This window comes from Papaver somniferum, chromosome 1, assembly GCF_003573695.1.
Source record: "Papaver somniferum cultivar HN1 chromosome 1, ASM357369v1, whole genome shotgun sequence".
Taxonomy (NCBI): domain Eukaryota; kingdom Viridiplantae; phylum Streptophyta; class Magnoliopsida; order Ranunculales; family Papaveraceae; genus Papaver; species Papaver somniferum.
The window spans coordinates 179864738-179936826 of NC_039358.1; the positions used below are offsets into that span (position 1 = coordinate 179864738).

At 35.0% G+C, this 72089-nt stretch overlaps 3 protein-coding genes and 2 long non-coding RNA genes across 11 annotated transcripts; 3 read left to right on the forward strand and 2 right to left on the reverse strand.

Annotated features, from left to right (window-relative positions):
- Positions 1 to 12425: 12425 nt before the first annotated feature.
- On the forward strand, positions 12426 to 16723 carry LOC113309008. Of its 4 annotated transcripts, none has more exons than XR_003340274.1 (9): positions 12426 to 12792; positions 12929 to 12963; positions 13061 to 13119; positions 14286 to 14353; positions 14457 to 14561; positions 14656 to 14727; positions 15423 to 15490; positions 15583 to 15676; positions 16505 to 16723. It is a non-coding gene; the product is annotated as an uncharacterized LOC113309008 (long non-coding RNA). The 4 variants fall into 4 exon arrangements; XR_003340269.1 differs by having other exon boundaries at positions 15441 to 15490; XR_003340271.1 differs by having other exon boundaries at positions 14457 to 14557.
- A 3603-nt stretch (positions 16724 to 20326) lies between these two features.
- On the reverse strand, positions 20327 to 21528 carry LOC113355145. The gene is made up of 2 exons (XM_026597929.1): positions 20730 to 21528; positions 20327 to 20466 (listed from the first exon to the last, which is right to left on the reverse strand). The coding sequence occupies exons 1-2, from the start codon at positions 21526 to 21528 to the stop codon at positions 20327 to 20329; spliced, it is 939 nt and encodes a 312-aa protein (XP_026453714.1).
- A 30357-nt stretch (positions 21529 to 51885) lies between these two features.
- On the forward strand, positions 51886 to 56183 carry LOC113309023. Of its 4 annotated transcripts, none has more exons than XR_003340288.1 (9): positions 51886 to 52252; positions 52389 to 52423; positions 52521 to 52579; positions 53746 to 53813; positions 53917 to 54021; positions 54116 to 54187; positions 54883 to 54950; positions 55043 to 55136; positions 55965 to 56183. It is a non-coding gene; the product is annotated as an uncharacterized LOC113309023 (long non-coding RNA). The 4 variants fall into 4 exon arrangements; XR_003340280.1 differs by having other exon boundaries at positions 54901 to 54950; XR_003340281.1 differs by having other exon boundaries at positions 53917 to 54017.
- A 3604-nt stretch (positions 56184 to 59787) lies between these two features.
- LOC113355150 lies at positions 59788 to 60989 on the reverse strand. Its single transcript, XM_026597934.1, has 2 exons — positions 60191 to 60989; positions 59788 to 59927 (listed from the first exon to the last, which is right to left on the reverse strand). Exons 1-2 carry the CDS (start codon positions 60987 to 60989, stop codon positions 59788 to 59790), a joined length of 939 nt encoding a protein of 312 aa, XP_026453719.1.
- A 6887-nt stretch (positions 60990 to 67876) lies between these two features.
- Positions 67877 to 69300, forward strand: LOC113355160 (NAC domain-containing protein 76-like). The gene is made up of 2 exons (XM_026597940.1): positions 67877 to 68030; positions 68228 to 69300. Exons 1-2 carry the CDS (start codon positions 67880 to 67882, stop codon positions 69298 to 69300), a joined length of 1224 nt encoding a protein of 407 aa, XP_026453725.1. The 5' UTR covers positions 67877 to 67879.
- The last annotated feature ends 2789 nt before the right edge of the window (positions 69301 to 72089 follow it).

Consider the following 72089-nt stretch of genomic DNA (forward strand, 5'->3'; position numbering starts at 1 on the left):
CCTTGAATTGGTGTTGTTCTTGTTCATCTGGTTTAGGACTTTCGCCGAACACCTTCTGTGTTTGACACTTTCTACTATTGAACAGGTAAGCATGTTCCTACATCTTAACCCCTTCTGTATATCTTCAACCTGAAAATTCGTATTATGATAAGCAAGCATCCCTTGGAACATTATATTCAATGATACCAACTAAATTCATACAATTGAAAGTTAACAGCAAAAACGTAGTAAAGTAGACTAATGAAGCTACTGTAACTCCCAAAGGCACGACTGTCTCTGCAAAAACAATAAAATGAAAGCAATATGCCTGAAAAATCAAGAGAATTCCATCTCGAGTATCCCAGCTATAGGCGTACTTACCCCCGTTCCATAATTCGATGTACATCTTCTTGAACCTCACTAACAGTTAGTGCATGATTGGATCTACATGCTTTCAAAGCCTCGGCAGCTTCAGCTTTTACCGAGCTAAAAAATAAAATAAAAAAAGGCTATTTTGACTTTGGGACATAAAAGTGATCAGAATTGCGTTTGGGTCACGACCACTAGTGAAAAAGAGGCTATTTGAGACGTTATGAAACGACACAAAAACCTAATGTCTCAAAACCACCACGTATCGAATGCGTCGTTGCCTAAAATCAAGTTGTCGTTGTAGTTAGACTTTGGTTGACTTTTATAACGACAAAAATGATTTTGTTGCTGACTACAGTCAAGACGTGGTTATGTTAGGACTTTGGTTGACTTAGGAAACAAAATACTAAGAGCATCTCCAAAAGAGGGTGGATCTATTTACTTTTAGTAACACGTAGGATTTTAGACCCCCGTTTGGCATAAATCCATCTCCAACAGTAGAGTCCTAGAAGTTAGGAGGGACCAATTATTAAATATGAAGGTGTTCAAGAAAGTGTTATCTACATCTCCGGTTGCACCTCCACGTCATGTTTTTAACCAATTTTTTAGGTATGTATGATTCTAATATTGGGTTTGATTTGTTAGTTTTAGTATGCTTGTATTGATAATTTTTAGTTTTGTATGAACAATTTTTTGTGCTGATGGTAACTAGATCGCTGGTGGTGGAGGTTGTGTGGACTGAATTGGTGCTGGTGAATTGATGCTTGGAGAGGGAATCAATGAGTTCGACAAAGCATTGGTAGTGATGATAACTAGCTGGCTGCTAGTGGTGGACGTTGTACGGACTGAATTGGTGGTGGTGAAGGAGTGTTTAGATAGGGAGAGCAAGATTGTAAGTTTCTTCTTTTACTGTAAAGGGTTATTTGTTATAGACTCAGGTGTATTATAACAAGCTTAATGTTTTGTACAGGTTCAAAAAGATTCACAAACGTCTTTTTATGATGTCTAGTTGGGAAATTAATTTTTGATGGTTATGACACTATGCTGGTAAGACAATTGCTATGTCAAATGGAATTAGAACTGTAAGAATGAGTTTGTTTCATGTTTTTAGCTCATAATATATTATGTTCCTTGGATATGGCTTAAGAGTTTAAGTGAATTGAAACTTGAGCCAGTTGAAGTGGCTTATGGCTATTACAGGTCTTTGTGGAAACTTAATTGGTTCACCAAAAATCTTAAGGAAATGAATTTTTTTGGTACCCTATTCAATTGATGGCTTCAATTTCTATTTTTTATTTTAGGATATGATTATATGCTTGGAAGAGGTTTACTTGCTGTGTTGTGGGGGGGCTTTAGCTTACCGATACTGATGGAAACCTATTGTAATCTTCTGTTGTACAATAATAAGTTAAATGTGGTCACTAGGTATTCAGGTCTTTTCTCGCTTGGTTATTCTTTCAACTCCTTTGCATTTGGTGTTTATGTATCTCATTGTGTTATGTTCTGAAGATCTAAGATCATCTTCCTATAGTTTCTAATGGCATGAGGTGGATGTTTTCAGTTGGTGGTCTTGGAAAACGGATGCAGTCACTACTATGTAAGTTTTTTCTTCTACGTTTCTAGTGTATGATGGTTAGTTTGAAGCTTTTTCAATCTGAGATAATGTAGTGATTAATTTGCAGGCGCTCTTAAAAGGGTGAACATGATCTAGCACTTGTGGAAAAGGTCTTCTTTGGTAGTGTTTGTTAGTGCAAATTCAGGCCAGGCTCTTGCTCGACAAGCACCATTAGGTGCAGGGTTACCTAATACTATAAACTGCACTACCACTAACAAAGTTTGGGCATCATGAATGAAATGTGAGATACAAACAATTTTACTAGTATTTTCTCATGAAAATATTTTCTCTAAGTTTATCTCAACTGATTTTTTATTTTTTTTTTGATTTTCTGGTCATCAGTAACCTTGAAGTATGGCTTATGTGTTGTAATCTGTGCTTCCGTAGCAATGCTAAGGATCTGGTGCTATTTCTTGAAGATTCACAGGGCAACTTGGAGCTGTGCAGTTCCAAATGAAAATTGTGAACAATAAGGCAAGTAAAATATGCAGATATTGTTTACCTATTAGTTCCTCGAAGGTTAAGTTTTCGTCTGATGGTGTTCCCTTTTTTAACTCCATTTAAGTCTTAGGATATGCATGGATTCTTTTTGAGGAATCTTTAGCATTCAATAAAAGTGGAGTTGGATTATTGATGGTTGTCAGCTTTGGGTTGTCAAAAGCATCGGGTTAAGATTCAGTGTAACTTATTGAAATGTCCGCTTACAGTTCGGGTTATTGACGCTTATAGTTTGGGTTATTGATGGTTGTGAGCTGGCTGTATTTTCAGTTTAATGGGGATAAAGGATGTGGGTGACACAGAGAAACTGGCAATCATGGTAATAGTTTTTGGCTATAACGTATATGTCTTTAACGCTTTACATTTGACAAGGTAGACATTCTTATTCAAGTCTTGTTAATTTACTCTGTGCTTTACCTCTCTGTCTCTAGAAAAGTTTAGAAACAACATATCCATGTTGATTTAGGTAAGAAATGAACTCATCCTGTAATTGTTGCTGTTGTCTCTAAGGTGGATGGGATGTAAGTAGTGAACAACTAAAATTGGCTTATGGCGAAACATTTTCCACTGGACTGTATAGTTTAGTGTTCAATTTTAAGTAGTACCACTAGGATCCCAAGCCATGCTATGACTGAGCACCTTAGAACATCAACTTATGCATGAATCAGCCGAATCCAATTGCATGATTAGTACCCCTGCATTTATTGCTTTCTAGCTTCCTATTGCATGAGTCGGCCAAATCCAACGTTTGGACAAGGCTCACCTACATGGGCGGAAACCAAATATAATCTTATGCTGTGCAACAATGTTGGTTCCTTAAGTGGTATATTTTGTCCAGTTCAGGTACGTGTTTATGTTTCTTCTTTTGGCTAAAATAGTGTTTTTCATTGTACTTATTTCAATGCATATGTTGAACTTTTTGCAGGCTTATGCCACCAAATTTTCTTCTTTATATGTTGCATTTACTGGTATATTATTGGTCTCTGATTTCGTTGCTTCTACTTCATGAATAGGTAGTTTGCTACTTTGTAGATGGCGTATGTGCTTCTTTTTGTTTGTACTATGGTAGGAATCTTTAGTAACATAATGGGTCTGAGTCACATTATGTGCAGCTAGAAACATGTGGATTGTTTTCTTTCCAATGGGTCAGCTGTTTGCATCTTGTCTAAAGGAATGCTATGCAGGATGAGAGTGTCACATTCACTACCAAAGAGTTGCTAGTTCAGAACTTCAATTTGCCCAATGCATATAATAATACTTTGACAATCTTAAACTGATATCCATGATCCATCTATTCTTGTCTCCCGATACTTCAATAAACTAAAAGACCAAAAAATGGTGTATAGTCACGTAGTTCTCGTCGTATACTGTTTGCTTAGATTGTATTTGATCGTTATATATTATACTTACTAGACGAAGCTAGTCTAGAAGTGAGATAGACCACCTGACTTGCACAAACATATTCACTACCAAGATTTGTTTTGTGTTTTCATTTGGATTTTGAGTTCGTTATGTAGATTGTCCTTGCATATGTCGGAACATATGCAACAATAAGTCCATAAAAAAAGTATCCGTTCAAATGTTTATGGAAAAAATGAAATTGTAGAACTTCTGTATTATATTGCTTAATTAATATATATTTAACCTTTCTATCAAAAAAAAATGTAGATTGTCCTTGTATGGATTTTTAAAGAATGATATGAAGCATTTGTTAACTATCCGGGGGCGATAAGTATTTTCGGTATAATCTATCAATTTTTTGAGGTGATATTCTTGGGTCGTTTGTGTTGCTTTTATAGATTGATTAGCATTTAAATTGACAATGTTACAGGTCTTGTCTGCTCCTGTACCGCTGTTGATGAACATTATTACAAAGTTACTGCTGAAGCATCAAGAATGCACGAGGAGCTTGTCTGAGTGGTCTGGCCTAATGTTGCGGTGAGAATATATGGTTGCTGACGCATTGGTGTTATTGTGTAACAGACGGGTGGAAGTTGTTTCCTTTAGACAAGTACCATGGCTACTGCCTGTAGATGCAATAGCAATTACTAGTAGAGGTGAATACCTTGTCCTGACCAGTAGAGTTTGAACTTCCGTGTCTTGCGTACACTCTTGCTATGTATACTAATACCTGATAGTTTCTAACTTTCAATTGCAGGAAAATCATAGTAGGAGAATACACTTGGACGTAGTGGAGTGACAAGTGACTATGGTCTACAGAAGTAGAAGAAAGCTCGAAAAACGGCAAGTTATGTGCCTAAAAGACCACTTTATATTTACCTAAAGCCTTATTTTTACTTGGACTTGATCATGCCTAAGGAAATAATAATTCCTAATATTCCTAGTTTCTAATCATTTTTTGCATGTCTCACTATTGGCTTCATTAAACATTGATAAATCATGCACATTGCTTATCAGCCACAATGCAGACACATAATCTCAAACAAATATATACTTTGTTTAACAATTTTACATTCAGCTTTATTAAGGTTGTTCGGTATTGATGTTAATTGCCAAGTTATGACCTCTTTGCAGTTAAACTTCTAACGCCCAACCTTTTCCTTTCAACAGGTACTTGCAAGTTCTGAATTGGGAAGGTCAGTTCATCTTTTTGCTGGTTTTTGCTCCAGTTTGTGTTTATTAGGTTGCTCTGCACTGATTGTAAGAAACCAAGTTTGGGTCACGAAACCGTCATTGACCATGTTGACCGTTATAAAAGTCAGTTAAATACTGAAATGACCAACTAAACTGTATTTTACATTGTAATTACTAACTTTACCACTATCATCGTTAATTCAGTTTTGTCCAGATGCTAAAAGAGAGAGAAGTCGACTGCATCTTCCCCTCCACAATCAACCCATCGTTTCAACTTTCAATGTATGTTCAATCATTTCATGTAAAAAAAATTCAAAATCAACCCAATCCAACAGCCGTTTCACTGTACGTTCAAGATCCCTAAAGTACAAATCAAATCAAACGAGTTTAAATTGAATAAACCCAAATTTAAATCAATACAACCATAAATTACTCAAGATCCCTAAGTAATTAGACCAAAAATAAGTAACGCCATTAGATTGGTACATCTCACATCTGATATGTTGTTAAGTCCGATTTGAATCCCTTTAATTCAAAAACAAATATTATCCTGGTGCAAACTGATGGTTTCACTATAGGTGAGTAAGACCGAAGCCTATTTCACATTTGTGTGTTTCTCAGCTTCAGATGTTTATTTGAATTTAGTTTTTTCGTGTTTTTTAATGATTACAGAGGTATGCTGTTGGTGAATTTTGCAGAGCTTCCTCTCTATGGAAAATTGTCAAACATGTAAGGTGCAGTTGATAGTGTATCAGAGGCTACACCTTTCCTATAGCTTCTTCTATTCCCTGCAATTTCTACTCACAACTCACAAGAAACCCATTCTCCTGAAACAACAAAATACCAGTTAATCTCTTCCGATCATTCCCAAATCAACGATAACACTACATCCCGGCTTTAAGAATTTAAACTGGAGGAAAACTCAATCTTCTTAATACAGCTTTAAAAACAAGAAAGAATCTTCATTTTCTACTACCAACATGACAGCAGTTCAATTCCAGTCCCTAAGAACCATTCAATATTCAACTATCTCATCGTAAACTTATCTATTTTTCTTTTCTAATCTTCTCAGAAACTAATTGTGATGGATGATCTATTTTGGGATTTAATAGCGTTATAAAAATCCAAAATAATTTAAAAATAAATTTATTTATGTAACGGTCAAGACGGTCACGTGACCCAAATTCTTATTAAAATTTGGGATATTTTGATTTTGGGTCCCAACTTTTATGACCAGAATTGCATTTGGGTCTTAGAAAGTTGCAAATAGAGTTTGGGTCCCAGGACCAGAATTGACCATCTTGACAGTTAAAATCTTAGGTTAACTAAGGAAAATTTAATATAAAAATAAAATACTAAGGAAATGACCAACTTAATATTGTGTTTAAATTTAGAGATATTTTGACTTAGGGTCACAAAAAAGTGACCAGAAATGCTTTTGGGTCACATAAGAATTTTAATTAGAGTTTGGGTCACAAGACTAGCATTGACCGTGCTTTTGGGTCACATAAGAAGTTTAATTAGAATTTGTGTCACAAGACTAGCATTGACCGTGTTGACTTTGAGGAACTCACGTTAAATAGTTAAATGACTGAAATATCCTTAGCAACCATATAATTTACTAACTGAACTGGACGGATCTGGCCACGTGGTATGCTAGAATTTCCGAGCCAGTGACTACTTCTTTTCGACGCGTGTAATGTTCATTGTCTTCCCATTGCTTCTCCCTCGACTCCATCTCGCACCAGATCAAAAACTCTTCGATTAACATTTTTCCTGAATTAAAACAACAGAAAATATAATTAGCTCATGGTGGATGCAAGTTTATTATGGTAAATTCAATTAATCGAATGATTAACTTACTGTTAGATGGAGATAAACTTCTGATTTATGGATGAGACCAGCATACCTAGCTTTCAACGATTCAATACGTTTAGCTTTTTGCAGTGGGTGATTCGACTCCAACCATTCTAATTTCGAAGTTTTAGGTTTCAACTCAAACAATTAAGGGATACACAATCAAAACCCTAATTAGTAGAGAACTGAATTGAAGAACAAATTTGAACATGTTACTTACTCTTCGAGTAACAGCACATTAGGGGGTTTTGAGAACAAGGAAAAAAACAGAGAACTTGTTTGACGCTTTCTTTGTGTTGTGAATTGTGATAAGAAGATGGAAAAAACAGAGAACTTGTTTTATGGAATCGGATGTCGCTCATATGAACTGTTTGAGAAAAGTTTTCAAAGAAGCAGCTGCAAGGTATACAGACCGTTGGATTCTATCCAATTCGCACCCTTAGGCTGGGTTTGGTAATGCTTTTATTTTTCCATAAACACTTTCAAAATTTATATATGTCAATAATTTCTGAAATTATTGTTTGGAAAAAAAAACGAAAGTGATTTTTATCAAAACACTTGTCAAATTTCTCAACTTTTAAAAACCGGGGAGGAGGAGCTTTTAAAAGCTAGAAAAACATAAATTGTGATCCCACCCAAATTTAATACTTGATTTATCATTCTTATCCTTAGTTTATTTTATAAATAACAAAACTTGCCCTTAAATTTATATACAATCAACTTTTTATTTATTGTTGTGTTATTCTTTAAAAATTATTGTTTTTTATTTTCAAATTATTTTATATACCAATCCCTTTAATTTATCACTATTAAAAAAATTAATTAATTAATTAATTTAACTTTGATTTGTTGTTTGAAAATTATATATATATTAAAAAGTGGTTACGTAAACTAATTTTTTTTACCAATCATAATAATAGTGACCATTAGTAAATCTAATATTATTTATATTTATAATTTAATAATAAAAAAATGAATTATTTTTAAGCTAATAAAATTAAGTAAAACAATTTTTAGAGATAAGCATGTTTTTGTCATTTGCTACAACAACAATGGTTGAATTTAATATTTTTCCAAACACAATTTGATAGCTTTTTTAATCAGCTTTAATTTTAATTAATTTTTTTACCAAACGTCTAATTGTTTTTTGCTCACAGCACAGCACAGCAACGCACAGCAGAAAAGTGCTTTTACAAAACCGCAACAATAACTAAGCCTTAGATACGTCTCACTGGAATGTTAAGTAGCATGTGCAGGTCACTGCTAGCATTAACTGACGCTGTTATCTAAATGAAAACTAATTTATTATTTTAGTAACAGTCAAGACGGTCAATAACGGTCCGTGACCCAAACTCTAATTAAAAATTTCTCACGCCCCAAACACAATTCTAGTCACTTTTATGTGACCCAAAGTCAAAATATCCCTTAAATTTATTTACTAACTTTGCCGTCAGTTAGAAACGTGTATGTATTCACTGGTATATTTACTGCGATTCATAAAAGAGGTGAAGAACATAATCCTCCCTGCAATATTTTCTCCATCAATCCCATCCATAACCAAAATCACCCTACACTTCTCACTAAACCCTATTCCCTAACCCTTCGCTCCAGAGAATTTAGTTTACATAAATTCATAAACATTTTATTCTTAAGCTTTAAGAATTTGGGAATTTTGAGCGGATTTGATTAAATCACCTGATATCATTGATTGGAAATGATCTTAGCTCATACTATAAGCACTTATTAAACAACAACCATCACTGATTACACATAAATTCATTAGCTAATTTTAGAGCCTGTATTCTTATTCTTAAAGAAGAATATAGGTTAAAAAGGAGGAATAAATTTTAATTGGAATAAGTAATAGCAATGGTACAATTTAAGATACTGACAGAGGGTTAGTCGTGGGAGAGTTTGAGAGATTTTAATGTATTTAAATCTCTAGGGATTTAGAGGGAGTGTGAGAGAGTCTAGGCAATTTAAGATACTGACAGAGGGTTAGTCGTGGGAGAGTTTGAGAGATTTTAATGTATTTAAATCTCTAGGGATTTAGAGGGAGTGTGAGAGATTTTAATGGTACAATTTAAGATACTGACAGAGGGTTAGTCGTGGGAGAGTTTGAGAGATTTTAATGTATTTAAATCTCTAGGGATTTAGACGGAGTGTGAGAGAGTCTAGGCAATTTGGGGGGTTTAACCCAAACTCCCCAGAAATCTTTTGTTTTTTGAGAGATTTTATCCAAGCACAAAAACATCATGAAACTCCCTCAAACTCCCCCAAACTCCCCCAAATTATAAACTCCCTATGACTTTAGTGTTTTACGACTAACAGGGAGTTTAAAAGATTCTAATCAAATCTCTCACCACTAACAGGGAGTTTAAGGGATTTTGAGGTAGTTTTAGAAACTCCCTATAAATCTCTCACCACTAACAGAGATTTTAAAAGATTTTGACAAACTCTCTCACGACTAACAGGGGATTTGCTAAATCCATTAAAATCTCTCAAACTCTCCCACGACTAACCCCTGTGAGCGTCATGGATTCTTCATTGAGGGTGATGATGATATGACGAGAGTGATTTGATAATCAGTTTTCAATTGTTGGATTATAAGAAAATCTTTGATGATTATGATTCTCCATTGAGCCTAAAAACTAGTTGCAGATGAGCTGTTGACAATGGGTTATGGGGATAATGGCTGAAATTGAGAGAAGCTTCAGTATTTGTGTGTGATCAAAATTATTGGGTACTAAACCAACTTGAATTTTCAGGGAAGGAGTTGTATACAGGGGGTAAACAAAATCACCATCAAAGATATATGCCTATCAACAGCAAGACGTACCACTGGTGTTTGTGAAAATTCCTCAACGAGCTGTTTTCCATTTCCTTCACTAAAATGTTGTCAATTTTCATTTATGGAATTGAAAGAGTAAAATTTCTAAAAAAGCTAGACCGTTGGATTCTTGTTCTCACCTGTCAGATGTGCTTCGGTAAACTTTTCCCCGCATGTGCAGCTAACGTGCTTAACGGAAACTAACGGCGTTAAAAGATTAGAAATTAATTAAAACAAAAATTTATTTTCTTAACAGTCAAGACGGTCAACGACAGTCCTGGGACCCAAACTCTAATTTGAAACTTTTTGAGATCCAAACGCCACTTTGGTCATATTTTTGGGACCCAAAATCAAAAAAACCCTTAAAATTTTGCCGTGACCCAAACCCAATTCTGATCACTTTTATGTGATCCAAAATCAAAATATCCCAATAAAAAATATCAGCTTCAAGATCTTTTCTTTTTAATTCCTAATCAAAACCTCACCAATCCAAACCCCCTCTTCCCCTTTTTTTTCCAGGATGTACTTTTTACATGACCTTTCAATTGAGGTTCTACAATACTTCTACTGATACATTGTCTTTGTCTTTCGCCATTAACAGACGTAATGTAAATGAAGCAACACGTCATAAATGGTCATTAGAAATCTTTTTGGTCTTTTAAAACTTTCCTGGCCGTCCATATATTACATGTGGGACAAGTTCAGATGTTAGCACGTTTTATGGCTGTAACTGATGTTAGGACTCTCCAAGTCATTATTATAAATAACGACGAGGCCAACAAGGTAATAAGATCAATTATGTTCCGGAAGCTATAACATTGTTAGGTCAACGTGGTGACTTGACGGTCAACGACGACTTTAGGTACCAACCCTTAATATTTTAAATATTTGGTACCAAAGCTAGGTGTTGGACATTTGTTGGGTACCAAATGTTAAATAGCCCATAATTTAAGTTATTAAAAGTTCATTTTTAAGTTTGAATTAGAAGTTAATTTAGAAGTAGGATTTTAATTTCAATGTATTTTTTTTTTAATTTTTAAAAGTAGAATTTTAATTTTAATGTACTTTTTTAATTTTTAGAAGTAGAATTTTAATTTCAATGTAGTTTTAATTTCAAAAAACATTGTAACGTTGTTTTGCAATGTAATGAAAGAATTTCTTAGTTTGGCAATGTAATGAAGAATTTCTTAGTTTGGCAAATTTTAAAATTTTGAAACAAACAACCGTTGGAACAAATTGTCAAATTTTTCAAAATTCAAAATTTGAAAACATACCTGTTTGGTGGTGTAACAGGAGTGTGAGAAAACAAAGAGTGAAACAATATAAAATTTAATTACTGAACTATTGATGGCGTAAAAAGTAAAAAAAAAAAAGGTCAAGCGTTGAATGATATAGCGCTACCGTGTGGTGCGTTTCCAATCATCGCTAGCGCTTGGCGCTGTATCGTTCAGCGTAGATGTTTGGAATATTCTTGTTGGCGCTCTTTCGTTTCGCGAAAAGTATCTAGCTGCTAGTTTACATGCTAGCAACTGGTAGGAGAGAGAACAAGTGTTAACTTTTTTGCACATATTTTTTTGAATTGCAACACTTAACTGCTAATCTAGCACCTCCAATCTAACACATAAGACTAAGCCTAACGCAACTCAAAACTATAACAGATACGTTTTTTAGTTTTTGTTGACGCAACTCGGAACTATATTTTTCTTTCTCTCTCCATAAGAACTTTTATGATGCATGTTTATGGATTAGATCATTGTCATACAAAACGTATTTTTAGTAGAGCAATGTTATCCCACGCAGCTGCGTGGGAAAGCTCTATAAGCAAGCGGGTTGATTACCGTCAGATGATATCATATAATATATATCAGCCGTTAATATTGATGGTATAGCTGTCTATGAGATTAATTATTAAAAAGTCCTCAAAGTAAATTTAACAAAATCAGAACAATCCCTACCAAATTCAATATTTTACTATATGGGCTTTTCTCCTTAAAATCCAAATTGCACAGAACAAGTTAACAGCCATTAATCTTTTCAAGAACAAGAACAGTCGTTCCTTCTTCTAAAACAGGAACTGTTGCTTTTCCTTGGTGATTCAACACCTTATTAAATCATTTCAATTACATTAAACATCACTTGTTAATTCAAAACTCGAAAACTTAGGAAGAAGAAATTAAAAAATTTATTTTTCGGTTACTGATGTTGTAAAAAGAGATGTCTATATGGATGTTAATCTCGTTTTTTCTTTGATGTTTTTGATATAAGTTGTTCCATTTTACTTCATGAATAGGTTCTTGAACTTTTTGTAACTCACAGTAGCCCTAAAATATTCAACAAAACTGAGAAACCCTAAAAATTTATATATCTCAATTACAAATCTATAAATACAGTTTAAGAGAAATCCATACAACACACTAGTGGAAAATAGGCTATTCAAGACATAATGAAACGATACAAATACATAATGTCTCAAAACCACCACAAGTTGAATGTGTCGTTGGCTAAAGTCAAGTTGTCGTTGTAGTTGGACTTTAGTTGACTTCTACAACGACACAAAAGATCTTGTTGCTGACTAAAGTCAAGCCGTTGTAGTGGTTGGACTTTCGTTGACTTCCACAACGACTATACCGATGGTATTGTTTCTGTGATAGATTTTTTAACGCCATTTTGGGGATTGAGAAATCTCAGTGATCTAATGGCTCTGGTTCCCCTCTTCTCTCACCTAGAAAATCCTGTTATATCTCTTCTTCTTCTTCTGCCTCTTGTTTCTCTTCTCTCCCGAACTCTTCGCAGCCGAAATTTACTCCAAAGGAAAAACCATTTTCTTTCGTTATCTCTCCAATTTATCTGCTATATCACGAACAGATCTTTATCAATCAAAATCACATTCGTCTTTATCTCTCAAATCCATCTGCTATATCACAGAAACCAACAGATCTTCATCACCAAAAACAATTAACAGATCTACAATCCATCTACTCCATGTATTTGATGATTCTTGTTCTTCCTTGGTATTATCTAGATTCGTAAATTTCTAAGAGAGAAAAAGGTATAACCACTTTTTCTCTTTGATTTATACTGCTTAATGAGATTTAGGGTTTTATTAAAATTTTATTTTTAAGAAATTTTAATGAAATTTCTATACTTCTTCGATTAATTTTTGGGGTTTTGGGTTTCTTTTACAGATTTGTGCTGATAATGGAAGGTGCTTCTTACACAGGTAACAGATAATTTTGCTCGGATTTTAACTCTGATTTTTTTATAGGGGTTTGTTTAGTAGTAATTTCTAATGAGTTTTTCTTTTCCATCAACCATAGGGTTTCGTTTCCTACTTCAATCAATTACTGGATGAGTCATCTTCATCTAAATTCACTCGGTAGGAGACACTAAAGTTTCAATTTTAGTACTTTACAGAGGTTGTTTGTTGAATTTGTTTTTATTTTGAGTGTTTTTATTTGAATAGTACTTATGGATTTTGTTTATTATCATATTTTAGGGTCTGGTTTTTTGTTTTTGACTTAATTGTTCTTATTCCTTAGATTTCCTCCATTACTACTTTGATGGTTTCTGTTAAAAGAAAGGTAAACAGTATTGCTCTACTGTTGTTTGATAAAATGTTTCAATGAACTGATTGTCATATGACCCTTAAGTTTGATTTTAGTTTTGCATTTTAAAGAGGTTTTGAGCAGTTGGTTTTGTTTATTCAAGGTTTGAGTAATGAATCTTCGTATTGATGGTTCATACCTGTTATTTTTGATGCATTTGTTTGATGCATAGTTCAACGGTGCTATGCATCATCATACTGTTGTGAATCATTGTGCTTAAGGCATATACTCAATTTATAGCTTGAGGTGAATGATTCGTTTTTTGGGTGTTTCCATTGCATTGCTATTTTGCCCCTCTTTTTCTATTTTTTTTTCATTTTAATTGAAGCTCCTTGTAACTGTTTAGCTATTTCAAGTGGTGCATTATACGTGTAAGTTATAGATATATAACCACTGAATGTTTGCAAGTCTTCTTCTAATCAAATTGAAGTTCCTAATGGGGGGACTTTCGTGTTTCAATTTAGTTCTAGGTTGGCCCTCACCCTTCTTGCTCGCGGGAAAATAGAGGGAGATAAAAGAAATGCTCCTTTCTATATTCCAAGAGCACATTCGTACGTGAAACATGACTATTAGTGGAGATAGACTATTAGTGGAGATAGGTTGTTGTTGCACTTTTATATCAAATTCTTTTTCATTAAATTAGCTTTTAGAAATAAATGTTTCCTTGTTAAATTGACATTGGATTATGATGCTCTGTGGCACATTCTTTTGGATAGTAACACAACAATACAATTGAGACAGGTAAAAGATTGAAAAATGTCAAATTTGTATATGGTTGATATTCAAATTAATATATGACGAGTGATATATTTCATGACTTTAAGATGAATTATCGTTTATTATGTGCTGAGGATATTTGTTAGCTAGCTAAGTTTCAAAATAGTTGATTTATGATGACGATTTTGCATATGGGTCTAACATATTTATGAGCTTGTAGGAGCATGGAGCTAGTATAATTTCTACCATCCCAACTGTACCATATATTTTTGATTTTACAGATGGAAGGTATGTGGCACACATGCCCATGTATATGGTGTATCACATCCCTTTGTACATCATTTACTTTTCCTCCTCACCATTCTAAATACATATTTTGTACATTTATCAGCAAGATGAAAGTTCAGAATTCGGCGGCATTAACTGCGGATGCTGGAAAACGCGTAACAAAATGTTGGGAACCAACTGTTTCCGCTACCATTATTATTCCTAGTGAGTAAGCTTTACATCCCTTTCCACATCTCGCACTTATTACCGAATATCATGGAAAGCCTTTTTCATTTACTTGTTTATTCTTTTTCTACTTGTAGGTATGTAGGTGTTGTTATTACCCTTTGCTATGATAGGAGAGGGGAACAATCTGAGTACACATTTATCGATAGGTAAGATGCAGTTGTGACTTGAATTTTATTTGTGATGCAGCTATTAGCTAATTAGCTTTTAGGAAGTTTGGTTATGGTTTGGAATTTAGACGTCAATGGAGGCAAAGGAGTGGAAACTGATGCAAACTATAACAACCTTTTTGTTTGTTTTTTCTTTAATGTTATTGTTATGATATCTTATGGCCTGATTCAATTTCAAAAGGTTGTGTCGGGTAGACAGAAACTCAACAGTTTATGAATAAATTTTGACAATGATGCTGGTGGTGATGGTAACTATCTCTATACTTGAAAATTACTTTTCTGCAATACTAGTGGATTGGTCTCTATGGATGTGAAATCCTCTTGGTGATATGAATGTAGCAAACGAATGTATTGTTTGTAGTTTATGATTTTTTTGTATGCTTAGAAAGGGTGTATGGCATTCCAATCCAACATAATAACAAGTCTGGTATCATAGCAGGGCCTACAGAGAAGTTATTCCCAATCGCCCAATTGTTGTTTGTGAAATTACCCAACCGATGTTTGTGTAACTGCATTCCATGATCTGGCTTTTTTTCCCTTTTATGTTGTGTCTAATAAGTCTTATATTATCTTTTTAACTTAAAATACTGACTAACCATGTGCTCAACATGTGTGGCAATGTGACTCGGCGCCGACTTTTTTACAACTACATCAAATTGATAACCACATGGTAGACTATTTATATATTGCAGGTTATTTTGGATTTGTAACTTCAAGAACAGTGCTTCTTAACTTATGTAAGGTGTGTAATGAGATTGAACAAGCATATAGTTATTTTACAGGGAGATGTTTCTTTTACTGGTTCTTATTTCCACTAGTATGTGTATATTGCAGGGTGATAATGCAATTGATCGTGTGATCCCGAGGGGAAGCTATGAACCTAAGGAAGAAGTTGGTGACTTAATGAGATAATTCTAGCGTATACGAGGTATAGTTTCGTACACTCTGAATCCATATATTGTTATATTAGCTAATTGCTTTGCTTTTTGTATTTTGGTGTCATCGTTATTATTAAGTAGACACTAGCCACTAGAAGAGAAAGATGATACTGCTCGGATTTATGACACTTCTTACACTCAGATGACCTGATTTTGGTTTGCTTAGTTCAGTTCACAGTCTTATTGTTATTAAGCCAAAAATGTGTGAAGGGGTATGTTTAATTCGGTTCACAGTTATTTCATATACCACTATTTTCCTTGCAAGTGTTACGAAGAGTGGTGGAGCTAAAAACCTATATAAGAAACTGATAATTGATAGTGTAGCCCTTAATCTTAGGGGTTTCCTGCATCATAGTAATGACAAGGTTTTGATGATCTCTAGATTGCTTAAAGCTGAATGCCTGGATTTTGAAAATTGTTTGGAGTTTCTCTATCAGTATCTCTCGCTCTTGTGTATATAATGACAAGCGTATAACATGATAATCTGTCAACCATATCCACCTTGTTTTATATTTCTTGGCCATTAAGTAGATTCTAGAGTAATTCCAATTATTGCAGAAAATCCTTTTCTTATGGCTGCAATAATATTGCTTGGGATGCAGAGTAATCCCAATTATTTGAATGTATGAAGGTTTAGTTGTCTCATTTGAGGTGGAACTTAGATTACTGGAAATTTTCTACCACAACGTTTATATGGTATCGTGTATATCATTTGAATATGCTTGATAGATTATGCTAAAAGGTTCATTTATCTAGTATTTTAGTATCTGTTGTGACAAGTGCCTGGTATTGATTTTGTGCACCTTTTGCTTTGACAGAATTGTAAGAGAAATCCAAGATGGGTAGCATTAGCACTATCTAAGAGAGCGGAATTGTTCGAGTTCCTCGTCCAACATGATCTTGTTTCGATGGTTTGCAGTTGTCTTTATGAACCTGAGAACTTAGATATACGTTATGAATTCAGATTTGGTTACTTATTTATGTGATTTTGAATAAATTTGAACTGAATTTATGAATTGAATGAATATTTAATGGAATGGTCATTGGAAATTGCAAGTCCAGGTTTCATTTGAGTATAATTTGAGTTTCGGTCAAATTTATTTTAGCCCAGTCAGAAACACACTGCAGTCAGCTAGAACTAATTTGGAAGTCAGCTGAATCAGCCACTGAATTCAGCTGATTTTTTTTACAATTTAAAATTAATTCAACGACAGAGTAACTATCGTGGATAGGGACATTCAGAAAGTATCGTTATTCTGAGTCAACCCTAAAATGTCGTTCAAGAAAAAGACACTTAATCTATGGCACTTTCTAAGGCAGTTCCAAAGTGTCTTACATCACGCTTAAACGACACTTCTAGACTATCTTAAAACGGCTGTTTTCCACTAGTGGCAGTAATAACTTGATTTCTCCACAATTGCATACCTAAGCTTTCCACTAGTGGCAGTGATAACTTGATTTCTCCACAATTGCATACCTAAGCAGTTTATACTTTTTAAGTTAGATCATTGAGTTGTAAATGTTTGTTTAGGTAGATCTCAAGGAAAATCCAGGGGGTTTAATGGTGAGTAGTCCCAATGTAAGAGAACGACCAAAGGTGAGCTAGTGATTTCAAATTTGATAGAAGTTGTCCTTGAAGGATGAACCAAGTTTTATTTCGGTACCTTAAAATTCTGGTTCCAATTCTGATAATCAATGGATCTTTGAAAGTTTGTCGAAAGTTATCAAGAGAAAACAAGAGGAAGAAGATGAGATGTAAAACGAGATGAAAACATACCAAAAGGACTTACTTCTAATATTGTAAATTTGCCAATTGTAATAATTGAGAAAAGATAAAAAGAAATGTAATCCCACGCTGAGAATCTTAATCCTACGGTTCGTAGCTACTAGCTTATAGAGCTTTCCCACGCAGCTGCGTGGGATAACACCGCTCTTTTTAGCAAGTACCTACATAAACTACTTGTTCGTAAAGGAGACGGCATCATTCCATAAATACTCACATGCATCTCTGTTATTGTTATGCATATAGTACACAGTTAAGTCTTTTCGGTGTTCTATGAATATTGCAATAAGTCATCATGCATGGCTGATTGATCGGTAAGCTACTTATTAGGCTAAGTCCTATGGGCTAGATTGGAGTGCTAGATTGGCCAAAAAGTGTTGCAAATCAAAAAATAAGTGTTGGAAAAAAGTTAATAGTGATAGTTGATAGTTATCTCTCCTACACGGTGCTCGCAGTCCAACTATCAGCGAGATTGAAACGCTGAACCGTTTGGCGCTGAAAAAGTGGTTTAAATGTTGAACTGTTCGGCGTTTCACGAATATTCCCTAGAATCACTGCCGAACCGTTCGGCGTTTGCACAAACGTTGTTCCATTCGGCGTTCCCTTTCAACGTCGTACCGTGCGGCGCTTGACTGTTTTTCCTCCAACGGCTATTTTTTTTTTCAGAATTCCATTTTCTAAATTATGAGAATTTCCAAATGATTTTCCAATTTGTTCCAAAGGTTGCTTGTTTCAAATTTGAGAATTTATCAAAGTAAAGGGAAAATTTTAATTACATTGAAAAACGGTGACAATGTTTTTTGAAGAAATTGAAAAAAACATTAAAATTAAAATAAATTAGAACATAAAAAGATATATTGAAATTGAAATTCTACAACTTAGAACATAAAAAAATACATTGAAATTGAAATCCTACTTCTAAATAACTTAAAACATAAAAAAAAAAGTACATTGAAATTGAAATCTTACTTATAAATAACTTAAATTATTACTAATGTGTTATTTTAATTTAGGGGATAAGTGGTAATCCATGACGGGCTAAAATCTCGTTCTTCCATATTTTGTAGACGGGTTTCTCCCATTCTTGTAATTCATCCAAGGGTTGACGTAGGATCTTCATGTCCGATTCTCTTTGCTGTGTTTGTGCCAAAATTGAAGAGTTTTCCATGTCCTTCTTCAGATACTCTTCCACTGTTTCATATTTTGCCATTCTTTGTGTTTGTGTGTTTTCAAGAAGTTCGATGAGTTTATCCAATTTTTCATCTGATTTATGCGATGCTTTAGCCTCACGAGCCCTTTTCTTTGCTTGATCTCTTCCTTCACTTCTAACGTCATCTGTTTGTTCAAAATAACGTCTTCTCTTTGATATGTCCGAGGTTTCAGAATTATGAGTAGATGAAGAGCTACCAAACATTGCCATATTTTGAAATTCTTCATCCAAATTATCAACTTCATTTTCTTCAGTAGCTTGAGTATGTTGACTAGGTTGACTGGAAGTACCGACTCCATCATCATTATTCACCGCTGGATTGTAATCTGGTTGATAAGTCTTCAGGATCTGAAAAATCGATTCGTGCGTCCATTGTTTTTTAGTCGCTGCTACATAATTCTCTCTTCCATGACGATACTGGGGAAAAAATGAAAAGAAAAATTTAGAGAAAGAAAGAAAGAGATCAATATGGAAGAAATAAAACATTAAAATAAATTGAGGTACTTACATAATCCTCCTCGGACATCCCCGTAGGTCTACTACGAAGTAGGGTCTAATATATGAAATATATTTTTTCACTTCGGCTCTCAATGTGTTACACTTTGTTCGTAATGCCTTTCTATCTCTTTCGACACCATTGGGAACTTTTCTTTTATTGTATTCTTCCATTATCTTTCCCCAAAATATTGCACCTTTTTGATCTTTTCCATGAATCGGATCGTTGCTTGCTATGACCCAACCATAAATTAGTGCGTCTTCTTCTATTGTACTAAAGTGTGTCATATTTTTGTATGAACAAAATTATGTGAAGAAGAAGAAGAAGAAAATCAATGAAGAAGATAATCAATTGATTTTGGTGTGAGGGATGAAGGAGAAGTAGTCCTCAATTTATAGGGAAGCCTGAAAATATAGCTGTTGAGGTTTCAAACGGCTACAAAATCTGAGTCGTTGAGAATGCAACGGTCATCTTGATCGGATGGCTGAGACTTGCTAGCGCCGTTCGGTTCGGCGTTGGAACGTCGTTTCCTCAAATGGCTACATTTTCAGCTCAAACTCAGACCATTTCCTATCTCTATATAAACCTATCACATAAAACTCAAAATCCCCACCCCAATTCTCAATTCTCCTATCACATAATTCTCAATTCAAAAATCAATCATGGCCGCATTTTCCATCGACGAAGACAATGACTTGGTTAGAAGTTATTGCAAAGTTAACAACACTCAATTAACAACCAACTCTTTTTGGGAACAAGTTGTTGAAGAATTTGTGAGAATCAATGGTAATGCTAATGGAAGATGCAAAAAAGTGTTGCAATGTCGGTTATCAAGCATCAAGCGTTATTGCAAGCTTTTTGTCATTTCATTAAGGGCATCAAATGGTAATCGTGAGGATGCTAGGACTTTATATGAAACGGATCATGGAATGTCGTTCATTCATAACACCGCTTTGGAGATACTTGGTTATGAAGCATATGCATGAAGAAGTATTATGAAGAAGTATGCATATGAAGTTCTAGTTAAATATGTAATGTAATTGTAAACGTACTTAAGTGATAAAAAGAGTAATATGTAGTATTACAAGAAATAATTAAAATGTCTACTTATTAATGAAAGCGTATTTGATTAAAATAAAGGAGTATTATGGTTACTCTCCATTCTCATAAAATGCACCATCTCCTCGAGGGTCATATTGATCTTCATCGGTGTCCACGTCGGTTGTACCCTCATGAACTTCCGGCAAGGCATCATCAATATGCATGTTTGGAATATCACCATCTCTCAGACCTTCTCCGTGTCGGTTCCATATGTGTGTAGTGAGTTCCAAGCGAAGTTGTTCCCAAATCCAGGGTTGTACAATATATGAGGAGGTAGCCTTACGTTTCCTTGAATTGGAGGTTGAGGTTCATCTCCCGTGATCCTCCCCCAATACACATTGCGATATTCCACCTCAACACACATGTTGTGCATTATCAAGCACCGCCTCATAATTGCCTTCATGTCAGATTTTTTATAATAACGACAAGGTTTCAATATAATGCCAAACTTACCTTTTAAACCACCAAATGCACGTTCTATGTCCTTCCTTTTAGCTTCTTGATATTGATTGAAAAGACCTTCTCTAATGTTTGAGGCGGGTTTGTATCCTTGCACGATGTAACCATACATGGGATATGCACCATCTCCTAGGTAGTACCCCTGGTCGTAATTCTTTCCATTGATTTGATAATGACAAGGAGGTGCTACACCAAGGAGTTGTCTATCGAACAAACCCGAAGCATGTAAGACATTAAGATCATTGTTCTGCCCACCCAACCCAAAATAGGAATGCCAGATCCATCTATCATATGTAGCTACCGCCTGCAAAATAACCGAGGGATATGGCTTATAGCCGCTGTGGGAACCTGCTTGATCCATTGGACATGCTCTCCATGCCCAGTGAAAACAATCGACACTACCAAGCATACCAGGAAATCCCCGAGCTTCATTTTCTGCTAAAATCCTTTTCGTATCTTGAGCGGTAGGTTGACGCATGTATCGACCATTATAAATCCAAATAATTGCATCCATAAACTTCATAGCATAATGGTAGACAGTGGTGGCTCCCATTTGTGTGTAATCATCTAAGGAATCCGGTGCAATACCTTTGGCAAAATATTTCATGACGACAACCATTTTCATATCTGGAGAATGACCAGGAATACCGCAAGCATCCGTTTGTTGGCGAAAATCATGGTCAAATTCACAAACTTGCTCTAAAATTCTCAGAAAAAGTTGACGAGGCAAAGAAAACCGACCTTTGAACTTCTTTGGCCCATACATACAATTGAAGTTGAAATACTGATGCATCATACGAGCATCCGCATCTACACGTTTTCTGTGCACCCTATGACGTGTCTTGAATTAATTCGGGACGGGTTGACGTATTCCATGCCTCCTCTGCGTCTCCAAAAGTGTAGCCACTGCTACAACATTCGTCTCAATATCATCTTCATCATCCCGACAACTTTTCAAAATTCTTTTCAAAGCTCCCCGCATAATGTACCTAACACAACGAAAACATAAAGCTTTATGTATAACACTCCATAAAGAAAATATCACTTAAAAATTATAACACTCCATAGAAACACAAATAACACTCCATAAAATCATAACACTCCATAGAAACACAAATAACACTCCATAAAATAAAAATCACTTAAAACGTATAACACTCCATATGGTTTCATAAACACTATGACAAGTAATCTAATTCAGGTCAAGGAAATTAGAGGATTGTTGTGGGGCGAACTGAGTATCATAAACAATATTAGGCTCGTTTTCCTAATATTTCACGGGGTATCTTCTGTTGGGCTAGACAGGAAGGATATGGGTGTTGGATGCGATCAAATTTGGCTGGAAAATCCATCAGATGAAATCAGAGCAGACGCGTGCATGGAAAATATTTCACGGGGTTTTTATGAGTTGGAAGTGTGCTGCTCGTGTTTGGATGGGGCTTGGCTATATTCTGAAGTGTGTTTGAGATAAACAAAGAAAATCTACTCACCATTTACAGCTCCAGACGCGTATAGAGATAATTCAGGGAAGAAAATATTCCGAAATATTTTTCTTCAATGGCCGAGTAAATGAAGATTATTTGGAGTTAATGGAGGAGATTCAATGGTTCAATTACGTATAAATATGTTCCTAATGTGCTACAGAGAGGTTGTCGAGAGTTTGGGGAAGCTTTGGAGGCTACAGAGTGAAGAAAAATAGAGTTGCAGAGCCACCATTTCTGCTGCTGCAACTCAAGAACACGAAGAACATTAGACAACCAGAGACAGTCGTTCATACTACAGTAACAACGACTGTCAGATGAGGGTCGTAGTATTCTGTGTACTACAGCACTTTTCATTTATCGTTCTTTGTAACGGTGTTTGCAACAATTATAAACGTTGCAAACACCCGATTTTCATTATTATCTCCATTTCATCATTTGTACACCTCTTTTGAGCAATGAAAAATTCCTTTGAGCGTGTTTCCAATATGCGGAGTTAGAACCCATCACTGGGACGACGGAGGAGGCCGAGCTTCATACATGGGTAATTTTGTTAATTCTTTTTAAGACTTTTGCATTAAAAATTAATTGAAATATGATTTAATTAAATTGGTTGTTATTTGATTAGATGGGTCATGCTTAGCTTAGGTGATTTGATGTTCCATGCTTAACATTTACAATCAATGTTTTGAGAATCTACTTTGGCAAAATAAGAGTCCATATAATTTATGTTTTGAGCGATTATTGTTGAGAATAAATCATTGAGCCCTATGTTATGAAGATTGGCCGAATCATTAGTCCCAGTACCTCTCTACCAATTTGTCAATATTTTTGTATATAATTTTTATAAATCTAAAAAATCCTTCACCTTCACAAGTCTGAGAGTTTGAACCTCATTACTACAACCCCACGAAAAATCTTTAATCATATGATATGCATAAGACCGTTTTCCGCAAATACCTCGTAGTAATATTTACACTTCCCATGCTAAATAAAACATAAATTTACCATATAAAATAAAAAATAATACTATTTACACCCTTGTGCTGAAATAGCTATTATATGCACTTCCCGTGCTTTGTAATATTTACACTTTCCGCGCTGAATTAACTTAGCAATGAGCCATGGGAAAGCCATAGACATTCCCTGCGGGGATACTAGGTAACACATATCACAACTCATACCTACTCAATTACACACAAATATGCTCACAAGAAGTAAAGGCACATCATGCTCGCTGTTGAAAAGAAACTCAATGATTACAAGAAGGTTACAAGAGTTCCCACATGATTTGATGACAAGCCATGCCTACCTCGAGATCCGCAATCCACTGGTTCATTCTTTGAATCGATCGTTGAAAAACCCTAAGAATTTAGCCACTAGGCTCACACAAGGTTCAAAACATAATTTCAAACAAGTGTTTATTGATGGTTCCATAACCTAGTGTTAAGTGTCCTAGGCATAAAACAATATCTACTTATCCAAATGGGGTCGAATTGGGTATCATCGGAAATCCCTTGAAAAACCCTACAACTTTGAAGAAGGAACCGAAAGCTAATTCGGACCAGAAGTGGTCCAAAAATACATAATAAGGTTTCTAACTCTAAGCCCAAGCCCATTCGTCTAACCCATCAGGTTAACCCACAACTCGATCCATAAACCCTGTCCATGAACCGAACAGGTCTGACTCGCTACCTAGGTCCGAATCGTGTTGACTCAGTCGAGTTAACTCAGTCATTTCCACAAACGCATGGCAGATAACTATAACTTGTACAGAGCACAAAGGGTCAAGTTTCGGGGTGTCTAGATTTCTCAATTTTGATCCAACACTAACACATGATAGATATTTATAAAGGTGGCAGTCTCCTTTACAACTCTCTAGTTTTGACCAGGAACTAATTCTGATTCTAACATACATAGACATATTGATTTAGTGACTCACTCACTGTAGTTCCCAGAATTTCAGTCGTAACGGGTATACTTCGAAAATTCATAAATAATTCCCTATAAATCCAAATCACGCAAACTCAGGCTATATAAAAAGATGAGACACTCTTCTATAGTACCATGATATAATTCACGTATAATTCACAACTTAAGCTGATCGTAATCATGCAAGAATATATGGCAGAGACACACAAAAACTTCACATAAAATTATGATTTCATCTTTTAAGAATATAATTGATTCCAATCTATTTTCATGTCTAACAACTACCCAATTCCTCAAAAACAGTTTAGATCATATTAAAAACGTTACCTTGGCTTCTTAGGCTTGTTTCCATCATTTTCATGATAATCATCATCATCACCCTAAACAATTATGATCACCATTAACTTCAACCTATATCATTTTCTTCTCCTTCTCTTCTAACTCTTTCTCAAAGATAGTATAATTCCCTCTCTTCCTAGTTAAGTTTCTGAGTTGAATATTCCTAGAACTCTCTTTATCTCAATTGCAACCATCATCATCATCCAACTCTTTTGCATTAATAAAACTCCTCTACCTCCCTCACTTCATACTCTCTTTCTCTTAGTCTCTCTACTAATATTATTAACTAATGCTTCTTCATATATTACTCTACAATTTCTATTACAAAACTTATCAACAATTTTCTCAAGCATCTCCCTGTTTTTATCTCAACAGCACACCACCACCTTACCCACGTGAAGAAGGGATATGAATGAAACTTAAATTTGAATTTTGAATTATATAAACCTTACACTCCTTTTACACCCATTACTACTACCACTTTGACCTAATTACTAAGGGGTGGCCATTTACTATCAAAGGTCCACATAAGTCCAAGACACTGGTCAAGGTACGGTCAACGGTCAGGATTCGCCGGTCAAAGGTAGAGTCAACGCCAGTTTACTTTAGTCAAACTTCAACTTCCCAATTTCCGAGTGCGATATCTTCTTCGTCCGGTATCCGATTTGCGCGTTCTTGTAGTCCATTTCGCATAACTTTTCTAGATCTATCAAGTGGTACTAATTTCAAGTCCAAATTATTATTTTATTAATTTCTATTAATTAATCAAGTCATTAACGGCTTAATCGTCTCTTGACTGGTCTAATTGCGTTGATGTGTTTGAGGGTCCTTACACACCTACGATAAACAAAAACACGAACCTGTATTCTCCAAAATTGATGAGGCTATGGAGTTATTCTTCTTCTCGGTTTTCTTTATTAATATTCTTCTCTCTTATCTTCACAGATCTTAATTGAAGAACCTCTCTAGCATTAAAAACCTAATCGTCTTAACCTTAACTTTTCTTCAAGTCTATAAACAACTAAACAAACCCTAGTTTTTCATATTGATTTCTCCTCTTCAAGGGGTTGAAGAGCAGAGTAAGTGATAAATATTTCTGAAAATCCATTATCATTACAGTCAAAATCGCAAAAGTCTTTCTGTCTAAGCTCTAGCATAGTGTATTGGTCGGTGGAAATCTCAAACTATATGAACAAAGATATTCATTGGCAGTTCGACAAAACACGGAAAAGAGGTGTGCCTTTTTTTTATTCTGAGCAAGTTGAATTGTTCCTGGTACTATGTTAAGTGTACACATCCATACATAAGTATTGATTCTGTTAAGTTAGTGTGTCCCCCTCATTTGGCACTACTGAAAAAGCGGGGGTACAACAACCACACCAAATATTTCGCTTAGCAATCTGTATGGACAAACTCCAATATACTTTCTAGAGAATCAACTAGACAGTCAGACTCAATCTAGATAAAAAGTATATCAAAGAGTTTATATCTCAATCTCTCGATTTGATATATACTCAAGCAAATAGAAATCTGCGAGTCTTTATCAAATATTAGAGAGATAACTTGGATGGTACCAAAGACCAATATCCGAGTGTCAATCAATTTAAATCAACAACTAAAAGGTCGAATATTCTAATTGATTGACCAACGCACAACCTGTGCTATTTCAATTATATAACAAAATATAATGCGGAAAAGAAATAACACAGACATCAGAATTTTGTTAACGAGGAAACCGCAAATGTAGAAAAACCTCGGGACCTAGTCCAGTTTGAACACACACTGTATTGAGCCGCTACAGACACTAGCCTACTCCAAATTAACTTCAGTCTGGACTGTAGTTGAACCCCAATCAATCTTACACTGATCCAAGGTACAATTATGGTCCTACGTCTTTGATCCCAGCAGAATACTACGTACTTGATTCCATTAGCTGATCTCACCCACAACTAAGAGTTGCTACGACCCAAAGTCGAAGACTTTAATAAACAAATCTGTATCACACAGAAAAGTCTACGGTAATATATAAATCCGTCTTCCACGAATATACCTACGAGTTTTGTTCCGTCTTTTGATAAATCAAGGTGAACATGAACCAATTGATAAACCAGACTTATATTCCCGAAGAACAGCCTAGTATTATCAATCACCTCACAATAATCTTAATCGATGCAGCGAAAAAAGATATTGTGGAATCACAAACGATGAGACGAAATGTTTGTGATTACTTTTATATCTTTCCTATCGGAGATATCAATCTCAAGCCAATTATTACAATTGTACTCGTACGATAGAAACAACAAGATCAGATCACATGACTAGGAGAAAGTAGTATCGGTCTGGCTTCACAATCCCAATGAAGTCTTTAAGTCGTTAACCTGGTTTAGAAGAAGAAACCAAAGGTTAAAGGAGAATCGACTCTATCTTAGCACAACTAGTATCACACATAAGGTGTGGGGATTAGGTTTCCCAGTTGCTAGAGTTCTCCCTTATATAGTCTTTCAAATCAGGGTTTGCAATCAATGTTAGCTTGATAAAAAAGCTTTCAATATTCACCGTTAGATAAAAACCTGATTAGATTCAAGCTAATATCTTTCAACCGTTAGATCGAAAACTAGCTTGTTACACACAAATGAAATGCACGTTTCTAGGCTTGTGTAACCGTACCCAAACTTGTACATTTGTTGGTTCAACAATAGTCAACCAAATGGTTAGCCATATGATCACTTTCATATCAACCATATTCTTCTTCACCATAACTAGTTCAAGTGACTCAAATGAACTAGTTAGAGAGTTGTTCAATTGTAAGGAAATCTTATGTAACTACACAAGACACAATCGAAGCAACATGCTAGTCGCTGAAACAAAACAGCGTCAGGCGATGAACCATTCAGCGTTTCCCCTTTTCGCTGAACTAATCAGCGCTTGACCAGTCAACTCGGTTAAAGCGCTGAACCATTCTGTCGAGCGTTGCACCATTCGGCGCTACATAAATCGATGTAAACCAACAAAAGCTCGGTCTTCTTCCTTCTTCCCAATTGTATTTCATCTTCACCCAAAAGTTCCGAAAATACATGTAGTAGAGAAAGAGTTCCAGAGATTTTCTTCTCAAATCGCACCGTGGGTTTGAAAATTAACACGATTGGAATCATTTGAGATTGGTTTGGAGCGAATCCGTCCACGAAATCGATTTGGGTAAGATTTTGAATTTTTAGTTGTTTTTTTCGATAATCATGATTTTTTGATGAAATTGATATGTTTAAATGATTGGTATTTGTTATTTAGATGATTTAGATGATATGTTTAGTATTGTATGATTTAATTTGAATTTTTGTGACGAAATTTGTTTTGGGGATTAATTTGATTATTTGTGATGAAGATGAATGATAATTTGTATGATTCGTTTACATGATTATGATGAAAATGATACTTGTAGTATTTTTGATGAAGCTAAATTTGTATGAATTTGTATCAAATTTGAATTTTGGGTGAAGCTAAATTTGTATGAGTATGATGAAAATGATAAAATGTGGTTGATTCTTTTTTTCTTTTGTCATTGATTGTAGTATGAATATGGAAGAACATTTAGATGCTTCGGATATAGTATCAGCAAAGGGAGATAGGCATGTATCTAATAATTTGACTGATAGTCGGACTGTTGGGAATATATTTTCAAAACATAAATTTATTCCCAATCAATATGTTTTTTATAGCCTTTATTGAAAGAAATTAATTTTTGTTATAATTAATTTGATCGTTTCATATTTTTAGTTTTAATGGTGTTGACTACACCATTATAACTTTGAGAGTTTCATTTTGTGGTTTTTAACGGTGTTAACTCAACCATAATAACATTTTTCATGAACATTTAATTGTTTTGAAACTCTTGACTATAAATCAGATTTTTGGTTGGAAAATTAATAAGAGAGATATTTTTCTTTTATGTTTTGGTGTTAAAAAGAACTTGGAGTGTTGTTGAAATCTTTTTTTTAGTGAAAGAGTTTTTCCTTTTTTATGACTTGAGTTTACAAAAGAAATGAATTTTAGAGAAAGGAAAATAAGTGTGTGAACATCTCTTATTTTTCTAAATGAGTTTCTGAGCAAGAATGACGTGTAGAAGTTTCACATCCTCTCACCGTGCAAGAGTGATTGTGTAAGAGATTGATCTCGGCTGTTTTATCCTGGGGACGACGCGCCATTGAAGAACTGCTTGCACAATCTTGGGCAGAGCCGCGAAACGTCTTAAAGAAAGCGACCTAATCCACGACTCAGCCATAACAATGTTTTGTTTGTTTTTTGTGATTGTTTGCAGGAATAATTCAGCAATTGTTCCAACAATTTTAAGACGATTTATTCTGCCTTGGATATCAAAAGAAAACAATTGCTCAAACGCGATAGGTATCATTGTTAAATTTGTTTTATAGAATTATGATCGGTATAATTTTTCTTTGACGATTGAAAATGATGCTTGAGATTTTAGGTAACCTGATATCTAGAATTAATTTTATTTTATGGACTAGGATTATAAAATGGTTGATGTCTTTTCATGAGTTTTTAGCATAGAAAAAATATTGCTGAAGATACACGATTTTTTTTTTGGCGGGTTATAGAGTTTTATGTGCATCTATTTGAAGAAAATGAATTTGGTTTAGAAATTTTATCTGGATATATTAGACATCACGAGGATAACCCACGTCAAATTTCAGAATTTTTGGAGTTCAAAAACTATTTTTAAAGTATTTTAGAAAACTGCATAACGTATCTGAAAAATTCTGACGGGCAGAAAATTTGTCCTGATTAAATCAACTTTTCCTTATCTTTGTGTAGAAAATTTGAATCCGTGTGTCACACGAAACTTATAGGTCAGGAACTTATCTTCAAATCCCATTTTGAAATTTCCTATTTAGATATTTAGTTTGATAGATTTGGTGATTTCAAAATCGTTATGTATGTTTGTCAAAAATAGTAGATGTGATACTTGAGATTAGAGATGTAAAAAACTACATTAAAAATCATGATTTTGATTTTATACTTCACACTCTTGTTTTGGTAATGAGAAAAGGAAGACTATTAAACTAGTGCTCCACATATGTTTGATAAAATGACTCATAGAAAGTTATAACTATATGTATGATGTTATAAATATATAACTTTGAATATTTGTTTGAAACTTAAGAGAAACTTGAAGTGCTATGTTTCATTTGATTTTCAAGTAATTATGTAAGTGCATACCTTACTTATTTTTTGGTTTGAAATGCTCACGTGTACATGATTGTGACAAGTGAAAATTCACTTACTTGAGCAAGTTTTTATTTTCCAATGAAATAAAAATTACGGGAGATTAATCGATGTGAGGAGCAATGGGGTTGCTGATTTCTTTGTTGGTTGGCAAAGAATGGACAATGGTTTATAACCAATTGAGCTTTAAAATCAATTGAGGTATGTTTGATGAACTATTTGTAGTTATTGTTGTGATCAAATAATGGCATTCTAAATTGAATAAATTGATTGTTCAATCTTAGAATAAACTTTAGGGAAACAAGATATTGAGAATTATTCTGTATGACAATAAACATGTGACTCATGTAAGTTTGGAACTTATGAGATGAAAATTTGATATGAAACCAAAACCGAAATAATTAGAAACCTAGTCAAAACAAGTGTGAATATCAACTCTCACTAAGAAATGAACATAACATTGGTTATGAGATTATTTGCTATTCCTGCACGGCATTGCAAGGATATCAAATGTTATTAACAACGCTTTTCAAGCTTAGTTAATGTGAATTGTGGATACAGTGAGAGGTTGATATATATTGGTGTTTTAAACCATGTTTGTTTTGATAGGTTATGGTTCAAAATTTGAACGGAATTTTTGAAAGAAATTGGTGTTGAGATATACTTACATCTCTAGGATTTTAGGTATTGGTATGGTCTCAAAGTTTACTTCGGGAAGTACAATTTTATTAAAAATGTTCATACTTCCGAAATGAGAAAGAATCTAGTTTCCTCATATCTTGTTAGTTACAAGATTGAGATTAGAAATTTGTTGAATTTGATCAATGCAATACTACAAATGATATGTTATGGATAAAATGTTTGAGCATAATATTGCAATTTTATCATAACATAAATTGAATTTTGAATATTTGAAATATGAGATTTTGTCATGCTTTTGAAGAAATCAGTGAGTTAGTAATGAATATGAGCATGTTATATTTTCTTATAAACTTGGTAATTTTTTGAGTAACATGTATGTAATCTTACCTAACTCATAAAAGCATGTACATTTTCAAATCTTACGCAACTTGCAATGATATTGGATGAAATAAAATATTTGAGAATTTTATAAAGATGCTTCGAGTAACTTGTCCTGATATCAAATATGATTTTTGAGTGGTTAAAGTTAAGCAATGTTACTTTCAAGAAAATTGTTTGAATTTTTCTCTATATCGTGCAAAACGTTTTGGGTTTAGATCATTGGTTTATTAGTTTTTCACAATTTTTGGGATCTTTGGATATTGTTTTGAAATTCTTGTTTGAGTCAAAAAATAGTGGGGGTTCCATATCCTATGCTTTAACACATTTGATTTAAATTACAGGAACTAGAAAAAATGAAGGTGACAAGTAATTCACTAAGAATGAACCTAGAAAAGCATATATAGTGAGACCAAATTTTAGTCATGAATACTTTGTTGCTTATAGTTTGAAAGATAACTTCTTATAGAGAGTAACTTTGTTCTTCAAACTATTAACTCTTTGGCAAAAAGTTTTTATGAGCCTATTGTTTTTAGACAAGCAAACAGAAAATTGTTGACTCTTACATTCATGTCGCTAAATAACGTACATGCTTGTTTTGTTGATATTGTTTCTACAATGTATGATTTGTTATAGTCATAAGTAGAAATATATACTTTTGTGTAAATTAAGGATGAGAATCTATGTAAACCAAGCATGGAAAACTGTGTAGTTTCTACAATAAAAGAAACCATATAAGTTAGATAAGTTATCCTTTATATTCTGAATAACAGTTAAAACAATTTATAAAATAAAAATTGTTTACTTGATTCATTCGAATGATTTCAGAATTGATGAAAGTGAAATGCACAATACTCTTTGTTTTGTATGCATAAGTGATTTTTTGAATTTTTATTCTAACTTATAGGATGAAAATGAAACTAAGAACATGCTTAGTTTGCTATTTGACATGAAAGACATGAGTGAAGATGATGTATATTTTTGAAATGAATTTTTTCTTTCTTTGGATCAATTTTCATTTCAATGAAAATAGAATCTTAAATAGAGATAAATATATATACCCTGACTGTAAATAAGTTTTCACTCATTTGGTTTATTGCTAATGCTTTTGAGATTGTGTTTGATAGCACTAGACATGAGTATGGTAGCTCAGTATGTTTCTTTGCTACGTGATTGACTATATATAAGTATTTTTTGTGTAGTGGGGGTTTAATATATTACTTCTGTAGTGGGGGTTTTATATTCGGATTTACCAATCCTAGTATGGAAAATTGGTAAAATTTTGAGAAAGTTATGAGGTGTTTCAAACACACCTTATAACTAAAAATACCCTATCTAAATGGTTACCGCAATCCTTTAAGGATATTGCGAAGCTGATTGGACATCCTTTCAGTTGAATCCTTTAAGGGATGAAGCGATTCGATCCTATAAAACATAGGGGAATAGACATATTAATCCAATGTGATAGTACGCGGCTATTGCAAGAATTGAGAATGCATGCAACGAAAACTATAATAGTTGATATTATGAGAATGGATTATATAATGTCTGAAACTAGTTTCCATTAGTCCTTTGACGAAAGGATTGATAAGAAGATGTGAATACATCTTAGGGATAAGGTTTATGCCCATTGAGATTGAGTCATTTATGATGGATACCCAACCTAGAAATAGGTTCAAAGGGACTAGACGAAGTCATGGATGATATGGAGATGCGAGAATCATGCTTTTGAAGAATTCATCCCACGGCATGACATCCTGAAACGAGTAAAGGTTGAGTTTAATTTTTAATTTTAAAATTTTAAACTCTTAATGATGTTTATATCTCTATTTAGAGTGGGGTACATTCAGGAGTACTCTTGATAGACTCACCTATATGAATGTGAAAGTGTGGCCGCTTTCTATGAGAATATGGGCGGTTCTCTAGATCATTCATTAAACTGGGATACAAGCGCAAGGCCATAATGTGCTGGCTTTAGAATTTACACTAGTATAGTCGTGTGTGTTGAGTAATCTTTTTCTCTCCTAGAGTTCAAGACTTATATTCACTCTATGGTCATATTTTAAGAGAGCCTATTAACACTACGTAAAGGTTCAAGTCGCGAGACACCTTTGCTTATGCACAACTCTGTACGTTCTTGCTCAATGTTTTAAAAATATAAGTGGGGAATTGTTGGGAATATATTTTCAAAACATAAATTTATTCCCAATCAATATGTTTTTTATTGCCTTTATTGAAAGAAATTAATTTTTGTTATAATTAATTTGACCGTTTCATATTTTTAGTTTTAATGGTGTTAACTACACCATTATAAATTTGAGAGTTTCATTTTGTGGTTTTTAATGGTGTTAACTCAACCATAATAACATTTTTCATGAACATTTAATTGTTTTGAAACTCTTGACTATAAATCAGATTTTTGGTTGGAAAATTAATAAGAGAGAGATTTTTCTTTTATGTTTTGGTGTTAAAAAGAACTTGGAGTGTTGTTGAAATCTTTTTTTAGTGAGAGAGTTTTTCTTTTTTTATGACTTGAGTTTACAAAAGAAATGAATTTTAGAGAAAGGAAAATAAGTGTGTGAACATCTCTTATTTTTCTAAATGAGTTTCTGAGCAAGAATGAAGTGTAGAAGTTTCACATCCTCTCACCGTGCAAGAGTGATTGTGTAAGAGATTGATCTCGGCTGTTTTATCCTGGGGACGACGCGCCATTGAAGAACTGCTTGCACAATCTTGGGCAGAGCCGTGAAACGTCTTAAAGAAAGCGACCTAGTCCGCGACTCAGCCATAACAATGTTTTGTTTGTTTTTTGTGATTGTTTGCAGGCATAATTCAGCAATTGTTCCAACACGGACTATAAACTTTAGAGGAAGTTTTAATGAGGTTGAAACGTTATACCAAATTGTAGTGAAAGATAATCCGATAACACGACGATACTGTGATAATTGCGGGTTTTCTTTTGCTTTTGAGTTTAATTTTGCCAATGCGGATAGAGGTTTGGTTGAAGCCATAGCTGAGAGATGGCGGAAAAAAAACACCAAGAGCTTCCATTTTACAGAATTTGAGCTTGGCATCCTTCCTGTAGATTGGTATATGTTAACGGTAATTCCCATTGGTGACCTTACAAAACATCAAGTAGTTATGCCGGCATTGGGTGAGCTAACATATGCTTCTTTGGATGATTTGTATTTTCAAGATTTCAAAGGATTTGATAAATGGAACACTAAGAAAAATACAATATCCCTGTCTATCTTGAGAACCTACATTAAAAGTAGAGAAAATACCAACAATGTTGAATGTGCAAATGTATTGACAAGAGCATTCTTTCTGTGGTGTTTTGGTCATTTTCTTATTGCGGATTCTAGTGGAAGAGTAGATAAACGTTGGATTTTATTGTTGGATAATTTGGATAAAGTTGGGGAATATAATTGGGGTTTAGCTTCCTTAGGTAATAACTATAAATTTCTTGATGGATGGTCAGAGAATGTGAAGGATTTATCTGGCATGGTTATGGTACTTGAGTATTAGTACTATTATTACTTCCGCAACATGCAACCTTGCTTTGTCAGACACCTGGAGGAGAACACCATGATGTTTTCCTAAAGATTAGTCTCTTAAAGAAGACTAACATTAAATCAAGGAAGAGAGGCCAAAGAGGAGGCCAAAAGGATACGAAGAAACACTCAGTGTCCACTGCAAGAGCACAAATTGACACTAGAAACAGTGCATTATGTATTTGGAAACTATGGCTAGAGAGTGTGTATTCTGAGGGAGAACATTATGAATATGCACTACAGTTATCCAGAGTGAGAGTTGTGTTTTTTGACCTAGAAAAAAACTACAAAAGAGTTAGTTGTTATTTGGTTGAGAGATTCAGAGGCAGATAGCAGGTGAGATTCTAGTCCCAGGAAATCCTCTAGATTTGGATAAAGTTGGGGACAAGGAGATTGTAGGTGTATGTGCTGAACACCATTTGGAAGTCAATGAGGATCAATATAACATGTGGTGGAAGATGAAGAGTGTTGGACCTTATCTCACTAAGTCATACCATTCACAAAATGTCGATGAGATAGCAGTGGGTAGCACAGTTGTTCCTGGCCATTTGTTACCTAGTCATCCGCCTTCTAACCTGATGTCACAGACCTATACTTATGGAACACAAAATGAGCCCCTATCACAGCTGCCGGAGATAGATTTCACTTTACCATTCATCAATGGAGCTGGCGTTGAAGAGCGAGTAGAAGTTCCAAGGCAACCTTGTCTGTATAAATTTTCTGCGATGGGTTTGACATTGGTAAGTTCATTTACATTTGTTTTCATTTTCATTTTAAGTTTCTTGAATACTCCACTAAACCTACCTATTTTATGCTTGTAGGATCAGTGCTTCAGTTATATGTCACAACAATATGAATTCTACAATGGAGCTCATCAAGTAGTACCGAGGGAGTCAAGGCGCATTTATGCCTCAAGTTCATGTTCCTCATCTGGCAGATCTTCTTCTTCAATACCATATGTCTATTCCTCACAACCAATCAATCAAGAAGATCTCACATTGGGTGGTTCATTTAATCAATGGCCTTCAACTCAAGGATGCTACCTTCCTAGTGTGACGATGGAACAACTACATCACACAATCAACAACAACCTCATCAAAGCAATGAATTTACCGATGCGTCGTTAGATACCTAACCTAACATTAATTATGATACTCAATACACCCAATCAACCCGTCGCTACTTTGAGTGAATGAAAGTACTTGTAATGTTTTATGAAAACATATGGATTGTTATTTCTTTTTTATGGAGTGTTTATGAAAACATATGGATTGCTATTTCTTTTTATAGAGTGTTTATGAAAACATATGGATTGTTATTTCTTTTTTTATGGAGTGTTTTAAGTACTATTTTTCTCTTTATTACGGAGTGTTATATGAAGCGCTTTTTTTTAATGGACTGTCTTAATTTTGTTATATTAGGTACATTATGCAAGGAGCTTTGAGAAAATTTTTGTTTGGTCTTACAGATGATGAAGATGATACTGAACAGAATGTTATAGCAGTGGCTACGCTTTTGGATTCACAAAGGAGGCAAGGGCTACATCAACCCATCCCAAATGAAGTCAAGGAACGTCAGAAGGTGCACAAAAACCGTGTAGATGCCGATGCAAGGATGATGCATCAATACTTCAACTTCAGGTGTACATATGGGCCAAAGAAGTTCAAAGGTCGGTTTGCTTTGCCTCGTCCCCTTTTTCTGAGAATTTTAGAGCAAGTTTGTGATTATGACCATGATTTTCGTCAAAAAACCGATGCTTGCGGTATTCCTGTCCATTCTCCATATATGAAAATGGTTGCCGTCATGAAACATTTTTCCAAAGGAATTGTACCAGATTCTCTAGATGATTACACACAAATGGCAGCATGCACTATCTACTTTTATGCTAAGAAGTTTATGGATGCAATTATTTGGATCTATACATGCGTCAGCCTACCGCTCAAGATACTGAGAGGATTTTGGCGGAGAATGAAGCTCGTGGGTTTCCTGGGATGCTTGGTAGTGTGGATTGTTTTCATTAGGCATGGAGAGCATGTCCTATGGATCAGGAAGGATCCCACGTGGGTTATAAGTCAATTCCCACGGTTGTTCTGCAGGCGGTAGCTTCATATGATAGATGGATATGGCATTCCTATTTTGGGTTGGGTGGGCAGAATAATGATTGTAATGTCTTGCGTGCTACGGGTTTGTTCGATAGAGAACTTAATGGTGTAGAACCTACTTGTCATTATCAAATCAATGGAAGAAACTACAATACGGGGTACTATGTACGAGATGGAGCATATCCTATGTATGGTTGTCTTGTGCAAGCACACAAACCCGCCTCAAACAACGCGAAAAGTCTTTTCAATCAATATCAAGAAGCAAAAAGGAAAGACATTGAACGTGCATTTGGTGGTCTAAAGGGTAAGTTTGGTATTATATTGAAACCATGTTGTTATTATAAAAAATTGGACATGAAGTCAATTATGATGGGGTGCTTGATAATGCACAATATGTGTGTTGAGATGGAATATCGCAATGAGGTTTGGAGGATGATCTCGGGACAAGAACCTCAACCGCCAATTCAAGGAAATATAAGGCTACCTCCTCAAGTATTGTACAACCCGGCGCGTTGGGCGGAACTTCGCGAAGAACTCACTACACACATTTGGCTACGACATGGACATGGTTTGGGAGATGGAGATATTCTGAACCTAGTGATGGATTATGCCTTACCGGAAGTTCATGAGGGTACAACCGACGTGGACACCGATGAAGACCAATATGACCCTCAAGGAGATGGAGCATTTTATGAGAATGGAGAGTAAATTTCATACTCCATTTTTCAATCAAGCACGTTTTCATTAAGTAGACAATTTAATTAGTTCTTGTGAACTCCGTAATACTTCTTCATGCACGTTTACAATTACATTACATATTTAACTAGAACTTCATAAATACTTCTTCGTGCACGTTTACAATTACATTACATATTTAACTAGAACTTCATAATACTTCTTCATGCATACACTTCATTCAAATCAACTTCGAGCTCCACGAAATATCTCCAAAGCGGTGATATGAATGAATGGCATTCCATGATCCGTTTGGTATAAATTCAAAGCATCTTCACGATTACTATTTGACGCCGTTAATGAAATGTGAAAAAGCTTGCAAAACGCTTGATGCTTGCTAACCAAGATTGTAGTTGTTTTTGGCATCTTCCATTATCATTTCCATTGATTATCACAAATTCTTGAACAACTTGTTCCTAAAATGTGCTGCTTGTTTGAGACTTGTCGAAAGGATTTGTGTTGTTAATTTTGCGAAAAATTCTCACCAAATCATTGTCTTCGGCAATTGAGAATGCAACCATGCTTGAATTTTGAATTAAAAATTTAGGAGTACAAGAAGAGAGTGAAACTTCACAATTTTGGGGTGGGGATTTTGAGTTCATGTGTTGAGTTTATATAGAGAAGAAATGTTATGAGTTTGGGATGGAAAATGTAGCCGTTACGCAAGCGCTGAACCAAACAGCGTCCAGCGTTAAACCATCCAGCGTTGTGCCCTATCAGCCGTTAGATAAAAAACTAGTTGTTATTCTCAACGGATAGAAAATGAGCGTTGTACCATTCCGCTACAGACACTAGACAGTTCTGCGCTGGACGCTGGACCATTCAACGCTTTTCTTCTCAGCCATCAGATCAAGATGACCGTTGTATTTTCAACGACTCAGATTTAATGCCCGTTTGAAACCTCAACAGCTATATTTTCAGGCTTCCCTATAAATAGAGAACTACTTCTCATTCATTCTTCACACCAAAATCAATTGATTCTCTTCTTCATTGATTTTTTTTCTTCTTCTTCTCTTCTTCTTCTTCTTCTTCTTTTACAATTTTGTTCATACAAAATATGACACACTTTAAAACAAAAGAGGATGATGCACTAATTCTCTCTTGGATTATAGCAAGTAACGATTTGATTAGAGGAAAAGATCAAAAAGGTTCACAACTTTGGAAGAGAATTATGCAAGAGTATGTTAAAAGATGGCCGCAAGGTAAGGATAGGGGAAAAAAGGCATTGCAATCAAGGTGTAACACGTTGAGGCGAAGTGAGGAAATATATTTCATTCATAAGACCTTACTTCTGCAATAAACCTTCGGGATTTAATGAACAAGATTATTTAAGTACCGTAAAAAAAAGTTGATGTTTTTTTTTCTTCCAAATATATTTCATTCATAAGACACTAACACATTTTTTCCATAGTACCGCCTTGGAAGACAAAATTATGAATCAGCAAATAACAAACGTTGGATACATGAATTGGTTTTCCAGCTCCTGCATTTTCCAGCTCCTGAAGACCTATCAACCAGATTACAATCCAGTGGTGAATAATGATGTTGGAACTAGTCAAGAAACTCAATCTACTCAAGCAACTGAACCTAGTACTTTCGCTCCAATAATTATGGATGAAGATTTGGAGGATATGTCAAGGTTTGGTAGCTCACCATCAACCCAAGGTTCTGATACCTCAGACATATCGCGTAGAAGACGCTATTTCGAACAAACAGATGATGTTAGAAGTTCAGGGAGAGATGCTTCAAAAAGAAGGGCTCGTGAGGCTAAAGCATTGGAGAGAGCAGATGATAAAATGGACAAGCTCATACAACTTCTTGAAAATGCACAAGCACAAAGGGTTTTAAAGTATGAATCGGAGGAAGAGTTCCTTAAGAAAAATATGGAAAACAATACAATCTTGGCACAAACCCAACAAAGAGAATTGGACTTGAAGATCCTACGCCAAAATTTGAATGAAGTAGCGGATTGGGAGATACCCCTTTACAAGAAATGGAGGAACGAGATTTTGGTTCGTAATGGCTTTGAACCAATCCCCTAAATTAAAGTGATCTATGAGTGATAATTTAAGGGCTATTTAACGTTTGGTACCTAGCAATTGTCCAACACCTAGCTTTGATACCCAATATTTAAAATATTAAGGGTTGGTACTTTAACCCGTCATAGACTGTCAAATTACACGGTTGACCTAACTTGTTGTTAACTTTAAATTTTTAATTATTAATAGAATTTATTTTCTTAACGGGGTTAACTCACCGTTAACACGTGATTTCTAAAAGAACGTGTGACCTTCCTCGTTTTAATCATACGGTTAAAAAGAGATTATCCAACGGTTGCAATTTTCACCTTGAATTGGTGTTGTTCTTGTTCATCTGGTTTAGGACTTTCGCCGAACACCTTCTGTGTTTGACACTTTCTACTATTGAACAGGTAAGCATGTTCCTACATCTTAACCCCTTCTGTATATCTTCAACCTGAAAATTCGTATTATGATAAGCAAGCATCCCTTGGAACATTATATTCAATGATACCAACTAAATTCATACAATTGAAAGTTAACAGCAAAAACGTAGTAAAGTAGACTAATGAAGCTACTGTAACTCCCAAAGGCACGACTGTCTCTGCAAAAACAATAAAATGAAAGCAATATGCCTGAAAAATCAAGAGAATTCCATCTCGAGTATCCCAGCTATAGGCGTACTTACCCCCGTTCCATAATTCGATGTACATCTTCTTGAACCTCACTAACAGTTAGTGCATGATTGGATCTACATGCTTTCAAAGCCTCGGCAGCTTCAGCTTTTACCGAGCTAAAAAATAAAATAAAAAAGGGCTATTTTGACTTTGGGACATAAAAGTGATCAGAATTGCGTTTGGGTCACGACCACTAGTGAAAAAGAGGCTATTTGAGACGTTATGAAACGACACAAAAACCTAATGTCTCAAAACCACCACGTATCGAATGCGTCGTTGCCTAAAATCAAGTTGTCGTTGTAGTTAGACTTTGGTTGACTTTTATAACGACAAAAATGATTTTGTTGCTGACTACAGTCAAGACGTGGTTATGTTAGGACTTTGGTTGACTTAGGAAACAAAATACTAAGAGCATCTCCAAAAGAGGGTGGATCTATTTACTTTTAGTAACACGTAGGATTTTAGACCCCCGTTTGGCATAAATCCATCTCCAACAGTAGAGTCCTAGAAGTTAGGAGGGACCAATTATTAAATATGAAGGTGTTCAAGAAAGTGTTATCTACATCTCCGGTTGCACCTCCACGTCATGTTTTTAACCAATTTTTTAGGTATGTATGATTCTAATATTGGGTTTGATTTGTTAGTTTTAGTATGCTTGTATTGATAATTTTTAGTTTTGTATGAACAATTTTTTGTGCTGATGGTAACTAGATCGCTGGTGGTGGAGGTTGTGTGGACTGAATTGGTGCTGGTGAATTGATGCTTGGAGAGGGAATCAATGAGTTCGACAAAGCATTGGTAGTGATGATAACTAGCTGGCTGCTAGTGGTGGACGTTGTACGGACTGAATTGGTGGTGGTGAAGGAGTGTTTAGATAGGGAGAGCAAGATTGTAAGTTTCTTCTTTTACTGTAAAGGGTTATTTGTTATAGACTCAGGTGTATTATAACAAGCTTAATGTTTTGTACAGGTTCAAAAAGATTCACAAACGTCTTTTTATGATGTCTAGTTGGGAAATTAATTTTTGATGGTTATGACACTATGCTGGTAAGACAATTGCTATGTCAAATGGAATTAGAACTGTAAGAATGAGTTTGTTTCATGTTTTTAGCTCATAATATATTATGTTCCTTGGATATGGCTTAAGAGTTTAAGTGAATTGAAACTTGAGCCAGTTGAAGTGGCTTATGGCTATTACAGGTCTTTGTGGAAACTTAATTGGTTCACCAAAAATCTTAAGGAAATGAATTTTTTTGGTACCCTATTCAATTGATGGCTTCAATTTCTATTTTTTATTTTAGGATATGATTATATGCTTGGAAGAGGTTTACTTGCTGTGTTGTGGGGGGGCTTTAGCTTACCGATACTGATGGAAACCTATTGTAATCTTCTGTTGTACAATAATAAGTTAAATGTGGTCACTAGGTATTCAGGTCTTTTCTCGCTTGGTTATTCTTTCAACTCCTTTGCATTTGGTGTTTATGTATCTCATTGTGTTATGTTCTGAAGATCTAAGATCATCTTCCTATAGTTTCTAATGGCATGAGGTGGATGTTTTCAGTTGGTGGTCTTGGAAAACGGATGCAGTCACTACTATGTAAGTTTTTTCTTCTACGTTTCTAGTGTATGATGGTTAGTTTGAAGCTTTTTCAATCTGAGATAATGTAGTGATTAATTTGCAGGCGCTCTTAAAAGGGTGAACATGATCTAGCACTTGTAGAAAAGGTCTTCTTTGGTAGTGTTTGTTAGTGCAAATTCAGGCCAGGCTCTTGCTCGACAAGCACCATTAGGTGCAGGGTTACCTAATACTATAAACTGCACTACCACTAACAAAGTTTGGGCATCATGAATGAAATGTGAGATACAAACAATTTTACTAGTATTTTCTCATGAAAATATTTTCTCTAAGTTTATCTCAACTGATTTTTTTATTTTTTTTTGATTTTCTGGTCATCAGTAACCTTGAAGTATGGCTTATGTGCTGTAATCTGTGCTTCCGTAGCAATGCTAAGGATCTGGTGCTATTTCTTGAAGATTCACAGGGCAACTTGGAGCTGTGCAGTTCCAAATGAAAATTGTGAACAATAAGGCAAGTAAAATATGCAGATATTGTTTACCTATTAGTTCCTCGAAGGTTAAGTTTTCGTCTGATGGTGTTCCCTTTTTTAACTCCATTTAAGTCTTAGGATATGCATGGATTCTTTTTGAGGAATCTTTAGCATTCAATAAAAGTGGAGTTGGATTATTGATGGTTGTCAGCTTTGGGTTGTCAAAAGCATCGGGTTAAGATTCAGTGTAACTTATTGAAATGTCCGCTTACAGTTCGGGTTATTGACGCTTATAGTTTGGGTTATTGATGGTTGTGAGCTGGCTGTATTTTCAGTTTAATGGGGATAAAGGATGTGGGTGACACAGAGAAACTGGCAATCATGGTAATAGTTTTTGGCTATAACGTATATGTCTTTAACGCTTTACATTTGACAAGGTAGACATTCTTATTCAAGTCTTGTTAATTTACTCTGTGCTTTACCTCTCTGTCTCTAGAAAAGTTTAGAAACAACATATCCATGTTGATTTAGGTAAGAAATGAACTCATCCTGTAATTGTTGCTGTTGTCTCTAAGGTGGATGGGATGTAAGTAGTGAACAACTAAAATTGGCTTATGGCGAAACATTTTCCACTGGACTGTATAGTTTAGTGTTCAATTTTAAGTAGTACCACTAGGATCCCAAGCCATGCTATGACTGAGCACCTTAGAACATCAACTTATGCATGAATCAGCCGAATCCAATTGCATGATTAGTACCCCTGCATTTATTGCTTTCTAGCTTCCTATTGCATGAGTCGGCCAAATCCAACGTTTGGACAAGGCTCACCTACATGGGCGGAAACCAAATATAATCTTATGCTGTGCAACAATGTTGGTTCCTTAAGTGGTATATTTTGTCCAGTTCAGGTACGTGTTTATGTTTCTTCTTTTGGCTAAAATAGTGTTTTTCATTGTACTTATTTCAATGCATATGTTGAACTTTTTGCAGGCTTATGCCACCAAATTTTCTTCTTTATATGTTGCATTTACTGGTATATTATTGGTCTCTGATTTCGTTGCTTCTACTTCATGAATAGGTAGTTTGCTACTTTGTAGATGGCGTATGTGCTTCTTTTTGTTTGTACTATGGTAGGAATCTTTAGTAACATAATGGGTCTGAGTCACATTATGTGCAGCTAGAAACATGTGGATTGTTTTCTTTCCAATGGGTCAGCTGTTTGCATCTTGTCTAAAGGAATGCTATGCAGGATGAGAGTGTCACATTCACTACCAAAGAGTTGCTAGTTCAGAACTTCAATTTGCCCAATGCATATAATAATACTTTGACAATCTTAAACTGATATCCATGATCCATCTATTCTTGTCTCCCGATACTTCAATAAACTAAAAGACCAAAAAATGGTGTATAGTCACGTAGTTCTCGTCGTATACTGTTTGCTTAGATTGTATTTGATCGTTATATATTATACTTACTAGACGAAGCTAGTCTAGAAGTGAGATAGACCACCTGACTTGCACAAACATATTCACTACCAAGATTTGTTTTGTGTTTTCATTTGGATTTTGAGTTCGTTATGTAGATTGTCCTTGCATATGTCGGAACATATGCAACAATAAGTCCATAAAAAAAGTATCCGTTCAAATGTTTATGGAAAAAATGAAATTGTAGAACTTCTGTATTATATTGCTTAATTAATATATATTTAACCTTTCTATCAAAAAAAAATGTAGATTGTCCTTGTATGGATTTTTAAAGAATGATATGAAGCATTTGTTAACTATCCGGGGGCGATAAGTATTTTCGGTATAATCTATCAATTTTTTGAGGTGATATTCTTGGGTCGTTTGTGTTGCTTTTATAGATTGATTAGCATTTAAATTGACAATGTTACAGGTCTTGTCTGCTCCTGTACCGCTGTTGATGAACATTATTACAAAGTTACTGCTGAAGCATCAAGAATGCACGAGGAGCTTGTCTGAGTGGTCTGGCCTAATGTTGCGGTGAGAATATATGGTTGCTGACGCATTGGTGTTATTGTGTAACAGACGGGTGGAAGTTGTTTCCTTTAGACAAGTACCATGGCTACTGCCTGTAGATGCAATAGCAATTACTAGTAGAGGTGAATACCTTGTCCTGACCAGTAGAGTTTGAACTTCCGTGTCTTGCGTACACTCTTGCTATGTATACTAATACCTGATAGTTTCTAACTTTCAATTGCAGGAAAATCATAGTAGGAGAATACACTTGGACGTAGTGGAGTGACAAGTGACTATGGTCTACAGAAGTAGAAGAAAGCTCGAAAAACGGCAAGTTATGTGCCTAAAAGACCACTTTATATTTACCTAAAGCCTTATTTTTACTTGGACTTGATCATGCCTAAGGAAATAATAATTCCTAATATTCCTAGTTTCTAATCATTTTTTGCATGTCTCACTATTGGCTTCATTAAACATTGATAAATCATGCACATTGCTTATCAGCCACAATGCAGACACATAATCTCAAACAAATATATACTTTGTTTAACAATTTTACATTCAGCTTTATTAAGGTTGTTCGGTATTGATGTTAATTGCCAAGTTATGACCTCTTTGCAGTTAAACTTCTAACGCCCAACCTTTTCCTTTCAACAGGTACTTGCAAGTTCTGAATTGGGAAGGTCAGTTCATCTTTTTGCTGGTTTTTGCTCCAGTTTGTGTTTATTAGGTTGCTCTGCACTGATTGTAAGAAACCAAGTTTGGGTCACGAAACCGTCATTGACCATGTTGACCGTTATAAAAGTCAGTTAAATACTGAAATGACCAACTAAACTGTATTTTACATTGTAATTACTAACTTTACCACTATCATCGTTAATTCAGTTTTGTCCAGATGCTAAAAGAGAGAGAAGTCGACTGCATCTTCCCCTCCACAATCAACCCATCGTTTCAACTTTCAATGTATGTTCAATCATTTCATGTAAAAAAAATTCAAAATCAACCCAATCCAACAGCCGTTTCACTGTACGTTCAAGATCCCTAAAGTACAAATCAAATCAAACGAGTTTAAATTGAATAAACCCAAATTTAAATCAATACAACCATAAATTACTCAAGATCCCTAAGTAATTAGACCAAAAATAAGTAACGCCATTAGATTGGTACATCTCACATCTGATATGTTGTTAAGTCCGATTTGAATCCCTTTAATTCAAAAACAAATATTATCCTGGTGCAAACTGATGGTTTCACTATAGGTGAGTAAGACCGAAGCCTATTTCACATTTGTGTGTTTCTCAGCTTCAGATGTTTATTTGAATTTAGTTTTTTCGTGTTTTTTAATGATTACAGAGGTATGCTGTTGGTGAATTTTGCAGAGCTTCCTCTCTATGGAAAATTGTCAAACATGTAAGGTGCAGTTGATAGTGTATCAGAGGCTACACCTTTCCTATAGCTTCTTCTATTCCCTGCAATTTCTACTCACAACTCACAAGAAACCCATTCTCCTGAAACAACAAAATACCAGTTAATCTCTTCCGATCATTCCCAAATCAACGATAACACTACATCCCGGCTTTAAGAATTTAAACTGGAGGAAAACTCAATCTTCTTAATACAGCTTTAAAAACAAGAAAGAATCTTCATTTTCTACTACCAACATGACAGCAGTTCAATTCCAGTCCCTAAGAACCATTCAATATTCAACTATCTCATCGTAAACTTATCTATTTTTCTTTTCTAATCTTCTCAGAAACTAATTGTGATGGATGATCTATTTTGGGATTTAATAGCGTTATAAAAATCCAAAATAATTTAAAAATAAATTTATTTATGTAACGGTCAAGACGGTCACGTGACCCAAATTCTTATTAAAATTTGGGATATTTTGATTTTGGGTCCCAACTTTTATGACCAGAATTGCATTTGGGTCTTAGAAAGTTGCAAATAGAGTTTGGGTCCCAGGACCAGAATTGACCATCTTGACAGTTAAAATCTTAGGTTAACTAAGGAAAATTTAATATAAAAATAAAATACTAAGGAAATGACCAACTTAATATTGTGTTTAAATTTAGAGATATTTTGACTTAGGGTCACAAAAAAGTGACCAGAAATGCTTTTGGGTCACATAAGAATTTTAATTAGAGTTTGGGTCACAAGACTAGCATTGACCGTGCTTTTGGGTCACATAAGAAGTTTAATTAGAATTTGTGTCACAAGACTAGCATTGACCGTGTTGACTTTGAGGAACTCACGTTAAATAGTTAAATGACTGAAATATCCTTAGCAACCATATAATTTACTAACTGAACTGGACGGATCTGGCCACGTGGTATGCTAGAATTTCCGAGCCAGTGACTACTTCTTTTCGACGCGTGTAATGTTCATTGTCTTCCCATTGCTTCTCCCTCGACTCCATCTCGCACCAGATCAAAAACTCTTCGATTAACATTTTTCCTGAATTAAAACAACAGAAAATATAATTAGCTCATGGTGGATGCAAGTTTATTATGGTAAATTCAATTAATCGAATGATTAACTTACTGTTAGATGGAGATAAACTTCTGATTTATGGATGAGACCAGCATACCTAGCTTTCAACGATTCAATACGTTTAGCTTTTTGCAGTGGGTGATTCGACTCCAACCATTCTAATTTCGAAGTTTTAGGTTTCAACTCAAACAATTAAGGGATACACAATCAAAACCCTAATTAGTAGAGAACTGAATTGAAGAACAAATTTGAACATGTTACTTACTCTTCGAGTAACAGCACATTAGGGGGTTTTGAGAACAAGGAAAAAAACAGAGAACTTGTTTGACGCTTTCTTTGTGTTGTGAATTGTGATAAGAAGATGGAAAAAACAGAGAACTTGTTTTATGGAATCGGATGTCGCTCATATGAACTGTTTGAGAAAAGTTTTCAAAGAAGCAGCTGCAAGGTATACAGACCGTTGGATTCTATCCAATTCGCACCCTTAGGCTGGGTTTGGTAATGCTTTTATTTTTCCATAAACACTTTCAAAATTTATATATGTCAATAATTTCTGAAATTATTGTTTGGAAAAAAAAACGAAAGTGATTTTTATCAAAACACTTGTCAAATTTCTCAACTTTTAAAAACCGGGGAGGAGGAGCTTTTAAAAGCTAGAAAAACATAAATTGTGATCCCACCCAAATTTAATACTTGATTTATCATTCTTATCCTTAGTTTATTTTATAAATAACAAAACTTGCCCTTAAATTTATATACAATCAACTTTTTATTTATTGTTGTGTTATTCTTTAAAAATTATTGTTTTTTATTTTCAAATTATTTTATATACCAATCCCTTTAATTTATCACTATTAAAAAAATTAATTAATTAATTAATTTAACTTTGATTTGTTGTTTGAAAATTATATATATATTAAAAAGTGGTTACGTAAACTAATTTTTTTTACCAATCATAATAATAGTGACCATTAGTAAATCTAATATTATTTATATTTATAATTTAATAATAAAAAAATGAATTATTTTTAAGCTAATAAAATTAAGTAAAACAATTTTTAGAGATAAGCATGTTTTTGTCATTTGCTACAACAACAATGGTTGAATTTAATATTTTTCCAAACACAATTTGATAGCTTTTTTAATCAGCTTTAATTTTAATTAATTTTTTTACCAAACGTCTAATTGTTTTTTGCTCACAGCACAGCACAGCAACGCACAGCAGAAAAGTGCTTTTACAAAACCGCAACAATAACTAAGCCTTAGATACGTCTCACTGGAATGTTAAGTAGCATGTGCAGGTCACTGCTAGCATTAACTGACGCTGTTATCTAAATGAAAACTAATTTATTATTTTAGTAACAGTCAAGACGGTCAATAACGGTCCGTGACCCAAACTCTAATTAAAAATTTCTCACGCCCCAAACACAATTCTAGTCACTTTTATGTGACCCAAAGTCAAAATATCCCTTAAATTTATTTACTAACTTTGTCGTCAGTTAGAAACGTGTATGTATTCACTGGTATATTTACTGCGATTCATAAAAGAGGTGAAGAACATAATCCTCCCTGCAATATTTTCTCCATCAATCCCATCCATAACCAAAATCACCCTACACTTCTCACTAAACCCTATTCCCTAACCCTTCGCTCCAGAGAATTTAGTTTACATAAATTCATAAACATTTTATTCTTAAGCTTTAAGAATTTGGGAATTTTGAGCGGATTTGATTAAATCAACTGATATCATTGATTGGAAATGATCTTAGCTCATACTATAAGCACTTATTAAACAACAACCATCACTGATTACACATAAATTCATTAGCTAATTTTAGAGCCTGTATTCTTATTCTTAAAGAAGAATATAGGTTAAAAAGGAGGAATAAATTTTAATTGGAATAAGTAATAGCAATGGTACAATTTAAGATACTGACAGAGGGTTAGTCGTGGGAGAGTTTGAGAGATTTTAATGTATTTAAATCTCTAGGGATTTAGAGGGAGTGTGAGAGAGTCTAGGCAATTTAAGATACTGACAGAGGGTTAGTCGTGGGAGAGTTTGAGAGATTTTAATGTATTTAAATCTCTAGGGATTTAGAGGGAGTGTGAGAGATTTTAATGGTACAATTTAAGATACTGACAGAGGGTTAGTCGTGGGAGAGTTTGAGAGATTTTAATGTATTTAAATCTCTAGGGATTTAGACGGAGTGTGAGAGAGTCTAGGCAATTTGGGGGGTTTAACCCAAACTCCCCAGAAATCTTTTGTTTTTTGAGAGATTTTATCCAAGCACAAAAACATCATGAAACTCCCTCAAACTCCCCCAAACTCCCCCAAATTATAAACTCCCTATGACTTTAGTGTTTTACGACTAACAGGGAGTTTAAAAGATTCTAATCAAATCTCTCACCACTAACAGGGAGTTTAAGGGATTTTGAGGTAGTTTTAGAAACTCCCTATAAATCTCTCACCACTAACAGAGATTTTAAAAGATTTTGACAAACTCTCTCACGACTAACAGGGGATTTGCTAAATCCATTAAAATCTCTCAAACTCTCCCACGACTAACCCCTGTGAGCGTCATGGATTCTTCATTGAGGGTGATGATGATATGACGAGAGTGATTTGATAATCAGTTTTCAATTGTTGGATTATAAGAAAATCTTTGATGATTATGATTCTCCATTGAGCCTAAAAACTAGTTGCAGATGAGCTGTTGACAATGGGTTATGGGGATAATGGCTGAAATTGAGAGAAGCTTCAGTATTTGTGTGTGATCAAAATTATTGGGTACTAAACCAACTTGAATTTTCAGGGAAGGAGTTGTATACAGGGGGTAAACAAAATCACCATCAAAGATATATGCCTATCAACAGCAAGACGTACCACTGGTGTTTGTGAAAATTCCTCAACGAGCTGTTTTCCATTTCCTTCACTAAAATGTTGTCAATTTTCATTTATGGAATTGAAAGAGTAAAATTTCTAAAAAAGCTAGACCGTTGGATTCTTGTTCTCACCTGTCAGATGTGCTTCGGTAAACTTTTCCCCGCATGTGCAGCTAACGTGCTTAACGGAAACTAACGGCGTTAAAAGATTAGAAATTAATTAAAACAAAAATTTATTTTCTTAACAGTCAAGACGGTCAACGACAGTCCTGGGACCCAAACTCTAATTTGAAACTTTTTGAGATCCAAACGCCACTTTGGTCATATTTTTGGGACCCAAAATCAAAAAAACCCTTAAAATTTTGCCGTGACCCAAACCCAATTCTGATCACTTTTATGTGATCCAAAATCAAAATATCCCAATAAAAAATATCAGCTTCAAGATCTTTTCTTTTTAATTCCTAATCAAAACCTCACCAATCCAAACCCCCTCTTCCCCTTTTTTTTCCAGGATGTACTTTTTACATGACCTTTCAATTGAGGTTCTACAATACTTCTACTGATACATTGTCTTTGTCTTTCGCCATTAACAGACGTAATGTAAATGAAGCAACACGTCATAAATGGTCATTAGAAATCTTTTTGGTCTTTTAAAACTTTCCTGGCCGTCCATATATTACATGTGGGACAAGTTCAGATGTTAGCACGTTTTATGGCTGTAACTGATGTTAGGACTCTCCAAGTCATTATTATAAATAACGACGAGGCCAACAAGGTAATAAGATCAATTATGTTCCGGAAGCTATAACATTGTTAGGTCAACGACGACTTTAGGTACCAACCCTTAATATTTTAAATATTTGGTACCAAAGCTAGGTGTTGGACATTTGTTGGGTACCAAATGTTAAATAGCCCATAATTTAAGTTATTAAAAGTTCATTTTTAAGTTTGAATTAGAAGTTAATTTAGAAGTAGGATTTTAATTTCAATGTATTTTTTTTTAATTTTTAAAAGTAGAATTTTAATTTTAATGTACTTTTTTAATTTTTAGAAGTAGAATTTTAATTTCAATGTAGTTTTAATTTCAAAAAACATTGTAACGTTGTTTTGCAATGTAATGAAAGAATTTCTTAGTTTGGCAATGTAATGAAGAATTTCTTAGTTTGGCAAATTTTAAAATTTTGAAACAAACAACCGTTGGAACAAATTGTCAAATTTTTCAAAATTCAAAATTTGAAAACATACCTGTTTGGTGGTGTAACAGGAGTGTGAGAAAACAAAGAGTGAAACAATATAAAATTTAATTACTGAACTATTGATGGCGTAAAAAGTAAAAAAAAAAAGGTCAAGCGTTGAATGATATAGCGCTACCGTGTGGTGCGTTTCCAATCATCGCTAGCGCTTGGCGCTGTATCGTTCAGCGTAGATGTTTGGAATATTCTTGTTGGCGCTCTTTCGTTTCGCGAAAAGTATCTAGCTGCTAGTTTACATGCTAGCAACTGGTAGGAGAGAGAACAAGTGTTAACTTTTTTGCACATATTTTTTTGAATTGCAACACTTAACTGCTAATCTAGCACCTCCAATCTAACACATAAGACTAAGCCTAACGCAACTCAAAACTATAACAGATACGTTTTTTAGTTTTTGTTGACGCAACTCGGAACTATATTTTTCTTTCTCTCTCCATAAGAACTTTTATGATGCATGTTTATGGATTAGATCATTGTCATACAAAACGTATTTTTAGTAGAGCAATGTTATCCCACGCAGCTGCGTGGGAAAGCTCTATAAGCAAGCGGGTTGATTACCGTCAGATGATATCATATAATATATATCAGCCGTTAATATTGATGGTATAGCTGTCTATGAGATTAATTATTAAAAAGTCCTCAAAGTAAATTTAACAAAATCAGAACAATCCCTACCAAATTCAATATTTTACTATATGGGCTTTTCTCCTTAAAATCCAAATTGCACAGAACAAGTTAACAGCCATTAATCTTTTCAAGAACAAGAACAGTCGTTCCTTCTTCTAAAACAGGAACTGTTGCTTTTCCTTGGTGATTCAACACCTTATTAAATCATTTCAATTACATTAAACATCACTTGTTAATTCAAAACTCGAAAACTTAGGAAGAAGAAATTAAAAAATTTATTTTTCGGTTACTGATGTTGTAAAAAGAGATGTCTATATGGATGTTAATCTCGTTTTTTCTTTGATGTTTTTGATATAAGTTGTTCCATTTTACTTCATGAATAGGTTCTTGAACTTTTTGTAACTCACAGTAGCCCTAAAATATTCAACAAAACTGAGAAACCCTAAAAATTTATATATCTCAATTACAAATCTATAAATACAGTTTAAGAGAAATCCATACAACACACTAGTGGAAAATAGGCTATTCAAGACATAATGAAACGATACAAATACATAATGTCTCAAAACCACCACAAGTTGAATGTGTCGTTGGCTAAAGTCAAGTTGTCGTTGTAGTTGGACTTTAGTTGACTTCTACAACGACACAAAAGATCTTGTTGCTGACTAAAGTCAAGCCGTTGTAGTGGTTGGACTTTCGTTGACTTCCACAACGACTATACCGATGGTATTGTTTCTGTGATAGATTTTTTAACGCCATTTTGGGGATTGAGAAATCTCAGTGATCTAATGGCTCTGGTTCCCCTCTTCTCTCACCTAGAAAATCCTGTTATATCTCTTCTTCTTCTTCTGCCTCTTGTTTCTCTTCTCTCCCGAACTCTTCGCAGCCGAAATTTACTCCAAAGGAAAAACCATTTTCTTTCGTTATCTCTCCAATTTATCTGCTATATCACGAACAGATCTTTATCAATCAAAATCACATTCGTCTTTATCTCTCAAATCCATCTGCTATATCACAGAAACCAACAGATCTTCATCACCAAAAACAATTAACAGATCTACAATCCATCTACTCCATGTATTTGATGATTCTTGTTCTTCCTTGGTATTATCTAGATTCGTAAATTTCTAAGAGAGAAAAAGGTATAACCACTTTTTCTCTTTGATTTATACTGCTTAATGAGATTTAGGGTTTTATTAAAATTTTATTTTTAAGAAATTTTAATGAAATTTCTATACTTCTTCGATTAATTTTTGGGGTTTTGGGTTTCTTTTACAGATTTGTGCTGATAATGGAAGGTGCTTCTTACACAGGTAACAGATAATTTTGCTCGGATTTTAACTCTGATTTTTTTATAGGGGTTTGTTTAGTAGTAATTTCTAATGAGTTTTTCTTTTCCATCAACCATAGGGTTTCGTTTCCTACTTCAATCAATTACTGGATGAGTCATCTTCATCTAAATTCACTCGGTAGGAGACACTAAAGTTTCAATTTTAGTACTTTACAGAGGTTGTTTGTTGAATTTGTTTTTATTTTGAGTGTTTTTATTTGAATAGTACTTATGGATTTTGTTTATTATCATATTTTAGGGTCTGGTTTTTTGTTTTTGACTTAATTGTTCTTATTCCTTAGATTTCCTCCATTACTACTTTGATGGTTTCTGTTAAAAGAAAGGTAAACAGTATTGCTCTACTGTTGTTTGATAAAATGTTTCAATGAACTGATTGTCATATGACCCTTAAGTTTGATTTTAGTTTTGCATTTTAAAGAGGTTTTGAGCAGTTGGTTTTGTTTATTCAAGGTTTGAGTAATGAATCTTCGTATTGATGGTTCATACCTGTTATTTTTGATGCATTTGTTTGATGCATAGTTCAACGGTGCTATGCATCATCATACTGTTGTGAATCATTGTGCTTAAGGCATATACTCAATTTATAGCTTGAGGTGAATGATTCGTTTTTTGGGTGTTTCCATTGCATTGCTATTTTGCCCCTCTTTTTCTATTTTTTTTTCATTTTAATTGAAGCTCCTTGTAACTGTTTAGCTATTTCAAGTGGTGCATTATACGTGTAAGTTATAGATATATAACCACTGAATGTTTGCAAGTCTTCTTCTAATCAAATTGAAGTTCCTAATGGGGGGACTTTCGTGTTTCAATTTAGTTCTAGGTTGGCCCTCACCCTTCTTGCTCGCGGGAAAATAGAGGGAGATAAAAGAAATGCTCCTTTCTATATTCCAAGAGCACATTCGTACGTGAAACATGACTATTAGTGGAGATAGACTATTAGTGGAGATAGGTTGTTGTTGCACTTTTATATCAAATTCTTTTTCATTAAATTAGCTTTTAGAAATAAATGTTTCCTTGTTAAATTGACATTGGATTATGATGCTCTGTGGCACATTCTTTTGGATAGTAACACAACAATACAATTGAGACAGGTAAAAGATTGAAAAATGTCAAATTTGTATATGGTTGATATTCAAATTAATATATGACGAGTGATATATTTCATGACTTTAAGATGAATTATCGTTTATTATGTGCTGAGGATATTTGTTAGCTAGCTAAGTTTCAAAATAGTTGATTTATGATGACGATTTTGCATATGGGTCTAACATATTTATGAGCTTGTAGGAGCATGGAGCTAGTATAATTTCTACCATCCCAACTGTACCATATATTTTTGATTTTACAGATGGAAGGTATGTGGCACACATGCCCATGTATATGGTGTATCACATCCCTTTGTACATCATTTACTTTTCCTCCTCACCATTCTAAATACATATTTTGTACATTTATCAGCAAGATGAAAGTTCAGAATTCGGCGGCATTAACTGCGGATGCTGGAAAACGCGTAACAAAATGTTGGGAACCAACTGTTTCCGCTACCATTATTATTCCTAGTGAGTAAGCTTTACATCCCTTTCCACATCTCGCACTTATTACCGAATATCATGGAAAGCCTTTTTCATTTACTTGTTTATTCTTTTTCTACTTGTAGGTATGTAGGTGTTGTTATTACCCTTTGCTATGATAGGAGAGGGGAACAATCTGAGTACACATTTATCGATAGGTAAGATGCAGTTGTGACTTGAATTTTATTTGTGATGCAGCTATTAGCTAATTAGCTTTTAGGAAGTTTGGTTATGGTTTGGAATTTAGACGTCAATGGAGGCAAAGGAGTGGAAACTGATGCAAACTATAACAACCTTTTTGTTTGTTTTTTCTTTAATGTTATTGTTATGATATCTTATGGCCTGATTCAATTTCAAAAGGTTGTGTCGGGTAGACAGAAACTCAACAGTTTATGAATAAATTTTGACAATGATGCTGGTGGTGATGGTAACTATCTCTATACTTGAAAATTACTTTTCTGCAATACTAGTGGATTGGTCTCTATGGATGTGAAATCCTCTTGGTGATATGAATGTAGCAAACGAATGTATTGTTTGTAGTTTATGATTTTTTTGTATGCTTAGAAAGGGTGTATGGCATTCCAATCCAACATAATAACAAGTCTGGTATCATAGCAGGGCCTACAGAGAAGTTATTCCCAATCGCCCAATTGTTGTTTGTGAAATTACCCAACCGATGTTTGTGTAACTGCATTCCATGATCTGGCTTTTTTTCCCTTTTATGTTGTGTCTAATAAGTCTTATATTATCTTTTTAACTTAAAATACTGACTAACCATGTGCTCAACATGTGTGGCAATGTGACTCGGCGCCGACTTTTTTACAACTACATCAAATTGATAACCACATGGTAGACTATTTATATATTGCAGGTTATTTTGGATTTGTAACTTCAAGAACAGTGCTTCTTAACTTATGTAAGGTGTGTAATGAGATTGAACAAGCATATAGTTATTTTACAGGGAGATGTTTCTTTTACTGGTTCTTATTTCCACTAGTATGTGTATATTGCAGGGTGATAATGCAATTGATCGTGTGATCCCGAGGGGAAGCTATGAACCTAAGGAAGAAGTTGGTGACTTAATGAGATAATTCTAGCGTATACGAGGTATAGTTTCGTACACTCTGAATCCATATATTGTTATATTAGCTAATTGCTTTGCTTTTTGTATTTTGGTGTCATCGTTATTATTAAGTAGACACTAGCCACTAGAAGAGAAAGATGATACTGCTCGGATTTATGACACTTCTTACACTCAGATGACCTGATTTTGGTTTGCTTAGTTCAGTTCACAGTCTTATTGTTATTAAGCCAAAAATGTGTGAAGGGGTATGTTTAATTCGGTTCACAGTTATTTCATATACCACTATTTTCCTTGCAAGTGTTACGAAGAGTGGTGGAGCTAAAAACCTATATAAGAAACTGATAATTGATAGTGTAGCCCTTAATCTTAGGGGTTTCCTGCATCATAGTAATGACAAGGTTTTGATGATCTCTAGATTGCTTAAAGCTGAATGCCTGGATTTTGAAAATTGTTTGGAGTTTCTCTATCAGTATCTCTCGCTCTTGTGTATATAATGACAAGCGTATAACATGATAATCTGTCAACCATATCCACCTTGTTTTATATTTCTTGGCCATTAAGTAGATTCTAGAGTAATTCCAATTATTGCAGAAAATCCTTTTCTTATGGCTGCAATAATATTGCTTGGGATGCAGAGTAATCCCAATTATTTGAATGTATGAAGGTTTAGTTGTCTCATTTGAGGTGGAACTTAGATTGCTGGAAATTTTCTACCACAACGTTTATATGGTATCGTGTATATCATTTGAATATGCTTGATAGATTATGCTAAAAGGTTCATTTATCTAGTATTTTAGTATCTGTTGTGACAAGTGCCTGGTATTGATTTTGTGCACCTTTTGCTTTGACAGAATTGTAAGAGAAATCCAAGATGGGTAGCATTAGCACTATCTAAGAGAGCGGAATTGTTCGAGTTCCTCGTCCAACATGATCTTGTTTCGATGGTTTGCAGTTGTCTTTATGAACCTGAGAACTTAGATATACGTTATGAATTCAGATTTGGTTACTTATTTATGTGATTTTGAATAAATTTGAACTGAATTTATGAATTGAATGAATATTTAATGGAATGGTCATTGGAAATTGCAAGTCCAGGTTTCATTTGAGTATAATTTGAGTTTCGGTCAAATTTATTTTAGCCCAGTCAGAAACACACTGCAGTCAGCTAGAACTAATTTGGAAGTCAGCTGAATCAGCCACTGAATTCAGCTGATTTTTTTTACAATATAAAATTAATTCAACGACAGAGTAACTATCGTGGATAGGGACATTCAGAAAGTATCGTTATTCTGAGTCAACCCTAAAATGTCGTTCAAGAAAAAGACACTTAATCTATGGCACTTTCTAAGGCAGTTCCAAAGTGTCTTACATCACGCTTAAACGACACTTCTAGACTATCTTAAAACGGCTGTTTTCCACTAGTGGCAGTAATAACTTGATTTCTCCACAATTGCATACCTAAGCTTTCCACTAGTGGCAGTGATAACTTGATTTCTCCACAATTGCATACCTAAGCAGTTTATACTTTTTAAGTTAGATCATTGAGTTGTAAATGTTTGTTTAGGTAGATCTCAAGGAAAATCCAGGGGGTTTAATGGTGAGTAGTCCCAATGTAAGAGAACGACCAAAGGTGAGCTAGTGATTTCAAATTTGATAGAAGTTGTCCTTGAAGGATGAACCAAGTTTTATTTCGGTACCTTAAAATTCTGGTTCCAATTCTGATAATCAATGGATCTTTGAAAGTTTGTCGAAAGTTATCAAGAGAAAACAAGAGGAAGAAGATGAGATGTAAAACGAGATGAAAACATACCAAAAGGACTTACTTCTAATATTGTAAATTTGCCAATTGTAATAATTGAGAAAAGATAAAAAGAAATGTAATCCCACGCTGAGAATCTTAATCCTACGGTTCGTAGCTACTAGCTTATAGAGCTTTCCCACGCAGCTGCGTGGGATAACACCGCTCTTTTTAGCAAGTACCTACATAAACTACTTGTTCGTAAAGGAGACGGCATCATTCCATAAATACTCACATGCATCTCTGTTATTGTTATGCATATAGTACACAGTTAATTCTTTTCGGTGTTCTATGAATATTGCAATAAGTCATCATGCATGGCTGATTGATCGGTAAGCTACTTATTAGGCTAAGTCCTATGGGCTAGATTGGAGTGCTAGATTGGCCAAAAAGTGTTGCAAATCAAAAAATAAGTGTTGGAAAAAAGTTAATAGTGATAGTTGATAGTTATCTCTCCTACACGGTGCTCGCAGTCCAACTATCAGCGAGATTGAAACGCTGAACCGTTTGGCGCTGAAAAAGTGGTTTAAATGATGAACTGTTCGGCGTTTCACGAATATTCCCTAGAATCACTGCCGAACCGTTCGGCGTTTGCACAAACGTTGTTCCATTCGGCGTTCCCTTTCAACGTCGTACCGTGCGGCGCTTGACTGTTTTTCCTCCAACGGCTATTTTTTTTTCAGAATTCCATTTTCTAAATTATGAGAATTTCCAAATGATTTTCCAATTTGTTCCAAAGGTTGCTTGTTTCAAATTTGAGAATTTATCAAAGTAAAGGGAAAATTTTAATTACATTGAAAAACGGTGACAATGTTTTTTGAAGAAATTGAAAAAAACATTAAAATTAAAATAAATTAGAACATAAAAAGATATATTGAAATTGAAATTCTACAACTTAGAACATAAAAAAATACATTGAAATTGAAATCCTACTTCTAAATAACTTAAAACATAAAAAAAAAAAAGTACATTGAAATTGAAATCTTACTTATAAATAACTTAAATTATTACTAATGTGTTATTTTAATTTAGGGGATAAGTGGTAATCCATGACGGGCTAAAATCTCGTTCTTCCATATTTTGTAGACGGGTTTCTCCCATTCTTGTAATTCATCCAAGGGTTGACGTAGGATCTTCATGTCCGATTCTCTTTGCTGTGTTTGTGCCAAAATTGAAGAGTTTTCCATGTCCTTCTTCAGATACTCTTCCACTGTTTCATATTTTGCCATTCTTTGTGTTTGTGTGTTTTCAAGAAGTTCGATGAGTTTATCCAATTTTTCATCTGATTTATGCGATGCTTTAGCCTCACGAGCCCTTTTCTTTGCTTGATCTCTTCCTTCACTTCTAACGTCATCTGTTTGTTCAAAATAACGTCTTCTCTTTGATATGTCCGAGGTTTCAGAATTATGAGTAGATGAAGAGCTACCAAACATTGCCATATTTTGAAATTCTTCATCCAAATTATCAACTTCATTTTCTTCAGTAGCTTGAGTATGTTGACTAGGTTGACTAGAAGTACCGACTCCATCATCATTATTCACCGCTGGATTGTAATCTGGTTGATAAGTCTTCAGGATCTGAAAAATCGATTCGTGCGTCCATTGTTTTTTAGTCGCTGCTACATAATTCTCTCTTCCATGACGATACTGGGGAAAAAATGAAAAGAAAAATTTAGAGAAAGAAAGAAAGAGATCAATATGGAAGAAATAAAACATTAAAATAAATTGAGGTACTTACATAATCCTCCTCGGACATCCCCGTAGGTCTACTACGAAGTAGGGTCTAATATATGAAATATATTTTTTCACTTCGGCTCTCAATGTGTTACACTTTGTTCGTAATGCCTTTCTATCTCTTTCGACACCATTGGGAACTTTTCTTTTATTGTATTCTTCCATTATCTTTCCCCAAAATATTGCACCTTTTTGATCTTTTCCATGAATCGGATCGTTGCTTGCTATGACCCAACCATAAATTAGTGCGTCTTCTTCTATTGTACTAAAGTGTGTCATATTTTTGTATGAACAAAATTATGTGAAGAAGAAGAAGAAGAAAATCAATGAAGAAGATAATCAATTGATTTTGGTGTGAGGGATGAAGGAGAAGTAGTCCTCAATTTATAGGGAAGCCTGAAAATATAGCTGTTGAGGTTTCAAACGGCTACAAAATCTGAGTCGTTGAGAATGCAACGGTCATCTTGATCGGATGGCTGAGACTTGCTAGCGCCGTTCGGTTCGGCGTTGGAACGTCGTTTCCTCAAATGGCTACATTTTCAGCTCAAACTCAGACCATTTCCTATCTCTATATAAACCTATCACATAAAACTCAAAATCCCCACCCCAATTCTCAATTCTCCTATCACATAATTCTCAATTCAAAAATCAATCATGGCCGCATTTTCCATCGACGAAGACAATGACTTGGTTAGAAGTTATTGCAAAGTTAACAACACTCAATTAACAACCAACTCTTTTTGGGAACAAGTTGTTGAAGAATTTGTGAGAATCAATGGTAATGCTAATGGAAGATGCAAAAAAGTGTTGCAATGTCGGTTATCAAGCATCAAGCGTTATTGCAAGCTTTTTGTCATTTCATTAAGGGCATCAAATGGTAATCGTGAGGATGCTAGGACTTTATATGAAACGGATCATGGAATGTCGTTCATTCATAACACCGCTTTGGAGATACTTGGTTATGAAGCATATGCATGAAGAAGTATTATGAAGAAGTATGCATATGAAGTTCTAGTTAAATATGTAATGTAATTGTAAACGTACTTAAGTGATAAAAAGAGTAATATGTAGTATTACAAGAACTAATTAAAATGTCTACTTATTAATGAAAGCGTATTTGATTAAAATAAAGGAGTATTATGGTTACTCTCCATTCTCATAAAATGCACCATCTCCTCGAGGGTCATATTGATCTTCATCGGTGTCCACGTCGGTTGTACCCTCATGAACTTCCGGCAAGGCATCATCAATATGCATGTTTGGAATATCACCATCTCTCAGACCTTCTCCGTGTCGGTTCCATATGTGTGTAGTGAGTTCCAAGCGAAGTTGTTCCCAAATCCAGGGTTGTACAATATATGAGGAGGTAGCCTTACGTTTCCTTGAATTGGAGGTTGAGGTTCATCTCCCGTGATCCTCCCCCAATACACATTGCGATATTCCACCTCAACACACATGTTGTGCATTATCAAGCACCGCCTCATAATTGCCTTCATGTCAGATTTTTTATAATAACGACAAGGTTTCAATATAATGCCAAACTTACCTTTTAAACCACCAAATGCACGTTCTATGTCCTTCCTTTTAGCTTCTTGATATTGATTGAAAAGACCTTCTCTAATGTTTGAGGCGGGTTTGTATCCTTGCACGATGTAACCATACATGGGATATGCACCATCTCCTAGGTAGTACCCCTGGTCGTAATTCTTTCCATTGATTTGATAATGACAAGGAGGTGCTACACCAAGGAGTTGTCTATCGAACAAACCCGAAGCATGTAAGACATTAAGATCATTGTTCTGCCCACCCAACCCAAAATAGGAATGCCAGATCCATCTATCATATGTAGCTACCGCCTGCAAAATAACCGAGGGATATGGCTTATAGCCGCTGTGGGAACCTGCTTGATCCATTGGACATGCTCTCCATGCCCAGTGAAAACAATCGACACTACCAAGCATACCAGGAAATCCCCGAGCTTCATTTTCTGCTAAAATCCTTTTCGTATCTTGAGCGGTAGGTTGACGCATGTATCGACCATTATAAATCCAAATAATTGCATCCATAAACTTCATAGCATAATGGTAGACAGTGGTGGCTCCCATTTGTGTGTAATCATCTAAGGAATCCGGTGCAATACCTTTGGCAAAATATTTCATGACGACAACCATTTTCATATCTGGAGAATGACCAGGAATACCGCAAGCATCCGTTTGTTGGCGAAAATCATGGTCAAATTCACAAACTTGCTCTAAAATTCTCAGAAAAAGTTGACGAGGCAAAGAAAACCGACCTTTGAACTTCTTTGGCCCATACATACAATTGAAGTTGAAATACTGATGCATCATACGAGCATCCGCATCTACACGTTTTCTGTGCACCCTATGACGTGTCTTGAATTAATTCGGGACGGGTTGACGTATTCCATGCCTCCTCTGCGTCTCCAAAAGTGTAGCCACTGCTACAACATTCGTCTCAATATCATCTTCATCATCCCGACAACTTTTCAAAATTCTTTTCAAAGCTCCCCGCATAATGTACCTAACACAACGAAAACATAAAGCTTTATGTATAACACTCCATAAAGAAAATATCACTTAAAAATTATAACACTCCATAGAAACACAAATAACACTCCATAAAATCATAACACTCCATAGAAACACAAATAACACTCCATAAAATAAAAATCACTTAAAACGTATAACACTCCATATGGTTTCATAAACACTATGACAAGTAATCTAATTCAGGTCAAGGAAATTAGAGGATTGTTGTGGGGCGAACTGAGTATCATAAACAATATTAGGCTCGTTTTCCGTCAACAATGCAGTAAATTCATTTCCTCCTTGTTGATATTGTGATGTAGTAGCTCCATCTTCGACCCTAGGAGTGTAAAATTCTTGACCTGTAGCCCATTCATGTGAACCACCTAATGTGAGGTCTTGTGATGTATTAGCTCCATGTGGAGTGTTTGGAGGATGGGATTGGACAGATGGTATTGAAGACGATGTGGATCTGCCGGATGAGGAACATGAAGTTGTAGCACTTTTATATGATTTGTCCCATGCGACTTGACGAGCTCCAAGCTGGAATGAAAATGAGTTTTCCATAAACCTAATGCAATCATCCTACAAGTATATAAATCAGAGAATTTTAATCAAATATTCAAGAAACTTAAAATGAAAATGAGTACAAAATGTAAATATACTTACCATTGTCAAATTCATATCTTGAAAGTTAAACGGACAAGGAACCCTTGGAACTAGTACTAGATGTTCTATGCCGGCTTCATCAGTAAATGGTAAACTCCAATCTATCTCCGACAGTTGTGATGGGGGCTCGTTCTGTGTGCCATAGGTATATGTCTGTGACATCATGTTAGGAGGAGTATGACTAGGAAACAAACTGCGAGGAATAGCCGAGCTACCAACTGCTATCTCATCGACATTCTGTGCATGGTATGAATCAGTGACATAAGCTCCAACACTCTTCTTGATCCACCAAGTGTTATATTGATCCTCGGTGACTGTATAATAGTCGTTGACCTCTACTACAATATCTCTGTCTTCAATTGCTTCCAAATTTGGAGGATTTGCCGGGACTACAATCTCACCTGTAATCTGCCTTTGGAATCTCTCCCCCAAGTAACAACTAACTCTTGTGCCACTTTCAAAGTGAAAAAACAGAATTCTCTTTTTGGATACTTCTAGTGCTACTCATATTGGTCTCCCACAGCATACCGACTCTCTTCCCATGGTTTCCAAATACATGTTTCCCTTGTTCTAGTATCAATCTGTATTCTTGCGCTTTTCACTGAGTGTTTCATGGTATCCTTTTGGCCTCCTTTATGTCCTCTCTTCCTTGATACAATCCTTTCCTTCTTGAAGAGACTAATTTTTGGGAAAACATCAAAATGTCCTTGAGGTGACTGACAAAGGAAGGGTTGCATGTTGCGAAAGTAGTAATAGTACCAATACTCAAGTACCACAACCATGCCAACTAAATTCGTACCCTTGGTTGACCAATGGTCGAGATATTTATAGGTATTACCTAACGAAGCTAGACCCCAATCATACTCCCCAACTCTATCTAAATCAGCCAATAACAGAACCCAACGTTTATCTATTTTTCCAGTAGAATGCGCTAGAAGAAAATGACCAAAACACCACATAAAGAATGCTCGTGTCAATGTCACTGCACATTCAATATTATTCTGGCCTTCTCTACTTTCAATGTATTTTTTCAAGACAATTAAGGAAAATGTATTAGTCTTAGAGTCCCATGGACCATAAGTTTTGATATCCGAAAAATACAAATCATCCAAAGCAGGATATGTTAGATCACTACCCAACTGCGGCATAACTACTGGTCGTTTACTAGGGTCACCAGTGGGAATTCCCGTTAACATGTACCAACCTAAAGGAAGAAGGCCAATTTCAAACTCCCGAAAATGAAAGCTCCTAGTACTTTTCCACCATCTCTCAGCTATGGCTTCAACTAATCCTCTATCCTCATTGGAAAAATCGAACTCAAAAACAAAGGAAAAGCCACAATTATCACAAAATCGTTGTGCTACCGGATTATCTTGCACTACAATTTTATAATACTTTTCAACATCATTCAAACTACCTCTAAAGCTCACACTGCGAGAGTCTTTCATAACATCTTGACATACATGTCTATCACAATTCTTTGACGAAACTATATCCAACCGGTCTAGCAATTCATCCATACTCGTACTACAATCAATAACAAAGATGAAAAAAAAAAATATCATTATCATTCATTTTCATCCATACAAACTAAATTATCACATTACTAATTCATCCCTACAAACTAAATCATCATTATCATTCATTTTAATCATACAAATTATCATTATCATTCATAATCATATAAATTTACCTACAAACAAACTAATCATACAAATTAATTCATTTTTATCACAAAAACCAAAAACCATTTTTTGTTCATCACACATAACCAAATTAAATCCCCAAAAAATAAAAATCATCACAAATAATCAATTTAAATCATACACATATCATCTACATCATCTAAGTACCAAGTATCAATCATTAATTTGAATGAAATCGTATCAAAAATCAAAAACCCTAAAAATTCAACCTAAAACTTAAATTTCTTACCTCAGATGATTTCGTGGGTGGAATCGCGCCAAACCACCTTCAATTGATCACAAATCCAATGAAGCACAAACCCACAGAAGGAATTTGAGAAACAATTTCTACAACTCAAGATCTTTGAGAACCATTTTCGGGAGAGAAAGAAACCATTTTTGTGAAGAAATGAAAATGGAAGAAAGGTCGAGCTTCTGTTGAATGTATCGACTCTCCTGCAAGCCGAACAGAGCGGCGCGTCAACTTTGTTGACTAAGGTCAAACGTCGGTTGGTTCGGCATTGGGGTAACGCTTCATTGTTCGGCGTTTCGCTGTTAGATTCGCCACCCTACAAGGGTTAGGAGGTTGCCCAATCTGACGTGGATGACCAATCTAACGGCTAAATATCTAGCCCATAGGACTTAGCCTTATAGTTAATGAATGGACTGTTTTCTATTAATCACCGTTAATCAATCAATAAATGATGAGCCCCTTGTAAATCTTAATTAGTCTCCGTGTTTGACCAGCAACAATGGCAGCAGTGGCCGAAAGAGAGAGAGAGAGAGCAGGATAACCGGAAGTAACGGAAATAGTTAGCGTGTTGATCCCTTCGCCTCGGTTTTGGCCAGCCCAATGCCAGACAAGCCAACCAAGCAATACAGTACGTGCGTTTGAAATCTCATGATAACTTAGTTCCCCGGTCCTTCTTATAAGATTTGTTTTATGAGACCGATAAACATTCAAAGACTTCAAGGTTCTTTAGCTGCAACATTTCTTCACCATATAATACTACTACTATATTGTAGCTGTGGGATCACACAGTCGACCTGGATGCAATGACCTCTCTCTCTCATCTGTATTCCTTTGTCCTGCTGATGACTTTCATGTAACCTAGGGGTATGTTGCATCACTCGTTATCTAGCTAGGCGGCTTCCTATGTCTTCTATTTTTCACCTCCTACTTGTCCCTCGACGAATGTGCAGTTCTATTTTTAAGTTCACCTCACCCCTCGGTATGATGGGATTAGGGGGGATAAGTTGACATTCCGTATGCTGCAGTGATTTCAAGGCAAAATCTAGTGTGTTGCTGTTATGTATGTATATTTTGTGAGATACATTTTGGGATTTGATTAATTAGTATGTTCATTCTTTGTATTTCTCCCTTAACCAAATCAAAAATGCTAGATGCACCGAGATACCAGCACCGAGCTGGACATCGTGTGAGAGGGAAGTGGGTTCACTCATGTCCCACTCCCTATCCCAATGTTGAGAGTCACATCAGGACTGTCCGATTCTTTCTCGGTGCCCACCGTTTCGGTGGATGTAGCAAAGTTGTAACCAAATGTATGCAACCGATTAGAGTCATTAGACACCCCATCTATGGGAAAGATTGCTAATAGGGATACCGGATTAGGTGAGGTGTATCAAAATAAAGATAAGACAAAACAGATTTCATATAAGACAAAACTGATTTTGTCTTGGCTTGATACACCCCCACATATACACAACGTGATTTAAGCACCGTGCGTGCACCGAAAGGGATCTGACGGTCCCAGATCCTGTGTTCTCAGCATCAGGAGGGGGGTGGGGCAGGCGTGGACCCACCCTCTCACACGGTGCAGGGTTCACGATACATCTATCATTTTCGTAAAATAAACTACTACAGTATATTGTAGCAGTTAATCGGTAAGAAATCACAGAAACAAGTTTGGTGTTATTTAATCACATATGTATATTTTAATTCAATATAGGGAAGAAACAAAAGGAGTTGAGAAAATATCACATGCACGCGGTGGAATATGGAATGAAGTTTAGGCGAAATTCCTTCATTCCTCTCTAACCTCCTATGATCCATATTACACATACTATAATATAATTAAATATACATGAAAAAGGCCACTTCTAATTAAATTGAAAACTTTATTTGTATATATTTACACACCTGCAGTATAGTTTGACAAACTTTGCTAGATTTCTTCATTCTAATGGGGCATATAATTAGGGAACAGTATCCTATTCAACGACATTGAATTCCCAAATCTCTTATCTATTTGTCTTTCTTTCACATTGGATTAATGAAGAAGCCCTTTTAAGATTCTTAAGATTTTAAGTGGACACAACTTATCTTTAAATGTTGTTCGAAAATTTGGATGTGATTTTTTTTTTCTTTTTTGAAGCATGAAACTGTATTAAAATTAGGAAGAAATAACACGAGGGTACATTATATCCATAGAGTCTGCCATTATAATAGGACCAATACACAATGGTGTTTTGTGGTCTCAGATTGTTGTGGATAGATTTCCCGTTCTGCTGTCATTTGCTGCTTTGTTTGCTAAACCATCTGCCGTCTGATTTCCATCCCTGTAAATATATTTTATGGTGCAATGCAGAATTTGGGCCAATCTAAGCTTGATTTCTGCTATCATATTGTTTAAGTACCAAGGTGGTTCGGCTGTCGAGGTTAAAAACCTTAGAAGATTTTCAGAGTCGTTTCGAATTGCACCTTTGGCCATTCTCGATCTGTAGTTGTTCTTGACACTATGAGCATGACCCAAGTTTCGGCAGTAAGCGTTGTTGTTATCCCTAATGGTTGTGCAATTGCTAAGATTGTGATAGCATTTTCGTTTCGGCAAATAATTCCCGCTCCTGCCAGTCCCGGATATCCTCTAGCTGCATGCTCCGTCTGAGTTGATTTTGATCCAGTCCGGATGGGGTTTACTCCATCCTACTAAAATTGTGATTGACTTGGGAATCTGATGCATAATGTTTGATGGACTTGGTTGTTGATGGACCTAAATTTAACCTTAGATAATTACTCCCTCCGTTTCTAAAAAATAGGCAAGTTTGGTTTTCACAAAAATTAAGAAAACTAATCATTGTAGCCACTTTTTCATGTTTTTTCCTAAACTATCCTTTGGTCCCCACTCATTTGTTATTAGAGAAAGAGGAAAGAGAAGTGATCCATTTTTTGTACTCCCTCCGTCCCTAATAAGATGACCTACTTGGTTTTAAATTTTGTTCCATAAATAGATGACATATTTCACTAATCAAGGAATATTTCTAAAACTACCCTTTTAATATTATTTTTTTTTATAAGAAATATGTATAATTTGATAGTCATGTTTATATTCGTTGCGTAGGTATTGCTTTTCAACGGTATAAAGTTTATAAAAAAACGTGGTATAATTTAAGATATATAAATCGTTTCTAAATTTTACTAATTATTGTCCATAAGGGTATAATTGTAAAAAATAGTTAAATACACTCCACTTTCCTCATTGCCTTAAAATTTGTGCAAACTACAACTAGGTCATCTTATTAGGGACGGAGAGAGTATTAGGAGAGAAAAAGGAGAGAAAAAAGTGATCCCTTTATGGGTATAGTAGTAAAATCATAACATTTGATTTTCCACATATGGAAATAAGCCTATTTTTTTGATATAACCAAAAATGGAAACCTGGCTATTTTTTAGAAATGGAAGGAACATTTTAGAGATAAGGTTTGATGAGTAGAAACTACTTAAATTAGGATGAACATTATTACAAACTACAAACTGCATTCAGTCTTTTTATCAATAAATAAATGAAAATAAAATCAATCTGCGTATATATTATTCTGTGATCCCGATCAACAAAAAAAGAAAGAAAAAAAGTTTGTACCTTACAAGATTAAATAACTTGTATTTTGGTTCCAGCACTACTATATATATATATATAAATAAATGGTAATATACACAAGTGCAATAAGATAGGCGTGATAAGAGCGCTTCTTTCAGATCTCAAGATGATTTAGCAGCTGGTTAGCTAATAATTTTATAATATTCCTATATTTCTGTTCCAAATAACTCCCTTTAATTAGTTCTCTTGGAAGTAACTATTTTGTTGAAATTCAGGTACCAGCATCAACATCTTAAATATCACACCACGCTACCCTCTTCTCTCTCTGTCTCTCTCTTTTTGTTTTGGATAATCACTATCCTCTTCTTTCTCCTAGTTACTAGAGATGATACACGATCAAGCAGCAGGAGGTGGCAGTAATGGAGGCCAAGGTCAATCAGCAACGGCAGGTGGAGGAGGAGGACTACAGCATCATCATGAGCATCAACAGCCGGCGGCAATGGCAGTAGTACCCCCTGGATTCAGATTTCATCCAACAGATGAGGAACTTCTCTATTATTATTTAAGAAAGAAGGTGGCTTATCAAGTCATTGATCTCGACGTTATCCGTGACGTTGATCTCAACAGACTCGAACCATGGGACCTCAAAGGTAGCATATATATATATATATATATTTTGCATGAGACATATGCGTCGACGCTGTAGTTTTATTTAAGGCTTGTTTTCTAAATAGAAGTATGAGTTCTTATTTGACTATCTTCTTCTATAAATCCTACGAAACTTAACCAAAATGTGTTTACTTCTTGTGTAAATCCTACGAAACTTAACCAAAATGTATTCATACAGATAAGTGTAGGATTGGATCAGGGCCTCAGAATGAATGGTATTTCTTCAGCCACAAAGACAAGAAATACCCAACTGGAACACGAACTAATCGCGCCACAAATGCTGGGTTCTGGAAAGCAACTGGCAGAGATAAGGCTATTCATCACCTCAACAACTCTAAGCCAATAGGCATGAGAAAAACCCTAGTTTTTTACACTGGACGAGCCCCTCACGGACAAAAAACCGACTGGATTATGCATGAATATCGCCTTATCGATGATAACCATAATTCATCAGCATCTTCTTCACTCAATGATAAGGATGATCATTACGATCATGGTCATCATCAAGTTCAGCAGGAAGAGGGGTGGGTTGTTTGTCGGGTATTCAAAAAAAAGACTCATCAAAGAGGTTTCCAATCTGAACTAGGAGCTGATGCTGACGATGATCATCAGCAAGCTCATTCACACTACAAAAACCACATGATCAATATTAACGGACCGCCGACTGCTGGCGTCGGTGGGACGCCAGTTCATAGTTATCACCAATATCAAATGATGTCAGCTGAGCCGAAAAGTAATAATCATAATTTCCATCAACCATATCAAGATTTTAGCACGACAACCATATTGGATGGCTCTATGAACCTCCCACAGTTGCTTAGCCAAGAATCATCGTCAGCTGTTAGCGTTCCACCTACAACATTTCTACACCAACCAGCTGTTTCACTGAACAACCTCGACATCGAGTGCTCTCAAAACCTAATGAAATTAACAGCTCCAAGCGGTATTGTCGCTGGCGCCACCGTCACCACGGGACTCACAAATACTGTACCTAACCATCATCACCATCACCATACACGGCAAGAAGAAGATCATGGCAACAACAATGGCGGCCGGTACACTGGTAATAGTAATAGCGATTGGTCTTTTTTGGACAAACTTCTTTCTTCTTCATCTTCTTCTACAAATCATTATCATCATAGCGTGGATCAGTTAAATCTTAGCCAAACTGCTAATTCCTTTCAGATGAAATTCCCATTTCATCAATACCTTGGTGTTGGTGAAACAGATGTTATTAAGTTTTACAAGTAATAGTCTAGCTTAATTTCACGTTTGAATTGTAGATAGTTACACTTAATATATCAAGAGACACATATACGCATGAGCGCTGATCAGGACGTACGTGCCCGCACTCGAATGTTACGTTGCTGATCACGTACGAAGACACGCATGTAATTTATTTAGTAAGGCAGAAGTTTATGTTATTATTTTTCATTTCTTTTTATTTAAGATCGTAATTAAGGGACCCTTAATTTTTTTTTCGAGAAAGTAAGGATATATATTACACAAAATTGATTAAAAAGACCAAAATCAACGATTCCTGTGTGAAATGGACAGTTAGATTTTGATACTGTTTAAATGAACAAAAATGTAAAAATAGGCAGGATGTAACCAGTTTCATCGTGCCCATTTTCAAATATTTTTTCTTATTTTTAATTTACACAGGATGTATCCAGTTTCATCCTTGCTATTTTTTTAAATTTAAGCTAGGATGAATCCAGTTTCATCCTTACTATTTTTTTTTTGGCCATTTCACCCAGACTATTTTTTACTCGTCCATTTGAACCGTGATTTAAAAATATTTGGACAAATGACCCATTTTCCGTATATATTAAAGGTAAAAAAAGATAATTACAGAGGGAAGGATCGACAGATCCCCGAGAAAAGGAAAAAAAAAGCTATTTACAGATTAATAATATCCTCCCATCGGTATAATATTTGATTCGCAGAGAAATCTTTGAAGATCTCCGTAGATGTGCTCCATAAATAGATATCCAAAATCACAGCATAGATTAACTCCCATTTCGTTTTGTGTCTTCCCCCATGAGCCATGTTATTCCGTTCTATCCACAACTCCCAAGTAATCGCAAATGGCAGAAGGTGCTAGGGCTGTCAATGGATAACTGAATATTCGATATCCGTCCGAGTCCGTCCGAATCATTAGGATATTATCCGAAATTTCGGATAACGGATATCGAATACGGATACCTTATCGAATATTCTTACTTTAACGAAACGGATAGGGAAAAGGCATTATCCTATAGGATAATATTCGATATCCGTTAAAGAATGCATATGCAAAAAATTTTATATTTTTCTTGAGTAACATATTTAGTTGTGAGCTAACTGGTAGTATGTGAAGAGTGGTAGAAATAAAAATATTATGTAAGAACAAAAACACAACTAAGTTTTATTGCTTGTGAGAAAAGCGGAGAATTTTTCAATATTGATGGAGAAGATTTGAGTTTTGTTTAAATCTAATTTAATGTAATGATTTTAAAGTCAAATTGTGCATTTGATCAAGGTATTTGGTTTTGTTTAGTCGAATTTCCTTAGGGTTCCTTTGATTTTTTTTTTTGTAATTTATGAAATTAGAGAAAGACTAAAAAATAACTTAAATTATTTTTATCATAATGAATTACTATCGGATATTACCGGATATTATCGAATAACTGACATTATTATCGGAACGGATGACAGAAATAATTTTGAATATCCGTCGGATATTATCGGTAACGAATATGGTAAATGTCATATCCGTTTCGATAGCTACCGTTGACAGGCGTAGAAGGTGCCATATTATTTTCTTTCTCTCTGAGTTAGTATCCGGCCTCCATTCTTTCAACAAAGAGATGTAATCTCTACTCATCACCCAATGAACATGAAGAGAAACAGTAAAGAAGTTTCATACAAACAAATCCCAACTGTAACTATATGGAACAAATGATCCAAAGTTTCTACAGAAAAATTGCAGAAAAGACACAGATTCGAAGTAACCTCAACCCCTCGACTTTCTAGCATGCTTCTTGTAGGTACTGATTCATGTAAAGCATCCCAGATAATAAACAATACCTTTGGAGGGGCTAGTTTGCTTTCTGCCAGTTTGTGTAATTCCCATTCCTCCTCCACCTCGGTTAGCCTCTTGTATACGGCCATTGATGATCCATTCCCCTCCAAACAATCTTCTGTGGTTTGTTGAAGTGTTACATTCCTGATGTCATGTTTTAGTTCCAGTAAATCGATTCTTTCCGCTGGGTCAAGAGTTCTAGAAAATTGAAGGTTCCAACCTGCGTCACCAGACATCAAACTTGATATTGTGTCATGCTTCTGTCGGATAATTCTGTATAGCCTAGGATATTTGTTTTTAAGTGTCGCCTTCTGTAACCACCAGTCGTGCCCGATTCTTATCGATCTCCCATTATTAACCTGTATAGTTACAGAGTCATAAAAATCCTTGTTAACCTTAAGAATTTCATACCACATACTTCTACCAATTGTCTCACTGACTTGATATGGAACCAAGCATGCCTCTTCCGCTTTTGTTTTCTCACACATAATCTTCCTCCACCAACATGTCTTCTCGTTACAGAATCTTCCATGCCATTTAGCTAGCAGAGATCTATTTACTAATCTAATATTCCTTATTACCAAACCTCCTCTACTTTTTGGTTTATACACTTTCTTCCATGAAACCCAACTCATCTTCCTTCTATGTTCATCTTCTCCTCATAAAAATCTCCTCATGATGTTGTTGAGTCTTTTCTCCACCAAAACTGGCAAATAATATAATGAAAGAAAATAAGTTGCAACATTTTCTAAAGAGCTTCTGATCAAAGTTATTCTGCCAGCCTTGTTCAGGTAATTTCTTTTCCATAGTGCTAATTTCTTCTGCATCTTTTGAATGACCGTCTCCCGTATAGCTGCACTTCTTCTATTTGCACCTATAGGCATACTTAGATAAATGATAAGAGACCCTTAATTAATATACATGCAACTGGGTTTGGTATCGACATATTCAACCAAAACTTGGTTGAAGTATA

Coding starts and splice junctions, on each gene's coding strand:
- LOC113355160 (XM_026597940.1), top strand. CDS start 67,880: ATGGCAGTAGTACCCCCTGGATTCAGATTTCATCCAACAGATGAGGAA. Junction 68,031..68,227: donor CGAACCATGGGACCTCAAAG/GTAGCATATATA, acceptor GTATTCATACAG/ATAAGTGTAGGATTGGATCA.
- LOC113355145 (XM_026597929.1), bottom strand. CDS start 21,528: ATGCATCAGTATTTCAACTTCAATTGTATGTATGGGCCAAAGAAGTTC. Junction 20,467..20,729: donor TGCATTTGGTGGTTTAAAAG/GTAAGTTTGGCA, acceptor GACACGGAGAAG/GTCTGAGAGATGGTGATATT.
- LOC113355150 (XM_026597934.1), bottom strand. CDS start 60,989: ATGCATCAGTATTTCAACTTCAATTGTATGTATGGGCCAAAGAAGTTC. Junction 59,928..60,190: donor TGCATTTGGTGGTTTAAAAG/GTAAGTTTGGCA, acceptor GACACGGAGAAG/GTCTGAGAGATGGTGATATT.